The sequence below is a fragment of the Tetrao urogallus genome, assembly GCF_951394365.1.
Source record: "Tetrao urogallus genome assembly, chromosome: 4".
Taxonomy (NCBI): Eukaryota; Metazoa; Chordata; class Aves; order Galliformes; family Phasianidae; genus Tetrao; species Tetrao urogallus.
Window position 1 is genome coordinate 23,791,053 of NC_136817.1, and position 72,089 is coordinate 23,863,141.

Consider the following 72,089-nt stretch of genomic DNA (forward strand, 5'->3'; position numbering starts at 1 on the left):
GTCACCATAGAAGCAAGATTTGAGTTTTCCACAGGCTTGTCTCGTTACAGAAACAACAACACAAATTAGTACAATAAACTGTTTGCATTTTATGATAAGATAAAGAACTTTTCCTGAAGGTTTGTTTCTTGGGGAAAATATTCTGCAGTAATGATAATTCAGTGTTTGGTTATTTTCCTTCATTTGAACTGAGATGTAGGGATCTATTTAGATTCATTGCAGAACCAATTAACTCTCAACTTCTTTGAAATAAGAAACTTGTGCTCATAGTGATATTGGTTAAACCAGCAAAATGTAGAAAAGTAGAACTTGTCCTGCTTTTAGCCTATGAACTGCCTTTCACAAGTCAATCAACATTTGACATGGAGAAGAGAGACAAATCTATTTTCATACCTGCTAATCCAATGCATAAATTGCGATCTATACTCTTGGTTCAAAACAAGACAAAGAATGGAGTATCAATGACTGTTTTCCTCATGTGTAAAACACACTTCTGCTCCAATGGATATCAACTCACACTCAAAAGCAAACATTTTCTTTTTTACTTGAAATGCTTCCGTGGGCAGGTATGATTTCTAAAATGGTTTGAGTATTGTTCTCAAGTACTAATCCACAAAGACCAGAGCCTCTACTTTTGTGATGGTTAGAAGTAATTTCCATGAAGAAATACCTCTGTAGACACTTAACTTTTGAAATAACAACAATAAAACCTCAGAGAAAGTTTTGTGGTTTCTCCAAAACAAAAGGAAATTTTTTTCCCCCCTCCCTCCTGCCTCCCCGGCATTCAGCTGTAATAGGCTATGCACTCAACATGCTTTTCTAGCTTCACATATTAGTGAAGAAGCCCAACTACTTCTTATTTTCTATAAAAACTGAAAAGTTGCTTAAACAGGATTTACTCTAATTTCTCTCCAATTAAAACTGAATGCAAAGAGCTGAACGATCTTAATGAATGCAAACAGAGACAGCAAGGGTATTAAATTACATTAAATACATTAAAAAGTATCTAGCTGTAATTTTAGCTTTCAAAACTCCACATTTTTATTTTTTTCCCTACATTTACTGGACAAGAGGAAAATTTCTTTACATGGACAAAGAAACAACAATATCATGGAAACAGAAAAGATATATACTTTTTTTTTGTTGTTGTTTGTTTGTTTGTTTCATTCTATACTTCAGCAAGACAACTGCAGCATAGCAATTCAACATCACAATCCTTACTTTAGTTACTTCATGTCTCCATTTTCTTGCTTTACAACCTAACAAGCAGTGGAACTTTTTGTAGGTTGCTTTCCAGTGTAATTTACCATATGATACTTTTTAGTCTTGTCATCTCTCCAGCTCTTGCTTGGATAGAGTCTATCAGACTGCTTCCCAGCTGGCAGTGCTGAGCACAGTGGAATCCAGGTCAATATTTGCTGGGTGCCAGTGCTACATAATGAAGTTAGTTTTGTTTGTATGTTGTAATTTCAGTTTTCTTCACCATATTTATTACTGTTTGAAAAGATAGTCATTTTCACTTTGTGGACTCACAGTTCCTCAGCTGACTCATATAAGGAAGATTTGGGGAACAGATTGGTAAAAGGTGAGCACACATACTTTGCACTGAAATTATAAATGGGTTCTTCCCACTCAGGGGTTATACGAAGGGTTATCTGCTATTCAGAAGGAACTGTGGAGTAGAAAGGTTATTTTGTGAGGTTAGGGCTTTCTTACTCCTTTCTCTTTCAGTAAAACAAAAACAAAGAAACTGTCAGCAGTCTCAAAACTGTGAAAAAATAAAGCTATTCAGGTCAGTCTTGAGGAAGAAAGAAACATGAGATTGCTAGCAGTGCAACATAGATACAAGCAATTTCAATCTGATCTTCTATAGAGGCTAACAAAAATGCTAATTTAGAAACTGGTTTCACAATTTTGAAAGCTTCAGGTATCCTCACAGGATTTTCTGTAACTAATGGAAGGGACAGCAAGTTTTTTTTAAACAAGGTTTTTTTTAGTTATTATTATTATTTTATTATTATTTTTTACAGTTAGCAGTTGAGCTCCATAAAGACAAGGAGAAATAATAGTTCATATATTTTCCAAAAGCACTGTGAGTATTAAGAGCATTTTATTTGTTGCACAGCCTTTTGTTTGTGCTCTCTAGAGTAAGAGTATTATTGATCATCGAAAATTTGTGAAACAGGAAAGAATAAACTTTTCCACCGTGGCTGAAAATGCCACTTTCAGCATTAACCTAAGTGCCCGACACTGATATTTACTACTGGAGCTATTTGTTAAATATAATGGGCAACATTTTTCTGTATATGCATGTGGGGATTCTATTAGTACCAGGGAGACCTAGGCTAAGCAAAAGAGAGAATTTGGCCTCAATTGGTAAATATTTCTTGGTAGTCTCTTTCTGTATATGGATACAGCCAAATAAGAGAAAAATCAATGGGAAAAAAACCTTTTCAGTCCTTTTACACAATGCCTAAATTGTTAATATTGTATAACTTGAAGGAAGTCTTCAGGATTCAAATATATATGAGCATCGTTGATAGTATGAGTTTTCACCAGTAGGTTTCAAAATGTAACTCAGGTATTTGGCAACTATGTGCCATTATTTGTGAATATTTTTCCAAGGGTATTTGAGTTCGCTTAGACTAGAGGAATAATTTTTAAAAATGAAGTGGAATTTATGTTATTTTGCTCTCTCTTTTGGACGCACATGGCTCTGCACAAAGATATCACTATTATGATGACATTGTTCAAAGAACTTAGAAAAATTCTAAGGATAAGGATAGTTGTACAGTGCTTGAATCTTCTGGATTAGGCAGTCTATTCCAAAAGATCTCAGTAGCAACTGGATTCTTAAATATCTTCAGAGAATTCAGTCTCACAGCTCTCCTGTCCAGCTCAGCAATGCATGCTGCTTGAGTGGGGCACATGATTGCCAATAAAACTATAGACTGAAGGCTGTCCAATTGATCATACGTAAGGTTAAAAACAAGGTTTGGAAGATTCTCTTAAGGGTCATTCCTCTCTGTGATCTCTACTTTTTATTGACTTCCAAGTTATCTGTTTTTGGAAAACAAATTCCTTACAGCAGAGACACACGCTTTTCATTGTATTAAACATAATACTTAAAGTATGGATCAAATAACTAGTAATGCCATGACATGATCTTCCTTCCATGTTCTGGACTGTAATCCCACTCAGTGGCCACGTGAACCAATTTTGTAAATTCAGTATTGTGTTTAAATCCCAGCAAAATTGCTTGAGTTATTCAAACATAAATCTTTCTAGGATTGAGGCCTAAGGCTATGTAGTCCCCAGGGCAGAAAAACTTCTTAGTTTGTCTTGTACACGACTGAATGCACTGTCAGACATAACAAATAAATAATGCAGTGGAAATTTCATTATACAAATCACAAGATTATTTTTACAAAAATATCATGTTCCCTTGTGGTTGAAATATTATCCCAGCCTAATTCAATCTTGAGTTTGCATTTCAACATTATGTATCATAGCATGGCCAAATACTGTGTAATTCATCCAATAGATTCTTCATATTTACCATTAACAACAGCATAGATTTCCAAGAACAGTATACAGATTTTACCATTTCTCTCCATGATTACAGTGACTGTAGTGCTACAACAGAAAATCTTTGCTTAATTTCAAATATTTCCTTTCATTTTTCTAAGGATTATTGTGCATTTTGTCATTCTAATTTTACACTGATAATATCTATTCCATATATCCATATATATATCCATATATGCAGCTGCATGTTAACCTGGAGTTAGTTACCATGCATTTTCCTGACTTGTGGTTGTATCCATGTATCTCTGCAGTAATACTTGAGATGGTAGTGACATCTTTTCCAGAGAAGCAAGAACTGCAAAGATCTGTAGATTTCAGTGTCTTTTAAGCATTTCTTACCCTGAACTAACAGAAATTCTGCCTACAGACTACTATAATATCACATCCTGTTGGAGAAGCCTCTCTGTCTGTTGCAAGGCAGAATCTGCTACAACAACGATCACCAAGAGTTTGTCAAATTTATTCTAAAAAAGTTCAAACAGTGGAAATTCCACTCCCCTTCTGAAATAATGTGTGCAGCAGTCTTTAATGTTAGTTTTCCTTCACATCTAACCTGAATAGTTCCTTTGTAATTAATTAAATGGTAGGTATTATATTCTATTTCTACACTGTGTTTTGTTCCCTTTTCTTCTCGTGCCAAACCTTTGAAATTCTTTATCGAGATCAGTGCTTCAGCAGTAAACAATGAGGTGGTTAAATGATAGATCATTCAATTCTCTGGAGTTTTAAGATCTGCACATTGAAAAGTTTTGCCTTTCATCCCTTGGTTTAGTTTATTGGACAGAACTAAACATATGAGGACTCAATCCGCTCCTGTCTCCCGTTATAATAAACACTGATTTTCCTTGTCCGTGCTTAATTTCCAGATGTTAATTCCACTCATTCTGATAAAAAAATTATTAAAAATTACATTAGTATTTTCATCCTTCTTTGGCTAGAGCTACTGGCATAACTTTTCTCTCAAGCGCTGTTTATCTGTGTTTGTGCTCCACAGCTTTCAGGGCTTCACTACTAGCTCTGTTACAATTCATTTAGTGAAGAAACAAGCAAAAGGAAAGAAAAGGAACAGAAAAAGGAGAAGTGCTTTTTTGCTGTGACTCTAGAACCAAAAAAATCAAGTATTCGGTGGTGCAACTTACTAATGCTAAACTAATGCTAAAAAAAGGCAAACATTACAATAACTTTAATTTTACCAACCTATTCCTCTTTCTGGCAGGTTGTCTGGAGAAGTTCCATGGGTAGTTTCTTTTCCTGTCCAGGCAGCAATTCTGTAAATCTTCCTGTAGATCACCTGCTTTCTTCTGCCATCTCCTGCACTGAAAGCTGGAAGCCCAGCACTCTGTAGTCTCCAACCATCTGATTTTTTTCAGCTGAGATTCATCGTCTGTGCCTAGCTGAGGTGGATGCATTAGGTTGTCATGAAAGAAAAGATCAGTGCAACATTTGGGAAGCATTCAGGTGTATATATTTTAATTCAATCCCTCTTCCAGGACTAATGTATTCCTTCTGATTACATTCCTGACACGAATATTCCTGTAACTCCTTACTCATTTTCACTTATCACATACTTCTTTCTTCCCCACTTCCACCATTACCCAAATTCTAGAAGGAGCTTACTGTTAGACTGCTCCTTCTGGGACCTGGTTGTCAACTTCTAAACAACGAAACTAGTTACCAGACTGAAATGGTGGCACTGAGCGTGTTGTATATGCCACATTGATTGCTCAGTGAACAAAAGTCAGGAAATCTTTTTCTCTTAGGTATGTGCTACCTTCTTCCTATGGATGCTACCTGCCATTTCTGATGAACTTCCTGGATTCAGTTTTTAAACATGTCTGTTAATGAAATCATGATTATTGTCAACACTGTAAAACAAATACAAAACAAAAGCCTTCTGAAGAAAAACACGGAAAATACAAAACATAAAGGAGCCTCCAGAAAAGTGACTTGCCTAATTTATAGGGCTAAGACAGCATCATCTAAGACAATGCCATTATAAACAGCATTCACACTTTGGATAGGTTTGGAGGGAAAAGCTATACCAGATTTCAATAGTGTTTTGCTGAGAATAAACAACAAACAGCAAAAATATCTAGTTTAAGAAACTCGTAAGACTTACTTCGAAAGCTGAAGGTTTCTTAGCAACAAAACCCTGTAACTAATGTGAAGCAGCTGTGGTAATTTTAGAAAATGGCTCAAACTGTTGAAAAGCCATTAGGAAGCTGATATATAGAGAATAAAAGGAACCACTCAGCTTTAAAAAGATTTCCCATTATGGAGTGTTATGTTATTTTATAACTAAATCTTAGTCATCCAAAGTTTACATGCCACAAAATGCTACTTATGACCATGTAGCTGGAATTTCATCACATACCTGAAATTCTCCTAGTAAAAAGAAAGTGCCGATGGCTGCGCGCATATTCTTTTGCAGTATAGGTGCGATTGCTGTATTTCAGTGAGGCTGATGCCACTTATGGTTTGATTTATTATATGCACTTGGAATGGGATCCTAAATAATTGGAATCAATTTCTCTAATCCTGTAACTCTCAGCCTCTATTGGAAATAATGAAAGCCACTTGCTTTTTGTAAACTTTGCATATGGCTGATTGTCAGACATTAGCTAACAATCCCTCTAACTTATCTGTTTTTTAATTTTAATTGGAAATATCCATTAGCCTGAAGAAGTTCATATTTTAAATACAGTATTTAGAGAGAAAAAACCCCCCACAAAAACAGATGTGTGAGGAACAACAAATCTTGATTTACTCTTCACACTGCTACTGACTACTGCATTAAAAATGGGTTTTAGTATTTCTATTTATTATACCGTGGTCTCAAAAAGCCTAAAAATTTTGAGAAGCAAGAATTAGTATTAGATAATGAGCACATCAACTAGCTTCAGCTAGATTCCAAGAGACTTAAATGCTTTCTTTAATAAAGGTCATGTTGGAAAAATAAGTAAAGTCAATTAAACTATATTGATTATGCAGAAACAGCAATACAAACTTCTGACTATGATGAGTTGGATGGGCCTCCAGATAAACCAGGGTTGACCTACATAACTGATCTGTGTGTGCAACATGAAAACTGTGCAATCTGGGCACATCAAAATTAATGTTTTTAAATCAAAATTTGCCATTGGGACTGACTGCACATGAGAAGACCTGTATTCAGACCCTTTCACTTGTGCTGAAGTGGTCAACTTCCATTTAATTACTAAATTAGCCTTCACTGCTTTTTAGCAGAGATAACAAAAGGGATGTTTTTTAGACAGGATATTATATGAGACAAATAGAAATATATAGGCTGTGGTATTAAATGGTAATTATTATAAAAGCATATATCTAGTCAGCTTTAGAAAAATTACATTATAGAAATAATTGCAAAAAAACCCTGCCATTTCAGGAGGGTCAGATGATAATAACTTCAAGAACGAAGTTTGAACTCTGACAGACTCCAAGTAAGAAGGCCAAAGATTACAGTTACATACAAACAACAACAACACAACAAAAAAATTTGGTACAAAATTTGTGATATTCAGTGGCTTTAAGTTGGATGGAAATCAGCTATGCTGGCAAAGTTTTACTTTTCATCTGTAAGCATTCTTAGAAATAAAATCCAACTCAAGTAAACAAACAAAACCAATTTTTTGGGAATGTCCAAAGAACTCAAGCTATCGTGTGTCTGCTGTCAAGCTATTCATGTGTCTGAAGCAGAACGTATCTTGAAATCTACCTATTCTTATTTTCCATTTCATGGGAATACGTTAAATAGATCTTCAGCTTCATGTTCCAAATTTCAGATCATGCATCATGTATTCATCATTAATGCCATTAATTACTTATTAAAAAAACCCTCATAAAATATCTGTTTTAAAATATGAATGCCGTAAAATGTACAGTGAAAAATTATTAGGCTCAAATTACCACTATAAAAGCTGTTTAAAATAATTCAAACTTATTTTTCTATATGTTTCCTCAAAATCTTCTTTTATTCTAGAATCCTTTTCTCTTTCTCCTTCACTAACATGCGATTTCCAACCTAGAAAAATAGACTGGCTTGGATTTTTCTTGAGCTCTGTGCTTGTGTCAGCTTTTATTTTACGCTGAGTTCAGTCATCTATCTTTTCACTTACCAACATAAATAATTATCATGAAGCGACAAAAACTAAAGCAAAGTCAGCATCCATGTTTTTTTGAATAGTCAGGCTCTTTGGAACATGTTCAGCAAAACACTTAGAGTCCTCAAGAAGAAAATCTGCAAATGCCTTGAAGCCCACTTCTGTGATATACAATACTAAATCATAGCAACAAGTACTTTAAACTGATATCCTTTCACAGACAGGAAACCATCTCAGGATGAAACTGTCATACTTGGCTGCTAATTAGCTAACTTCTGGAGTACTGCAATTTGAGAGTAATAATAGAATAAGAGGTCTCTTTCACTATTCCTGAGTGATACATTGACTTGAAATTGTGCCAATGGCCTCATCACATGCTTTGGAAATGCATTCAGAATAGACTTGTTGATACCCTGTTTATATCACGTAATGAATTATTAATAGTAATTGTACAAGACACCCAGCCTAACATTCAGAATCTTTATTCACCCATAGGCTCAAACTTCATAAGATATTTTGCATCAGCGTGTACCTGTATGTGGTCCTTCTGCATCTTCAAGAGCTACTCTGAAAGTAGTCCCTCCTACTTTATGATGTTGGCCTATGACATCAAAGGTGGATGTTGGCAGTATGGCAGTAGAAGTTGAACCTTCCCATCAATATTCCATTGCATGCTGTTGCCATGTGACAGATGGTGGCAGAGGGTCACTCTGATAGAATGGTGTCAGAAGCAAAGGTGTATCATTAAATTGCTCCATGTGGAAAGAATATCACCACTAACATTCATCAAAGCTTGCTGAACATTTGCAGAGACCAGTCAGTGAACGTGAGCACAGCAAGGCAGTGAGTAGTGTGTTTCAGCTGTGGTGACATTAGCCATCAGCAGTTACAAGTATGAGTATGTGAATAACTACTTTAATCTTTACTCTGTATTCATATAAAAAAAATTGCATCTATACAATATTAAAAATATTTATCTTTCACTAATATGTCTTTATGACCATATTACACACCTGACTTGCCTCTATGAATAGAGGGTCTGTTTTTTATGTTTAGCATCAGGAAGGGAGCCCCTGAATGGAAGATGGACTGAATTCTCTCCTTAACAGTATCCAAACATTTAATCATATTCCTCAATTTTGACCAGTCTGAGTGAGACTTTCAGGATGCCTTTTCTTTAACAAAAGATACAAAATATCTTGAGTAATTTAATAAATGTATCCAGTTGACTTTCAGCTCTGTTTTAACACTCTGATTGTCTTAATTTGTAGAAGATAAAGTTATGAGACCTATAATTCAAATAGAAGAGAGAATAAGCACTCCAGATCGACAATTTGATTAATATAAATAAGGATGAGTCTAGTTTAGTGCTTCATTTGTTCATGTCAACAATGATAAAAAACCACCATAAATGATGATACCAAAATGCTGAACTTTTAAAGGTCTAACAAATACTCTTGCACGTGCTGCAAAACAGCCCTGTTGACTCTTAAATATTAGGTGTGTTTTTAGAGAAAAAGGGAATATAAAAGAGTAAAGCTGGAAAGAATGAAACCTGGTTAGCTGGGGTGGATTTCCTGCAGCCTGATGACCAGTTCCTAGTTTTTAAAGAAAAATTTCATCAGTTTTATGAACTAAAGCCAAGCATATGTGCAGTAAACATATATCAATGACTATTGCGGGAATTATCCCAGTGGCTGAAGAAAAAGTTCAGCATGTGAGAGTCTTGTTCCCAAATCTGTAGTACTTGTGAAGGGAAAACTGCAATCACCAGATCCTGATGGCATCACATTTAGGGAGAAAACTAAGAAAAAGAATCAATCAAATAGTCACAGCTTAGATTATGGTGTGCTCTGCATGTCAGGACTAATACTCTAAAATGGATCTGTTGGCACAGTAGTAAAATTACAAAGTAGTGTGTAGGAGATGAGAGGCTTCTTTATTTCTTCCAAGTATTAAGGTGCATAGGGTGATGGTTGAAAATTCAATCCTATTTATGAACAAAATCAACTCAAGACTATTAGTCCAGCAGGATAAGAGTATGGAAGACAATGGCAAACTTCATATATATGATGAATACATAAATGAGGATTACTACTGCAGGAGTTGGATTTCCACCTTGAAAGCATCAGTATTCATCTTTTCATCATGACTATGTTGAGTCTGAATGTTAGAGAGTCTAAATGCAGATATTAAAGAGACAGTTCACAAAGAACTAAATAAGAAAAAAAAAAAATGTGTGCCTCATAAAAATTGTGTTTGAAAGACCCAAACCTATCACATTCCCTGTCAAAACAGATCTCTCCACCATATATGATTTCTTGGTTTCTGTTTTCCAGAATCCATTCCAGAGCACTTCCACACATATTCACCACCAACTCCAAAGACTGCTGCTAAGAATGAAAAAAACATGAGCCTCCATTTACTAAGGCTGACATGATTTGTCACTTCCTTCCCCTAGGACCTGCTTCCTGTAACTGTCTCTCCAGGTTACACCTTCCATCTTTACAGGCTCCTGCTCAGACCACTTGTTCTCTGCAGGAACATAGATATGTCCCCCATATAACTGTCTGCTACATTGCTAGGAATGGTAAGATATTGTACAAAACTCTAGAGATTGAGTGAACAGTATGCATGGATACCTAGTACAGAAGTTGAAATCAATGTATTTGTGAGTTGATCTTCAATTTCTTGCATTGTTGGTCTACAGACTGCTAAACTGCTGCAAATAAAGTGCAAAGAATATGAACAAAAGAATAATTGATGTACTAAAAAAAAAAAAACGAAAACGGTCAACATTCAGGACATAACCCCTATTTCCAGCGGGATCATCCCTAAAATATTACATCTGAGTAAAAGATTATCATCTTCTGTTCTTGGAGAGAACTTTAACTCAAAATCTGAGGAGCCAAACCTGCAATAAACTCTGGAAGTTTCTCCTTTTCTTGCAAGGTTTATTTAATGAATGAGACATTTTCTTTTTTTTTTTTTTTTTTTTTTTCCAAAATGCTTTCCTTTATGTGCTACTCTACTAACTATCTAAAGTAAATCTATTTCATATACATAGCCACTTGAAGGAGGAAATCTTTTAAAATCAATTAATTTCACTTTTTGAAAATAATTGCACTGTTACATTTCTTAGTATAACAAAAATAAAGCAGAGGGTTGTTTTTTTGGGGGGGGAACCAACTTCGCTATGCTTAAAGATACATAAAAGGATAGCCTAGGGCTTTTATGATGTAGAAGTAAAAATTAATAGCTAAATGGTATGCTATACTTTGTCTAAAAAAGCTCATTTAATTTTATGGCATGAGGATTGCATCTGTTTTCTTTTTTCCAGTGATATTTTACAAAGGTTTGGTCCACAGATTTCAAAGCCATTTATATAACACAAAAAGACTTTAAAAACACGTAAAGAGCTATTGTGAAAAAAGAATAATGAATTTCCTAATGCTCTCCAGTAAGTATCCAGTATATTACTGGGAGATCCTTCATCATAGAGGGTGGTCTGCTGGTAATGTACAAAAAAGGATAGTGTACAAAAATTAAATTATTTGACCTCGCATCATTATCTGCCACATAACTACTTAAAGCACACTTCAACAATGTACTCTTAATGTGCCGTCTGTTACTTGCATGACTCATTCATCTTTCACAAAGAATAAGTGATTTGTATTAGATGAGAGTTGCTAAGGATGTTTTTGGGGCTAGCAATTGCTGTCATTGCTATGTTAAATCACAGGCCCAAGCCTGGGACAGAAAGAGACAGGCTTATCATGAGCCAGGAAAACAGCACCACAGGACTGATAGCTCTGACTTAGGGCCTTGTTTAAAAAGTTATGACTCAGTGCAAGCAGCCAAGGATCCTTAGCCTTCCTCAGTTCACTCCAAAGCAGCCATTAAGAGCCTAATGTTCAGGTTGCGTGTCTCATTCTGATTATTTTTGGGAAGTCGATCACAGCAAGCCCTTTTTTTCCTAATAAGCATTCATCTTCATTTACTGAATGAAGGGCGCTCAGTGAAAGCTCTATACATGGGACAGGATAACAGTCATTTCTGCCAAGCTCTGCAACTGTACGGGTGCATGGATTGTAAGACTCTTTCTTGGTGTTGTTAAGCAAAAAGCACATATCATAATAGCTTTTCCAGATACAAGTACAAGCAAAGTATATATAAACCAATAATAATTCACAAGGGGATGCAGCCCTTTGATTTAAATCTGAAATTAGCATTGCTATAACTTCATCGTAAAAGTACATACAATATAGGATTATATTATGCAGCAGTAACAAAACTGTGGAAACATCAAGATAAATTTCCATGCTTTTTCTTACTGCTGCATACTTACAGCCAGACTTCTTTAGCTGCATGCACTCAATTTGACAAGGCACGCAGAGAGAATATACATTATGTTTAACACATAGTGAAATTGACCTTAGATAACTTGCATATGCTTAAGTATGCCATTATTTTAAACCCCTTGAAAATAGTGAGAATAAGTTTTCTTTTCTTGATTTCTCATTCAGTAGTACTGTGAGATGTCTAAATAAGCCAGCATAAATTTGATAGGAAGAGGTAACAGATGAGGAGATAAAATTCCATTTTTTCTTGGGAGTAAGAAAGATTTTTCTGAAGTTATTAAAAATGGAAGGAAAGACTGACATTTTGTCAAGAAAGAAAATACCGCAGATAAAAAATACTCCGTGTTTGCTGCATGATTTATTTACTCTCATACAAAAATGGAACATTCACATGACACCTAATAATATGAAGAACATCACTAAGTCATTTTAAAAAGTCAATTTTAACTACTTGAAATACTTAAATTCAAAGCCTCATGGTCAATCTTGTCCACCTTCTACCTTCATGTATCATCATATTTTGCAATTCTCTTCCTAGCTCTAAGATGTCTTCTTCACTTTTCTGAAGTGTTGTCTGCACTGATGTTGCAGATAACGGGGGAATTTCAGCATCAGCCCCCCGGGTCCTCGCTCACAGTTGGGCTCTTACTAGCATTGTAAGGTGGTTCCTATGTTGCAAACTACGCTCCCTTCAGATAAAGCTAATCCTGGAAGATATGCAGCTCCAAAAGGGCAATCAGAGAAGGAGACCAGACCTGAAACCATATAAAGAAAAAGAAAAGCACCACACTGCTTGGTGTCATCTGCAAACTTGCTGAGGGTGCACTTGATCCCTCTGTTGATGTCACTGATGAAAATGTTAAAGAGTACAAGTCTCAGTATTGACTCTCGAGGGACATCACCTGTCACTGATCTCCAATCAGACATTGAGCCACTGACCATCACTATCTGGGTATGCCCTTGCAACCAGTTATTTGTCCATTGAATGGTCCACCCATCAAATCCATATCTTTTCAATTTGAAGGGAAGGATATTGTGGGGTACTGTGTCAAAGGCCTTACTGAAGCCTATATAGATGACATCAATGACTCTTTCCTTGTCCACTGATGCAATCACAGCATCATACAAAGCAGTGAGGTCAGTCAGGCAGGATCTGCTCTTGATGAGGTCATGCTGTTTATCTCATATCACCTCCCTGTCTTCTATGTGCCTTAGCATAGCTTCCAGGAGGATCTGCTCCATGATCTACCCCAGCACAGAGGTGAGACTGACAGGTCAATAATTCCCTAAGTCTTCCTTTCTATCTTTCTTAAAAGTAGTTATGACACTGACTTTTTTTTCCAGTCACCAGGGACTTCACCTGACTGCCATGACTTTTCAAATATAATAGAGAATGCCTTGGTGATTACATCAGCCCTCAGGACCCTGGGGTGCATCTCATCAGGACCCATACACATATGGGCCTTCAGGTTCATCTGGTGACCATTAATATGGTCTTTGCTTTCAGTGGGAGGGGCATCATTCCACCAGTTCCCATCTACCAAACCATCCACTTGAGGGCTGTGTGTACAGCAGTTGTCAGTGATGACTGAGGTAAAAAAAAAAAAAAAAATTGTTTACTACCTCAACCTCCTCTCTGTCTCTTGTGACTAGCCTGCCTATGTTGCTCACTAGGGGAGTTTATGTCCTCCTGGACTCTCCTTTTCCAGTTCATGTACCTATAGAAGCCTTTCTTACTCCTCTTTGCACCACTTGCCAAGTCCAGTTCTGGTTGGGCCTTGGCCTTCCCAATCCCATCGCTACATAGCCTAGTAACATCCCTACTCTTCTCCCAGGGTACCTGTGCCTGCTTCCACTGCCTGTGCATGCTCTTCTTGCTCTCCAGTTTGGGACCAGTGGGTCCCACTTCACCAAGCTGGTTTCAACTTCCTTTCTTGACTTCCTATAGCTGGGGATGGAGAGCTCTTGTCCCCTGAGGAATGGTCCCTTAAAGATCTGCCAGCTCTGCTCCTGAAGGAGCTGCTCTGAGGGCAGTTTTTCAGGGGTTTTTGTTGACTAACTCTCTGAAGAGCTGGAAGTTGGCTTTTCTAATATTAAGCTTCCTGATTTTACTCTTTGCCTGATATATTAATAGGAAGTAATCAAAAACAAGAAATTCTGAAGTAGATTAATAATATTTTTCCTTGCCATTCTTTATAATGTGTTTTTTTTTTTTTTTTTTTTTTTTTTTTTTTTTTTTAAAAAAACATCTTTCAGAAAGTTAAAAGACTGAAGGACATACTGATATCAGCTTGTTGGAAGACTGTGTGAATTTCTGACCATAAGTAGGATGTCATATTTAGGCCAAAAAAAAAAAAAAGTAGGAGAAAAGAAAAAAAAAAAAAAAGGAACTAAAAGGTGTTCCTGTTACTTTTGCAAAGATTCCTTTTGAAGGAGACTGTGAGGGATAACATAACAATATTACCTATGGAGCAATAAAGCTTATATGTGTACTGTGTTCCAAATCTTGGCAATTAAACAAATGCTTTATGCCAGTGTTTACTATGAAATACAAAAGCATGAAATCATGGTCACTTTTCAACACATTCTTCATCCAGATACTAAGTAGGTTAGATGAATTAGAAGACATGACATTGAATGGTCTAGAGTTAAACTCCTTAACCCACACTGATAACACTGTACAGTGTCAGACATTCAAATAAATGATACTCTTCATTACATTGGATACTGGTCAATTCAGACTCATAAATGCCAAGATGACAAAGTAGTTGAACCTCAATAAAATAATAAACAGTTACTGTGTTGAAATGCACACATGGTGAGGCTGTAAGCAATTTCCTACATAAGTTTACCAGAATCAAGCACCAATGATTCCTTACAAACTGTGAGCAGTTACATTAAAGAAAACAATGACAAAGAAAAGGAACTTTCCTGAAAGATATAAAATAGAATGATTTGAGACCCACTAGTTAGAGTGCAATCCACTTGTTAGACTGGAGTTTCTTATAAACTACAATAAATTAACAATCTGGAAGCTGTTGTTAGACTATTAGATGACTTAATTTACACGTTTTTGAGTTAGACACTGAGGGGCAGATTTCTTTTTAGTTTTCCTGTTCATAGATGCTAAGAAAAAGCATACTAAACTACTGTGGGCATTTCAGGCTTTTGCTAGCTGGTCCTCCCTCTTCTGTTCCTGAACTTTCTCCATGCCTGAATTCTTTCTCTTCCAGTTTTCTGCAGAAGGTGTCTTTATTCACAACACTAGGAACTCCATGGAAACTGTTCCAAATGTAATGGAAACTCTCTCTTTTGCAACACAGACTTTGAAATAACCCGAAGCAGGTTCTGACATCAGACATTTGAAGGTCTGGCTGCTGAAGTTCACAGATATATTATCAGATTGCAAAGCAAAATGAAATTGTCTTTAACCTCAAGAAAAGTGAAGGTGGATGTATACAAGTCTAGGGAACATCCTGAGGATTTCTGTTTTAATCTATTCTGATATTGATGCAGAAATGGTGCATGTTACAGATGTTTAATTGCATCTGGGGAAACATTCATTACAAGTATCATTCATGCCACGCTTTATCTATTCCTCTGCTGTACATCTGTGCACGTAGTGGTAATGTGAGAAACTCTCACTACCAGCCTTTTAAATTTTACCATGTCCTCTTTCTAAAAGTGTGCTAAATTAGATACAGAAACAAAGAAACGCACCTAAATAAACAAAGGAACATAAGGAACAAGCTGCGCTGCACAGCCAGAAGGAGCAGGTGGAATTGTAAGTTCAAGGAACCATTAAGCACTGTGAACTGTTTCAGTGTGACACAATTACTGGAACACCTGGCTCAAATAAATTAGGATTAATCCATTGGGGATGTTCTTTACAGTCTACTCTGGCCCCAGAGTGGTTTGACCCTAACCTGTAATTCTGAACCAAAAAAAGAACAAATTACAAGGAAAAGCTTACCAGTTCAGGTGGCTGTCATCAAGGTAATCCATTGCTATGAAATGGACTACAGAAAAAGGCAGGGGAGAAAAATGTGTAAGGACAGGTTTTCATGGACTACTCCAACAAGTATATTCATTTAGTTAGCATGTGAAGTGAATGTAAGTCAGTATGGTTTGCTCAAAGTAAATAGAACCACTTTAAATCAATAAGGATCAATAAGGATCAATAGGACCAACACTGGCCTTGGTCTTGTTTGTGTTCGCAAGATAATTTTAAGTCAAATTCACTGGTTGTAAAACTGAAGTATCTTTTCTATTCTTGGCTTCTTCTTTTCCCTGTCATCTGATTATTATACAGCCATTGTAACTTTCCAGCTGCAAATACTGAGATCAAAGGACAGGCTGTTGCCAAAAGCTGTTTCTAAACAAACCATTAAGATGTTTTGCTCTACAATTGCAGCTCTAGGTGTCTGAAATGTTTTACACCCACTGAGAAGCCTAAGATTCAATTGCAAATAATGGAAACTACTGTCACAGATAGCTCAGTGCCCATTCTCAGCTAAGACAAAAAGGTATATTTTGAGTGCAAGAGTGTTAACTGCTATGTACTAGCACTGAGACTTGTAGAAAATGTCATTGCTGTTGAGAAATGCGAGTCAGGATTTACTTTTCTCTATGTATTATGTCCCTATACGGAAAGATTGCAATAGCAGGGCAACTATGTGAAAGATGAGCAGTATGTTTGTTATCTACACTAAATTTTATGCAAATTCACTTATCTTTGAGGGTTTATTCCTGGAATACTATGCCAAATATTTGGAGTCAGATTCTTACTGGGGTTCTCCCTCACATTAAATGTGTCCACTTTATAACAATTTTTAGCAGACGGCATGTTGGTTCTCCTAACAGAAGCTAGCTCTTCTATTAGAAATACGTAAAAGCACACATGAACTGATTTATGAATCGAAATTAAAGTGAAGATTGTCTGATTTGCAATGCATACATCCTGAGGATTTCTGTAAGAGCTACATACTCTTAAGTAGCTTCTATTTGTAATGTTGCAGGACTTTCTACATATGGGTCACATCTAAATCCTGTGTATCAGAAATATTTTCATTTAAACTTTATAAACTGGCACTAACACATGTAAATTGTGGTCTAGATAAATATTCTCTAGAAATTGAAGTGAATCTGGCTCCTACTGACAAGATAAGCCTAACAACACCAAACTTAAGACTGCTACTGGAGATGTGATATAAGTAGGTTTTTAAATCAGGACTGATGCTTCTGCTCGTTTCCAATGAAAACTGCTAGATCCTTGCCTGCAAGTGTATGAACTTCTGAAGTATTTCATGTCAGGTGAATGCAGGATTTAGGTTCTTGGCTTACCATTTAGATTTTCTACTTCGTGATCCCTAAGATAATCTTCTACTGTTCATCCCTTCATAAACAAGTCTTCAAAGGACTGCACTTCAGAACAAGGATTATTTAACTTTAGGTTCTGCTTCCATGTAAGAGGATGGTTTGTCCCACAACCTTGCCTATGTTTCAGTGCTCTTAAGCCTGAAACACATTCTAACCTTTCTAAAAAGAATAATCAGATCCTGCTAAGAAAAGCTTTTTTTTTTTTTTTGCTTGAAGTACAGGGTGCATTAACACTGTTTCACATGGCAGTTTGCTCTTTTTTTCAACTACCGTTCAGTGTCCTGAAAGTACTACAACTCAGTTGTATTAGGTGACTTTCCACAGAGATGAGGATAAATTTCAGATTATCTGTTTGCAAAAGGAGAGAAATTACTGCCTAAATCCAAATGGGATGAGAACCCTTGTAAAATGGAGGAACTCTTGCTTTAAAAGGCCCTTTGTTTTAAATGCTGGCATTGTTATTAAAGAGGTTGAATTTATGGCCTTTGAATTTCCTTAGATATATCAGAATTTTATAAATGAGATTCAGTATGTTTCTAGACATTCTTGCAGTTGCTTCTTAAGATCTCTACATATTGTTTATCAAAGAAAGCTCAATTTCATGTGTATCTGTCAATGCACTTATGCTTTCTGACACTGGGAGAATGAGTCTCTCTCTGTAAGTTTCTAGAGCTTTTTTAAGTAGTTCATTTTGGCATTTTTATTATTTTAGGTAAGACAAGTCACTATGTAATGAGTTCAGGGTGGTTAATCACCATAAAAAAAAAAAAAAAAAAAGAGATCAGACATCTTTGGTATCCCTTCCATGGAGGTTCTTCAAACACAAGCTGAGCAACCATTTTCAGGAACAGCACAGCTAGAGCTGGTCACAGAGCGAGAGACAGGCAGAGTGACTTAATCCTCCTTCCCAGTTTATTTTTTCTGTCTTAACAGCTATGATTTGTCCCTTTTAGTGGTAATATCTGTCTATAAAGCATTCTATCCGATTTTTCATTGTTGAAGAGGCTAATCTTACTTAATTATAGCCAGTGGAACAAGAGCAGAGACTATTTTATGTTGTCTGTATACACAAATTCCAGTAACTCTAGTAAATTCCAGCAGAATGTAATTTGCACACAGAGGAGCAAGACTGGGGCTCTAAGTATTTTTTACATTAACATATTTTCTCAGTCTTTTCCCCCTGAAACCAAGACAGTAAAATGTATGGTAGATACAAATACTAATGTTTGTTCAGAAAGGCGAGCAGTAAACCTTTAACAAATAATATCACTGTAATCCTTAAATAGTAATTGTACTGCCTAGGGCATCCAATAAAAGATTCTAGTGTTCTTTCAATATTGCGTCAGGCAGATGCATCAATCAAACTCTATAATGGACTAAATTGGGAAACAGGGTACTGGGAATAAACAGTTCCAAAAAGAGGTGAAGCTTTGTGACATGCAGCCTTAACAGACCAATCTTGATTCTAAACATAGAAGCAATTTTAGGGCTTCTCTGAAGGCAAAGGACAATTATTGCCTAAACAAATAAACTAGTGTCTTTGTACCTCAGGCATTCGCTAAAGTTAGTCTGAAACAGTTTTGAGATCTGACTAGTGGAGTTTTAGGCAGACTGTATCCTGACCCATTAACTTTCACTGAACTGTATATGAATATCCTCATAGATAATCCATAAACTAAACTGGAATAGAATGAGAAAACTGGAATTTGTTATGATTTTAGCACTAATTCTGCTGCCAACAAAAATAACTAGGTCTTAACTAAGATTGACTATATGTCAGCCTTTGAATTTGAATCTTCATGAACACTGCACGCTTAAAGTTCTTAAGTTCAATAAGAGACCTGAACTTCAGCCTCTATTTGGAATGTTTATTTAAATCTGTATGGCAAGCTGGCAGCAAATTTGACTGCTAGGGAAAAAATAAAATAAAATGAGGGCTAATCCAGTCATTTATATTCTATTATGCAGACTGCCACAAATTGAGCCTGGAGTCCAGAACCTACAGATTTGCGCCTGCATTCATGCTTTCACCCTATACTGAATGGTACCAACCTAAAACAGAAGAAAAAAAAAAAAAACCAACAAGCTTCAAGAGTTCTTCCTGCATGGACTGTGATTATTCAGACTCTGAGAACAATTTTAAATGTCAGAAGAGCTTACGTATCTCTATTTAGCCTCTATTTTTAGACAGGTTGAATTTTGCTCAGTCTCCCTTAAGGTTAGCTGAAGAGATTTTTTTTCTGTAAGGATTAACTAAGAAAAAATTCAGATGCTGTTTACAAGAATATGATCGGCAAGGTCTTCTTGACATAATGATTTGAAGAAAGAGTCACGTCGCACCACCAGCCTGTGATTACCCCCTTGTTTATGCATTTACATCTGCCTAGAGAGAGCCTGCTCAGTCTTCTCATAGTATTATTTCCCACAGATATGGCCTTAGATTTGGTGCACTCAAATAAACAATACAGATTAAAAAAAAAAAAAACGAACATATCTTTCCCCATTCCCTCTATTCATTCCTGGACTGTGGGTAAGTGGTTAAATATTATGGTTTAGATTTTCTAATTTTTTTTTTCTTGACTGCTAATCCAAGCACAATGCTGCTCTCTTGGGAGTTTTTTTTTTGTGTGTATGTGTGTTTTTTTCTAATGACCACAGTGTGAGTTCCTTTTTTCTTAGTTTTCTTAGTTACCCTACAGTGTTTCTTCTGTCCTTCAGCAGTTCAGTTACTAAGTCATGGTAGCTTTTTTGTAAATAAAAAAAATTCAAGCTTTTTATTTTTTTCCCTTTCTTTTTATTTTATTTAGGTTTTTTTTTGTTTGTTTGTTTGGTTAGTTTTATTTTCTTATCAGTATCCCTCTGGCACATCAGACATGCATCTTCCTACTGCTCATTCTTTCTGTACATCTGATCATACCTTCTCTGTCATCATTCTGACAGTCTAAAAATCTATTCACGTGACTAGGTTGAGGGGACATCACTTACAGGAATGAACACCATTTCTGTACAGTGAACATCTGCTTTTGTTCCCTTCTGTTTCAAAGAAATAATTTTGAATGTAGTGGTGAAGTGGTGATTTCCAGTGTTCCCCCCCCCCCCCCCCCCCCCCCACTTATGAAAATATCTACTCACACTGAAACTGGAAAGGATCACCCTATACCAGAATTAGGTAGGCAGCAAAATACCTAAGATTTGAAACGTAGCCCTACTAGCTCAAAACAGAATCCACATAACACATTATCCTGTCTCCAGAGGTCAAAACCAGAATTGTCAAAATAAAATGAAAATGGGTAAGTTTAGGTGTTACTTCCTAGTACTTCCTCACTCATTCGTAACTCACTAAGTAGCTCAGTTCAATTCAGAAGATATAAAATTTGTAATAGAGCATATAGCAAAGTTTTCACAAAAGAAAATATCCAGTATTTGAAGCAATATTTTCCATATTGTTATAAAAAGTTCATGCACTTCTGATGTAACCTCCTATATTTAAGTCTTCCATCAACACAAAATGAGAAAAGTCAGCAACTCAAGTAATTTGTCTGTAGGCTAAGATATCATTTGATTTAATAATCCATACATTTGATATTTTCTAAACTGTTACTTACAGATGAGCAAAGCTGTAGCTATACAAAAAAACTTGTTAATTTGGAAGTAGTTCTGAACAGTCCAGAACTACTTCAAAATTAACATTTCACATATTGCATTGACATTTCACAGTGCATGAAGGTACAAAGGCATGTACCAATTGGGAAGAAAAGAGCTTGCCTCTTGATCTTCTCAAGTCTTTTTAAGGAAAAGTAGGCTTTGTCCAATTTTATTTGCTATTGTCTGTTCACCCCTCACATTAGTTGTTGTAATATAATAGTACATAGAACCATTAAAGAATGACATGAATAAGTAGCAGCATTGTACTTCCGTGTATGGCTTGCCTTTCCTTCTTTGCAGACAGTACTTAATATTGTATTACCATCCAATGAAGTGTTATTGCAGCACGATGAAAAGTCCTCTGCTGCTTGGAAAAAGTAGAGCTAAGGAATGCTTTGTGAATTTAAAAGTTAGAGTTGGTGTTAATTCTCTTAAAGCATACATCTGATGTGTGTTGATACTTTTGACCAGTTATTTAATTGATCTGACATGAAAAAGGTTAACATTTCCGCCTAATACACAATCACTTAAATCTTTCACATAGCTATGCAGAGCAAGCAGCCTGGGGAACTTTATGGCAAAGTCATAGTCAGTGCCAGACTGATAAAGCATTTTGCATTTGTCAGTTACTAGAGAAAAACTGGGTAGTAGTATATAAATCAAATTCAATATTTTGGCCTGAAAACACTGAATGGATTAAATCACAACACTTTCTCCCTCCCACCTCCTCCCCCCCAAAAAAGAACACAATTAAAGGGATTTTGACAAAGATTAAACAGGAGTGATATCTCACACATTATAATGCATCTCTATTTCAGAAGCATATGGCCTATGGAGATTACATGCTCTGTTACAGTTGAATCTTGCATTTCTCTTACACACTTTTGTCCTTGAAAAATCTTGTAGTGGCCACTAAATGAAGTGGCAGATTACATACTTATGTTCAATGTACATCCTCGTAGTTTCTCTAGCTCTCATTTTTCTTTAAAACTGTCAGTTCTGAAACACTTCCAAGCAATTCCTGACAAATCCTGAAAATTATCAGGTTGATTTTTTTTTTAAACTCACTTTTAAGCTAGTTTTCTGACAATGAGCCTCACATATTAATGCGAATCTATGCATTATAAGCTGCAAATTGAGAATTAGTTTTTCAGTTGACAGAGAACGCACATTTCACAAATAAACAGTCTGACTGCAGACTGTATTTTTTGTCTTTTATTAATAAAACCTCCTTTCTAATTCCAAAACTCTACAGATATCCCTTCACTTGAAGTTTGGACAGCTGTACAAAGGCATGCTCTCTCAGCACTTTTACATTCAGTGACTTAAGGTGTTTCCTCCTTTCACAATCCTCACTATTTTAACCTATCTCCACAAGACAATACATTTTAAGGGACAGCTGTATCTACAGCCACCAAGCTACTATTGAATAGAATAGGCTTCATTTTCAAATACTCTTGTTAGAGATATGTGATAAAGACATCCCAGTATCAAGTACAAGCTAGATTCCTCAGCAGAAAAAAGATGGAACAACAACAAAAAAAAGATAGAATTGCTAGAGTTTAGAAACTTTCTTCACTTTGTCCGCAAAATGTTTTTCCCTTCACAGCCCACATCTTCATTTTCTACAATAAAGAGGAGAGATACATAGAAGAGGCAATGCTATTTCCCTCCAGTCTGTTGCCAGTGGGAACTGAAGGAGGGTCCCCACAACAACATATATGAGTACCTAATTACAGAGGGCATCAGAATGCAACCTGCAACACAATGAAAAGTCCAATTATAACAAGAGAGCAACAAGGTCCCAGGCTACAGAAAGAGAAAATTTGCTTGAATACAACAGCAAGCAAGAAATAAGGAAAACTTACCTCCAGAATACCTCAGATACAGAGGGACCTCCAAAAAGATACCTTTGCCTCCACTACCAACCCTTAAATGAGAACTGGGAAGGGGAAGGGGTGGATCCTGGCTCCATCCCTTTTGGTCACTCAGGCACATTGCATGCACCTGAGCTCCCCTGGGTTGGTCCTGCCTTCTTATTAGTGCTCTATCACTGGTTCAAGCCTTGACTCAGCATTTGCACTACAAACCACATAAAGGAAAAAAAATTATATATGTGAATGCATTTCTTAAGTATTCATTAGATTAACTTTACAGTATTAATATTCTGCCTGTTGAAGCAGATTTTTTGGGTAGGATGTGAACTGAGAAAATCAGCTATTTATTCAAGTGTAATTCAACAGCACATGGGTTCAAGAGCATAATGACCTAATTACCTGAGCTAAGTAACCAGGGAATAACTAAAGACACCCCTTTTCTGTTTGTCTACAGTGTTACTGCAGAAATATGTGCAAAGCAGCTGAGTAAATTCTAAAACTTTGTATTTCATGGCAGAATTGGCAGCTCAGCTGTAGGTAGGAGAATTACTTTCTGGATACTCTATGGGCTGCAGGGCCACATCCAAGGTCCTCTCAACCACTATAGCCAGAAGCTGAGCAGCTAGAGGTATTGGGGCAGCTCTAGACTCAGGTCTTGGGCCTGTCTATGGAGACAGGGCTAGGCTGAAGTTAGGCTGGGACATGAGTCTGTGGGGCTACAGGAAGCTGGAGACTAGTAGACCCACTGCAGCATCACTGGGGCAGGGAATAAGAGCCCTGAGGGCTGACACGAGGCTGTGGCCCCTGGGCACTATTGGGGAAGACTTAGGAAGCAGTCAGGGCCATTGTGACCCTGTGGGGATGACAGTTAAATTGACCCTTACCCCAGCTGAGCAACAATTTTTTGCTTCACACACCCTTGACTTTTCCCATCAAATCCTTCATCTTTCTCTGCCACTGCTTTTTTTTTTTCAATACCCTGGAACATTTATTTTCTCAGTTATACATTGTGTCTAGCTCTTGTATTATTTTGTTTTCTTTGCTTACTTCTTTGCTATTTTTATCCAATTATCGTTCTCATTTCTTCCATTTTGTCTTCTTCCATCCCAGATCCATGCAAGCAGTGCGTGTCCAAGGTTACTGGACTTGGGAGATAAAAGTAGGATCACTGACAGCGTATACTTGCTGTCGGTAATTCTCCGCTTTTTTTGACCCTGATACATTGGTTGTACAGACAGACCAGACTAACAGCTTTAATCCTATTGTCAGACAGCTGGCTTTTCTCAGTTCACTCATCCTTTACAAATTACTCAAGGCATAGTGAATCCTCTGTTAACTTTCATGGAGGGGCTTGGCCTGCTCAGGAAGTCTTCACGTTAGCAAGTATAGATCCAAGTGTGGATCCAGGTAGTTAACACATACATATTTTAGGAGAGTTTATCTCAGACTGGTTCTAATCAAGGAAGTGAGGAGAGCCCTAGAGGAGATGGAAACCTCTCCTTCGTGGAAGCACAGGTATTTTCCTTCATCTTTTATAATGACTGGTGCCACATTCAAACCTTCTGTCTTCATCTGAAGCAAAAAACAAAGCTTGGAACTATGTACTATGATGGAACATATTCTCCAAGAGCAGGAGAAAGCACTGCATTCCTGAATTGCCTCATTCATCCATGTGCTTACAAGCCCCAGATTTGTAAAGGTTGAAAAGGGAATGGAAAACATTGCCTTTTCATCCTTTCCATCCAGAAGATTGGGTTGGAGGTGGCAACCAAAGGCAAGCAGAGTGGGAAGTAGTGAAAACATTTGAGATAGGTAGGTCTGTGTACTATGGTCAGCAAGCTCTTCTTTGCCTCTGTTAATTCCAGCTTCTGATATATGCTCCCATTTTCAGGACACATGACTTAAGTCTCTGAGGCCCACTTTGTTGAGGTGGTAAATGCTTTCAACTGCTCCTGAAGCTGAAAGGAGTTCCTCTGTGAAGGTGCAAGTTGCAAAGAATGTTACTAGCCTTACCTTAATATGTGCAGAAAACTTCAGGTAGATTATTCTTACATGCAGCAGCTGTTCATGCATTTTCCTTAAAATCTAGTAGGTGAGAACAAAATATTTTAGTTTAGCAAGTCAGATGCAATATCTTATTGGAAATATATTTAGATTTTTTTTCTCCTTTCTTAACATGTTCTTGTGGGCTGAAGTCTGCAGCCAGACTCTGTTCTTCAACATTGTTCTCAGGGATCGTGTAAGGAAACAAGCTCTTCTTACTATTGTTTTGCTCAGACAGTTTGGGCTACGGAGGAGGATGGGAATATTAAGATTATGAACTACAGCTGCCTGAGATAGTATGGTAGTATTTCATTACTGAAGTATTTTAATTGTGAGCCAAAATATTTCAGATTTTGTTTACTTTTGTAGTTGAAATTTTCCACTGTTTAATTTCTTTAAATAACAGTCAGGCTATGTAGTCTGAAAATGGCCTTAGGTATCTCACACTGGACATCCAAAATTAATGAAGATATTTTTCCATAGTCTCCTCAAGTTACAGTTACTGGTTTTAACAATAGGCATAATAATAGAACTTAACCATTACAACAAAAATGTCAAAATATGGAAATACAGAAATAGAAGCTCTTAGAAAATATTGTTGTTAAAATATAAGTGTGTTCAGATAAGATTGTTGGAGGATCATAATTCTGAATTAAACAATTTTGGTTGGAATGTTTGTTGGTATTCTCTAAAACCTTGAGTTCACATTATAGATATGTTTTAGGATCTAGTGAATCTACTTTAAGAGCGTTGCAAATATTGACAAGAATAAAAATGTGATTTCTGAAAACATTACTCAGCATCTTGATTGAAGAGTTCTCTTTTTAATAAACAAATAAAATTTTCAACCTGCTTCTTGTACTGAGACACAGTTGTTATTCACATACACGATACTACAGTATTTACTATCAGCAAGTAAGTTGGCTTTCACTGCTTCCATGCTGGTGGTGTGGAGGAAGGAAAAGTGTTCTTACCTTACCTATACAACTATAACCTTCAGATTCCTAGTGATGTTGGATCAGAAATATTCACTTCTCTTCTGTAGGATTGTAGGATACTAATCTGTTCACAGTGAGATGGTGTCAGATTTGCATCACAGAGGAAATCACATTGCGTTCCTATGAGTTCATGGGCCATGTCATACCTGCTCATAATAATCCAACCAGGACATCATATCCTTATGACTCAGGAACTTAAAAGTTTTGTGATGACAAAACTGTCAGCTTCAGAAACATCGCTCTTTTTTAACAGTAGCACAAGCTTAACCAATACTGTGGTGTATTAATGACATATTGCTTTGTCAGAATTACTTTAAATGTGTCTACAATGGATCTTTACTGTATGTGTTTACAGTGCTTGTTCCTTGTCAATTGCAGGAGACACTATGACTCAGTAGGCTCTTGCACAGATTTTATAGGATGTCAGAACAAAATGATTTTTTATTGAGGAAGGGTCAAATGAGTTGTGCTTTTTGTTGTATCACACTAAACAATATAAGAAGCATGTTAAAAAAGCTCTGGACTCTCACTGGAAGGCAAAGGCTATGATAAATGATTTAAAGCTACATTATCCTGTTTCTAATTCCTTTTCTTTCTTCCTGCGGAAATGTAATTGCAAGAGGCTGGGAGAAGGGATTGGAGCATTGGCTTCTATGTCAGCCTTGAAGAGAGTCATAAAGTCTCTTTTATGGGTTTCTCTCTAGCCTAGTTCTACTTTTTCAAATTAGAGGAGACAATATGACAATCTTAGCTAACTCTGATCTTACATCTTAATTTGCAAACTCAGCAGCAATATCAGTGCCCAAATTCAGTGGATATATTGCCGAATTTAAACAATTTTCTATTGAACTGAAGTAAACGCCCTGTTTACAATTGTCTGCATATTGCTTTAGAGATCTCCTTCCCCCCAAATTTAATACGTTTTGATAATACATACTGTGGATATCTAAAATCTGCCTCAATGAACCTGTCTGCTAAATCCTCTACACAGATTTCAGATACGCAGCTGGCAGAGTCAAACAATAAATTAACTGCACTGGAATTCTCTGAATCAAACAGCAAACATAGAGACTAGAAATACAGAATTCTGCTAAGCATTTTAAGATTTTTTTTCCTACTAAGTTTCTGAGGGCTGGCTTAGATTGCTTACATTTTCAATAACTATTAACTAAAGTCATTATGTCCAAAAAGATCTTACACTACTCTGTATAATCTATTCCTTCACGTTTCCTGACATCATTTAATAAAATACTTGAAGCTCCAGCATTCTGGTGCTGCTGCTGCTGTACCTTGGTCATGACCTGGAAGGACCACCCACTCCTGTAAAAAAGAGGGTAAGTCTGCCTCTATGGTAATTTGATTATTAGACTGCCTTTGAAGAAAAAGAATGTGTATCTTTCAGTTGGTTTCAGCCTGGGCTGAGCTGCTTCTGTGATGAAGGTTTTGCTCTGCAGAAGCCGTTCATAGCTGCGTGCATAAGGCAGAGGTTGTTTTGTGTGTATATGCGTAGAGAAGAAGGGAAATGTTATTGACATTTTTGCTTATTTTCCATTTGAAGAAACCCCAGATATTTTGCTAGTTATATTTGAAAAATACCTAAGAAAAAAGCAAAAGTATTAATTTTAGCTAGACAGAACCTTTACTTAATAATCAATCACTTGGAAGGGAAAAAAATAATATCCAGTGATATATAAATATAAATGTGTCAGTTAAAGATCTAAATCATTTTATTTGCTATAAAAGAAAGACTTGTAACTGGGAAACCAAAAAAATCTATTAAGCCAACGAAGAAGAAATAAATTTATTGAAGTGATTTTGCAAATCACAGTTAATTGAGCCACAAACAAAGCAGCAAATAAAGGAAATAATGTGGTAATTGGAACCCTCATCCCTTATTGGCATACATTATGGGTTGCTATCTTTTAGCAGTATTAAATCATTGCACGCGAATGTTGCCAAAAAAACTCTTCATTTCCTTTTAGTGACTTCTTACTGCCCTCAGTCGAAGTTTAATAGAAAAGGAAGGACATGATGTAGTTTTAATGACAGGAAACCCATGGCTTCCAAATGAATAAATTCCATCACTGGCTGCCACAAAGTGTGCTAATTATTTCCTTTGATAAATTAAAAGCCGTAAAAGTCCAAAGTATATAGCATGTGGTTTACAGTTATAGTCTGCCTGTCTGCATTATTGAAAGTTCATATAAGCCTCATTATTTTAATTTAATAAACATTATAATTATTTTTTACACCAGTAGGCTGTATAGAAAGCATATGTTGAAGACAAATTTGTCTAACAGAAGGTTAAATAGCCCACAAAGTGAATTAGCAAGGAACATGAAGTGTCATGTTGTGATAGCCATTTTTTTTTTAAGATACTTTTGAATGAGCAGATGCTTGTATTTTTATTTCACTAAATAAGAAAGTAGCGAAAGATCTTACAGTACTCTGTATAATCTATTCCTTCACGTATCCTGACATCATTTAATAAAATACTTGAAGCTTCAGCATTCTTTTCTGTTGTCTTCTTTCTTTCTTTCTTTCTTTCTTTCTTTCTTTCTTTCTTTCTTTCTTTCTTTCTTTCTTTCTTTCTTTCTTTCTTTCTTTCTTTCTTTCTTTCTTTCTTTCTTTCTTTCTTTCTTTCTTTCTTTCTTTCTTTCTTTCTTTCTTTCTTTCTTTCTTTCTTTCTTCTTCTTTCTTTCTTCTTTCTTTCTTTCTTTCTTTCTTTCTTTCTTTCTGTCTTTCTTTCTTTTCTTTCTTTCTTTCTTTTCTTTCTTTCTTTCTTTCTTTCTTTCTTTCTTTCTTTCTTTCTTTCTTTCTTTCTTTCTTTCTTTCTTTCTTTCTTTCTTTCTTTCTTTTCTTTCTTTCTTTCTTTCTTTCTTCCTTTCTCTTTCTTTCTTTCCTTTCTCTCTTTCTCTCTTTCTCTCTTTCTCTCTCTTTTTTTTTTCCTCCCTAAAAAACTGTCTCCAATGAGGACCTGAATATGACAATTATACTAATGAAATTCAGTCTGAATCCTGGGATTAGGCACTAAGCTTGGTCCAAAAAAACAAGGAAGAATGAGAAGCAAAACCTTTGTTTACATGTTATGGAAGTTCATCTTGGATTATTATTTTTAAAAGTCTTAAAAGCAAACACTTTACTGTCAGGTTAGCAGGGCAATCCAGTGAAAGACCTCTGTTACAGTACCAAATCTTTTGTTACCTTTTGATCTAGTGCACCTGACTCCAAATGTAAACTGGTTCAAATAAACTTTTAAAATAAAATAATTTTTAAAAAGAATTTAACTAGGCTGCATGACTAATTTTGCTAAATGCATTCATTCAGTAATGAGAACAGGAGCTTCTGGAGACATGAGAGAGGAATGACGTGCCAGAATAGAGGGCATGGGATCACACAGCAAATATCTGGAACCAGCAGGATGATGAACAGAACTAGGTCTGGCAGGACGAGAAAAAGGCAAAGGACAGGCAAATAATTTTGTCCTCTTTAATTCAAGATGCATGTCATAAAGAGCAATCAGAGATACTGGCTACAATTACAGGAATTAGAACGAAGGAGCATGTAGGGTTTCTCCTCTGTATCTGACAAAATGTGTTGCAGAGGTGTGTAAGCATAGAGGTACGTGTCTTATGGATTGCCTGGATCAAAGTGTCAAATAGGTAATGCTACAGCTTGGACCAGGGAGCCTCTCAGGGCTGTGCTGCCTGCACAGGCACAAACCAAACCCTGCTGAGCAGTACAGACATGCAGGTGGTCTGGCCTGCTTGTTCTGAGTAGCTCTCAGAACTATGGCTTGTTCAGAGTAGCTCTCCTGCAGATAGGCAAGGAATATTGTGACGACTTGCTCCGTTTGTGACCAATTTATTATCAGTGGTTCAGAGTTGAACTAACAATGTATTTCCCTTGCTCTGGGACTTAGGAAACAAGTTGAGACTTGACTGTGCTTAGAGGGCTGAAGTCAATGGAATTGTATCCGGTTGCAACAGGGCTGACTTGATGCTATAATGACTGGAGGCATCATGGTACCATTTAGAATGTCTCAGTTTTGAAGTGACTGACACTGCATCGTGTTATGAAGAAACGTGTTATTCTCTGGGAAATAAATAAATAAATAAATAAATAAATCTAAATTTATGAGAAAGTGCTTAAGTAAAATATCTGAGAGAGAAAACTCTTGTCATTTGGTGACCTGAAATGGAAACTTGAAGTTAAGTCACTTAAAGTTTGAGGTACCTTATGAGATCTTTTCTGTATGCTCATTTTCCTGCGGTATCAGAGGAGAAAGGATTTTGAAGGAAATGGAAAATGGATAGGGTAAGAAGTTTTCTGAATCACTTTTGGTGAAAGGGATGTTAAAGATACCTGGAGGAGGTGTTTTAATATTTTTGCAGAAGTAATTAGAATTGCAAGGAGATGGAGGAGGGTGAATTCTTTCACACTGCAACCCTCGAGATTATTAAAACATAGAACTGTAATTTCTAGTTGAAGTATTCCTAGCTGCAAATTCAATTGAAAATGCCAAATCTATAGTAACACTTGCAAGAACTGCTCATTATTACTAAACCTATGAAAAAGAGAATAAAGAACAATAAATGGCACAAGTTCTTAGTGTAAAAATGACTCTTGGCTAACAATTAAGGAACATATCACAGACCTTTTTGCCTATTATATAGATTTTGAGAAACAATGACATTTCTTAATCTTTATAGCCATGGTAGCACTTCTTTGCTTTTGGTTATAGACATATTACTGCCTGCTTGGAAAATGCAAACATTTACAATGAACATACAAAGGAATTTAGTTCTTTTGGCCTTCCTTTTTCTTCTTCCACTTTTTTTTTTTTAATTATTATTTTTATTTTTTTTATTTTATTTAATAAGATGAAGATAAGTTTACTGCTTCTTTAGAGATAATTTGCCTCATTGTTTTTTCCTTCTGTAGTCATGGCAAATCTGTTTGTAAGCTGACAATGACTAATTACACTTATTCTCATAGTATTTTTCTTGAATGAATATATATTTTTTTAATTAATACTGCTGTGAAACTAGATATATAGACCTAAAGATAACATAAGAGTTTTCTATGAAATCCCTGAGGTTCTCTGACATCTGATTAATGTTTGCAGCATGGAGCAGAACTGTATTTTTTAAGAGTTATATACTCTTCACTATTTGTTTTCACTGTTGTTCTTCAGATCATGATTTGTATTTTGAGCCTCAAATTAAATAGGAATATATTTTTCATTTTTGTAAGATATTAAAATACTTAAAAAATTAAAAATTAAAATTAAAATATAGAGTGCTCTGTGTGCAGCACTCACATTACTTGCAGAAATAGTGTTTTCTGTAAGCTCTGTTCCATTTGCACATTGGATTTTAAGACGAATCCAAATTTAAGCCTTGTCATGTAGTTCAAAGCAGACATGAACTTTAAGGAGTAGATAGAATGGGAAAGACAGAATTGCTATGAAAATACTCCAGCCTCACTGATTGCCAGAAGTTTGTGAAGGTCTTATCATTACTGTGATCAAATGGACAGTCAGTCACTTGCTCTCTTTTCACTTAAAAGCAAACATGAGTTACTTCTCAGTGAAAAACTATTTTGGTTAACTATAAGAAACAGAGGAGGGGCCGTGGTTTTTTTCTATACCTTCAGGAGGTCAGCGTCAGTGATGGTGATGAAATTCTCTCCTTGATTTTTCTGGTCTGTTTACAGCTCATGTAGTACAATACCACAGCATGTGTGAATGAGGATATGACACAAGATCTCTCTGATGTTTTGGGTCAGTTTAAATGCATGTTCAAATGTTTTCTTCTGTTTATTCACAAAAAGAGTTCTTGATTTAAAGGCTATAAATCAAACACTCTTCCATACTCTAAACATGTCACCGGCATTCCCTGCAGAGGAGGTCAGGGCTTCTTGATTTCAGGTTAGGAGGAAACAGCATTTCTTTTTTTTCTGGCCAGTCTGACTTACTACTGCCTTATCCAGAGAAGCACAACAGGGAGGTGACGGGGTTCTCATGTGTTTTTTAATACAGGCCCACCTTCAAATTTCAGTGGATATTTACCTGTTTATAACTCATACCATCTGCTTTATTTTCTTGTGATCTGTAACTCTAGGGAGTGGTAAATCTTTAATGGGGATCACATTATTCCTGCTTCCTTACAGCAATTGTCAGCTTTGAACCAAGGGCATCTTCTGAGTAATCTGAGTATAATTTATCTAAATATTGTACTGTAGCAGTAGTGAGGCTGTGTTAAGAAAGAAGCTCTGGGTTTGTCCAGGATTCAGGCTAAATAGAACTAAGGCTTAGGATCTGCCTGCCCACCCAGACGTGCTGTATCACACAGTAGGTAGAGTGTTTCTGGAAAGCCCCTCAAACTGGTCCATCTCTCCTCCACTCAGTTTGCTTAGGGAGGTAGTACAAAGGGTCCTGCCCTCAGGGAGCTTCTGTGTGCATCTCCTAAAGATTAGCCAGCTTTACACTGTGTTTTTCTGGGATTCTTTACAACTTTTTTTTTTTTTTCCTCCCCACGGATTTGCTTAGTGTTTTGCTTCTGAGGAAAATCAAATCCATGCAAAATGGCTGAGAATTGGGAAGAGAGGATGACTTTTTTTCAACTTGGTCTTCTGTATTACTGCTGATTGGCAAAATGAGAGGTATCATTAGCACACTATTTTCTCATTTCCAGGTGCCACAGTCAACACAGACCAAGGTGAAGCTGTTGTCATAACTGCCTCTAGAAAAAGGCTAGATGGCTGCATTTGTTGAAATATGAGGTTTCTTAGTGTCACAAAATGTCCTATGCTTTTATCTTATTTCTGTTCCTACCATTATACAATAATATTACAATGTTATGTAATACAGCAATATTATGATCTGATATATAATGTTTCTATTGCCATAAACGGAAGGAAAAGCAATAGGGTTAAATATCAAGTGGTTTGCTTGAAGCTCTAATTTGAAATCCCATCAGAGTCACTTGTTTACTAGCACTAATAGTTAACTAGTGCACAGCCTTTAAATTACTGCTTATTACAGCGTTGCTGTTCACACCACTGTGCTTAAGGACCTGTCAGCGTTTCCAGTGGAAAACTTTTTTTTCATGGGCTTATGACTTTGTCATGAATATTTACTCTGAAACTTGCTAAATGTCATCCTAGGCTAGAAACAGATTAAAATAATGGAAATATGGAGAGTGGGCTAATGAAGAGCGAATGTAAAAGTTCATTGGTATTTTGTAGCTTCAGAATGAGTTCTGTTTTAGTAACAGTTCACATTGTCAACTTTTCCTAGCTTTTGCAAAATACTGAAGATGCTTTACTGTTAAAATTCAGATTTATGATACTTCAACTTACTCCTTTGTTTGACTCTTTTATTCCCACTTATTAGATCTAACTGCACTTGGACAGTGACTTTTTTGTAGCTTCAAATATGCTGTGCAGACAAATCCGTGTCTCATTGCCCCACCAGAAATACACTACAGCTACTCCCTAAGCCCTATTGCCTGATAAATTAGTAAGGAGGTGAGTGCTGGTTCAAGTGCTCAGTCCCAGTATTGAAGGGCATTCAGAATTCTCAAATTAGAGAAGTGCTATTTTGGGGGAATTTCCTCCTGCCTTTCAAAAAACATTTCTTTGCACCAATCATTGCTATTGATCACTGATCGATCATTGATTAATCAAGGAATACTTTTTTTTTTTCTCCAGAGCAAAACTGAGAGTTTTAATAATTAATCGCCTTATGAAGAAACAAGTTTAATGTTTTCTTTTAATATTATAGAGGTATTTTCTTTTTTATTATTTTTTTAAAAATGTCCTGGACTCCAATGTTTTAAACATTATTAAATGTTACTAAGTTATTTTGGTTTGAGTTACCTGGATAATTCACAAATCAAAGTAGTATGTTTGTTGGTAGGGCTTTGACATGGTGCTAAATGTGGGCAGATGACTTCAAATTTTCAAACCCACATACTACTTTGATAAAACTGATGTTTTCATAACATATGCTCCAGCATCTTTATAAAGAATGCTGTTTTGGAGAGTTCATTGCACAGTTTTGTGAAACCTGTAAAATGATCTGTCAGAAAATAGCTAAGTGTGCAATCCCATAAGGTTAGGTTCAGTCCCATAGTTTGGGATTCATTTTATGCTGATCAACATTCTGGTACCATTCACACACAGCACGAAGTTCATGGTTTCTGGTTCACCGCTATGCTGTGTCCTCTTCAGTATGCTTATGTCTCCTTTTGTCTGCTTGTAGGTGTTAGGAAAGACCATGTATGTGCTAATAGGTTATTTTTCTTGGAGAAAAAATGCATACATAAATGTCACTGGTGTGTTATTCCTACAAAGGGAGAGCCAGCACCTGATGCAACTTAGTGTGATTTCTTCACTGCATTTTACAGAGGATTTAAAAAACCTCTGGAAGAATTATGCATTCAACTGCAGCAAATAACCAATTTAGGGGAAATGGCAGTGTGGAGCAAGTCTTAAGGGAAAACGAATACTCTAGCTTAAAAATCAGCTTTCAGACCTAATAGGAATATGCAGCTATGCTGGAGAAGTGAGGCCAGATTCAAAATGGGGAATAAGAAAAGACTGAGCTGACAGGCTTCTGGTTTTGTTTTGACATTAGAATCACTGCAGGAATAGGAAGAAAAGTGTGTAAATATATTATTTTTTATTCAATAAAAAAAAATGCAAGAAATAGTAAGTGGAAAAAGCACAATCATTATTTCAGTTCATCTGTGCAATCTTTGATCAAAGACACTCCAAAATTGTTGTAAATGGTAGTTTTCATGCTCCAAGTGTATTGTGGACCAAATGCACAGTAATTAAAGCTGAAAAGTTGAATATAAATGGATTTCTATAATGTTGCAATGATTACTTAAAAGAAGGTGAAAGACCATCCGAAGTTAAAGATGCTCTGGTGTTAGGGCTATGGGAGTGAAGAACTCTATTGTTCATCAATAGTATAAACCAGGATTACAAGAATAGTACTGTTTTACCGTTGGCTGCTCCACGAACATCTGTGTAGAATTCCTCCACTGGGCTTCTGAACACACCATGCACACTCATGTCTCCATTGATCTGAATGCAATGCTAATAACATTGATTCATTGTTGTGGCGATTATACTCAATGCAGAAAAAAAATTAACTTTGAAAAACAGTAAATTCTTTCGAAATCTTTGTACCACATGCAGATGTTAATTATTTCCTATACTATTTCTGTCAGTTAGGTGAAGGATCCATGTGTGCCTTCCATGACCCCAACTAGATTGTTAGCTGCAACAGAGAAACAGGACTTCAGAGGGAGTTACTAACCTTCACTGAATAGCCTGTCAGCCAGAGAATGATACAGAGCACCTTCAAAAGGTCCCCTAAGTAATGAGCACTAAGGAGGGCTATAATGGGCGCATCATTAGCTTCAGCTAATATTTTGACCTAATGCCCACATACACTACAGGTGTCATACAAGGCCACCATAGGATTAATCTGTAGGATATTTTGTGGTTATATGATGACAACACACTTCTTCAGCACGTTTGCTGACTTGTAAACCTTTATATGTATTTTGTGTAATGCAAATACATTATGAGTTCTTGCTTATATTTCTTTACTTTTTTTCCAACCTGCACAATCTCAGTTACCCACAGTGGCCAATGAATCAACTATACAACCATGCAAAAGAGAAAAATAAGTGGCAAGGCACTAGAAACTTACCCCATAACAAAGGTTTAACAAAATGTAAACACAAATACAAGGGAAACTGGTCCTCTTTCCTCTTGCTGGGTTCTTTCCTTCAACTGATTTAATCCTGGTACTGCTTGCTATGAAATCTTGTGCCCTCCATTTCTGTGTAGGGTTTTACGTATCTCTTGTAAACTCATCTCCTTCCATGGTAGTCTTGCTTTCATGATAATTTATTTTGGTCTTTCCATCAGCATGTCTGTTTTTGACTTTATTGAAGCATTTGTTTTACACTTACTCAGAATTTTCATTCTTGCCTTCTTAATGATTAAAAATTCTAAGCACTATGGTTGTTAGGGACTCACCTTCTCAGATTGTATAGCTTGCTTTGTTATTGTTTGATTCTTTATATTACTTAGCAAGAAGCGGCAACCACTTGATGTAAGCTAAACGGTATGAATGCTGATAGTTTTCATATTTCTCAACCATATTTAGGGATGAATTCATCTGACTCCATTTGTCTGCACTTCTCTCCACCTGGTGTAGACAGTTATATTTTATTAACCTATGCAGCCAAGGCTGCTGAGTGAATTTCATGTGACTATAATCTGGCAGTCATATTGTAGAATGCATCAATTATATGAAGAAGATTCAAATATCTTTCACCTAGTAATGCCAAATAGACGTCAGAATTTTACAATCAATTCATTTAGTAACAGGATATTTAATATAAGAAAGAAGCAATATTTGGCTGATAAATGCCTGATTTTAATTTTTTTATGCACACAAATAACACGCTCCAATAAGTTTTTGTATTCTCATATCACTTATATTGAAAACATGCACATCAATAATGCTTGGTATTTCTTAAACTTAGAAAGACAAAGAAATGGAGAATTTGAGCTCATGTTCCACAACCTACTAAAGGAAAGGTATGTAATAAGATGGTAAAAGCATTAGATCTTTTCAGATGGCTTGAATTGGGGTAAAATTTCACTTTACCTCTTGGAAGGAAAGGCTATTCTCACATTATTTACAGAGTGCAGGCTGTGTATATATTTTATGAAGAGCATTTGTCTTTAAATAAGTAGATGAATAAAGGATGCTTTTTTTCCCATAGGTATTTGTAAAGAGGCAAGGATATAATTAATAAAAAAAATGTTAAGCATCCAAATTAAGTTAGGATTACCAAGACAAACTGAATTTATGAATATCATTACAATCAACATTTAGGTTAACCCTGCATCTTTGATGCTGGAATATTTTCTCAAAATGGATTCTACATATTTCTGCCAATTTAGATAACTTATTAGAGGCCCTCTTATTTTGAGGAATTGGATAATGTGAAACTATAAAAGGCCACTGCAAGTAATGTCATTCATTGAGAAATGATACTTACCAGAGAAGAGGAAAGAAACTACCTTGGATGATATTTGACTTGACTTCATTTGGACACAAGATCTTGAAATTCTCATATGAGCTTGCTGACTACAAATTAATGTTTTGTTAATAGTTTTGTTTGTTTGTTTGTTTCCTTTAAAAAAAATTCTCAATCAGGTTATTTTCAGGGACATTCAAGCAGTCTCAGTTCAGTCTTTTTTCTTAAAAAAATAAAGACTGAAAACTTTTCTTGGGACCAAGCTATTCAGAACTTAAAATGATAAAATCTGGTCTATCCATGTTTGTTGTTTCTTTCTCTATAGCCACTGAAAATAAATCCTTCAAGAGAACATTTTTTTTGCTCACTTTTTCATTATTTCCAGAGGCAAAAGCTGGCAAGGCAATTTATAATTCAATTTTTGCTAAATCCACAACACCTAATATATATGTCAGGCATTTCAACGGCAGGGTACTTTGGGGATAGGTGATAAATTGTACTGATTATAAGTGCAAGCTGTTCTTCCAAAACATCATATCAAAAAGAAGGCAAGTATTATTAGGAGAATGTAATGTATCTTTAGAATGTCCAGAAACATAAGAGATAATCACTTCATGTGAATATATTCTCCCTTGAGTTTTACAGCTAAATATTAAGGTCTTACCATGGTTTTGATAGCACTCATCTGGAGGGAGGGGCTGTCATGGATTGGTAGTCTTTCAGCAGCCACATAGCTCTTGGGCCTGCAATAATTCATTTCTCCCCAAAAAAGGCTTAGTATGAAACCTGAAACATGGTCATAATAATTTTCTGACTATGTTGCTGTATGTGAAAAGTATAAATATTATTTTATAATATAATCTCCCCTGATCTTTTAAACATCCTTTCAATGTTTCCATCTATTTTCCTGTGAGGTACACATGACTTTAACTGTTTGTCGATACCACTGAGCAATAACAAAAATCTCTTCATATTCAGCTTGAATACCAGTCTATTGTGAAACCATAGAAAAAAGAACAAAGTCTTGGGAACTTTCCTCTTAGTTTATGGGTTTTTTGTTTGTTTGTTTTAAAGTAAAACCTTTGAAAAATACTTTAATCTTAAAAAATGGGGTTGAAATACCAAGTACAAATAATGAGAACCAAAACATAGGTAAACGGAATAGGATAGTTGAGATTAATTAGTGTGATGCAAACCTTTTCACCTTTACGTTGAATATAGCTTTGCTTGTTTTGACTTGGCTGCTGAGCAGATGCCCTTATTTGTCTTGCGAACCATAATCTGTACCCTGCTCAGACTCTCTGAGAGCTGACTGTTTTTGTGCCCTTGGTATTTATTTAGGATTCATTGTATTATATCATCCTGTTTTAGGCATGTTTCCTTCTTCTCCTCATCTCAGGAAGTTACTTCATTCCTCTAGGAGTGGGCAACCATTACTGATCTTTCTAAAAAAGCTGAAACTCTGATAAAAGGTGGGACAAAATAAGAACAAATTATATACATCTATATCAGTTAAAGTCTCAGTAATAAAAACAGTAAGGCTCAAAACAGAAAAAGACAGTTTCTTCCATTCATTTTCTATTTGTCTACTATTCTTGTTTCTCAGTTTCTTCCAAACTATGTCCTAAGCCTTCTCAGAAGTTCTCATGATTTTGGATAAGATATGAAATGTGCTGTATGTTCAAGTCAGTATTCCAAGTAATTAAAGTGAGCCAAGTCACATGCTTTTCAATCAAATTTTTCTACTAGAATTTTGATTTTGCTTTGCATTTGCAATTTAATCCACTCTTTGTGGAGGAAGGAGGGTTTTCACTGTCAAATAGAAGATCCCACTCAGTTGATATCAGCTGAAAAAAATATACCACCTTATTAAACTTCTTAAGAGTATATTCCAAATCTATGAAAATATAAATTTTCTTTCACACTTTTGATAAAAACATAGGATACAAGTTAGTAGATTTTAGCATGTACTACTATACTCCATCAGCCCATTTTAACAGTGAGCATTGCATAAAAGAATACAGCAGTAAAAACGAGGACTGTAAGTTAATGAAGGAAAAATACCTACCCTCCTTCTGACTGAGACTTTCAGATTAGCAGTTTAAGGGAGCTGAGTGCAGAGATTTTTTTTTTTCTCTTTTGCAGCAATCCCTCCCCCCTGGCTCCCACAACTCTAGTTTTGCTCTTATTGCAGAACCTGAGCTCATTTAATGAAGAAGATGAACAAAAGTGGAAAACAAGTAATCACTCATGAACCAGACCAGGCTAGTGTGCACACTTGTCTAAAAGACTGATGAGATAATACCTGCAAAAGAATGGTCTGTTCTGACAGGAAAAGGAGAACCAATGTATCCAGAACACCCAATAGCTCATCTGGTGGTAAACGAGAGGGTCAAAATGTCAATCTTCCAGTTCTGTCCCTTGTGATGTTAGAAATCTATTAGTCCTAACATCTATTCAATAGCATTATAGGCATTTTTACAACACAGATGGGAAATTGGAAATAGGTGGTGGTATTGAATGCGAACAGGTATTCTTAAAAGAGAATTGCCAAAGCTAGAAAAAAAACACTACCAAAAAAAAAAAAAAAAATCAGTGAGAAGTAGAGAAACTGTGGCAGAAGGCAGGAATCGATGCTTGAAGATATATGAAAAAAAAATTGCAAAGAATAAAATGAGAAAAAGCTGTGAAAATGTTTATGCTCTTATTTTAGTCTTTCCCTTGGAGACTGAAAAATAATTCTTTAAAGAAATGCAGTAAGTGTGGCTGAGAATTGCCCGCTTGTGACTGATGATACCAGCCAGACCCGGTTTCTGTTTGGCTATGTTTCTTGGGCACAGAAGGACACTATGTTATAGTGCCCTGCTAGATAAAGACATGATGAAATTCACAAAGCTGGTAGTTGAGCCTAATCTCACACTGGCAAAAGCTGTTACTACAGCAAGCCAGGTTGAATCAGCTATTAATAATGCAAAGATGTCATTGCTTCCCAAAAGAGATTTTTAGCTTGGAGAAGAGATTAATATTATTCATGTTATTAGAAGCAGATCTAAACAGAAAGATTATCTACTGTATGAGTAAAAAAACCTTTTCTTTTATCTAAAGGACACATGAAGGATCAAAGAAAGGACCCAAATTACAGGAGTGAAATCCCCTCATGCTTTCTCTCTATCTTCCATTAAAATTTAAAGTTCAGGTTTTCTTTTAGATAAAACTCTTATGGATGCATTCTTGCCATTGAACAGCATGGTAGAGAAGGTGTTTTTCCAGAGTGAATGTTTACTTTTGGACATATTTGCTGACACACTAACGGACCTAATACAGACTCTAAGACTTTATGGAGATGGACTGTGGTTGGTGTAAATATCCTCAAGCTAGAGTAAAAACCAGAGTTCTCAACCTTCTGAAATAAGAGAAGACTTTTGGTGCAGATTCTCATTGTCCCTTCTTTGCTTTTTAGATTTTTTTGAAGGTCTTATTAATTGGCCAGTGGATTTTGGAAACAGTATCTCTACATGAAATAATACAATTTGAATACCACTGTCATAGTGTTCCCATGTGGAAAGTCGAAGAAAACAAGAAGCCTTTATGCTTCATGTTCTTATGAATGCGAGGGGTCTGAAGTCAGGAAAATTATGAGCTTGGTATTGAGATATAATCAACTATTTTCAAAATAAATGTATGCATAGTTCTTCCTTAATGTGAGAATTATTAACCAGTCTTAAAATTGTTGCTTGTCCTTTATAAATGGAATTAACAAAGGCAATTTCAGCCATCACATACAAGCCCCTCAGGGCCCAGCCCTGAGCCAGTCCCCTATTTCAGGTGTCTACCTCTCCTCTTCACAGAGATGAATAGAGCACTGTACTGACTTCTGAAAGATTTTACAGAAATATCCTGTTGGGACCATTTGTTTCTTTAAGAGGCGCTGATACTGCATGAAAAGCTGGGGTTGAATTACTGAAGAACAGAGTTCTGAGCAGCACATAAGCAACAAAATGTAAATACTGTTAAAGTAGACATTTGGGCTCTAAATTCCACAAATGAACATGGAACCTGGCCCAGCCTCAAGACATCCAAATCTGAGCACAGGTAGATCTTACCTAAACAAGTTTGATTAACAAAAAAAGTCAAACTTGCTTTTTAGTGAATGAAAACACTTTGGGCAACAGCATAGGCTCAAACATAAATGATAGGATCAAAAAAATACAATGAAAGGTTTTCTTAAATTACTTCAAAGTAAATGTGATCAAAGTTCAAAGGCTCCTCTGATAGGTATTTCTCCTGGCTTTCTTTTTTAGTAACATACGCTCAGGAAAAAATAGGCCCTTCTTCACTTGAATGCAGAACAGGAAGTAGTAGTAGTTCTCTCTAAGATGCTCTCACTGCTTTGAACTAAAAACACTTATTTAGAATCAATTTTTTTGTAAGAAACATTCTAGAAGCAGCCGGCATTGAGAGGGTGTGATCAGGAAAAGATAACAGAACTGCAATTAATTTTATGCTACTGAAGCAATTTTAGTGAAATTAAATAGAATTCTTGGGCAAACAGAAGTCAAACTTACAATTATTCTAAAATAGATTCTGGCTTGCTCAACCTAGCTGACACTTTGATGTGTTTAAATCCTTGCAGACGCTATGTAAGAACTGAAACAAGGCCAGCTACGCCCCCTCTGTTCTTACAAATGCAAAAGCAGATATATTTAAATAGCACAAGGACCAGCTCTCTCAAGAAGGAAATTTGTAAAGATAATGTAAATAGTGTCTGTCATTAAAAGTCAAATGACTACTTTAGATGATGTTTGTGAGGGCTATCAGAAAGCAAATATGGTACATTAGATTCTGCAACCTCATTCTGGAGTTTTGCTGTGTTTTCTTGTAAGAAGGGCACATTTACTTCTACATTAAACTAAGACCATGATGTAGAAGACTTGATTCTGCACACACACACAAGCAAAAAGCAACACCCATAGTAATAAAGCAAATTGTATTTATTTCTTTTACTGTATTTCAACAATAATTCCATGATCAGAGATATATCTTTTAAAGCATAAATATTTCCAATTCCTACAGCACATCTGTAGCAGTACTTTTACAGGAAGTAACACAATTTATCGATTCCTCGTGGTATTCATAAGATACAGAAGCAAAAATTGTGCTTTCAACAATTTGATCCATTGATCCATCAGTTGGACACAGAAAAGTCAGGAAATGTGAAGAAACCCAAGGATAGTGCAATTCTAACACTTGATTTTAGTTAAAACTTTCTATAGACATTATGCCACAGGCTATCTTCATATATCAGGATAGAGGACTGAGTAGGAATTTCACTACAGGTTGGTAATCCAATGTCTAGTTCAGCAAAGAGAAGGAGACCAGACAGTAATCAGGTGAAATTCTTTCAGCGAAATGAGAGTGATGGCACTTTATAATATAAGATTCCAGAAACTGACCTAATGCTCCATAAGGATAACTATCCTTTATTTAGTTTCATAACAGTATTATTCTGAATGTATAAAACATCAGGAAGAACTGCTTACTACATGTAACAAGCAAAAAAATAATAAAAAATAGTTATATCTGTTCCCTAAATGAAGGCCCTATGTGCATCTCGAAGGATTTTTTTTTTTTTTTTTTTTTTTTTTTGCATTTCTACACAGCTAGTGAAGTTCTGTGTTATTATCTTAAGCTGAATTCACTGATTGCAAAGAAGGCTATTAAAAAAGTAAAATCTGTGATTCACCTAAGGCTGGAGAATATGACGACTTTCTAAATCATTCTAAAAATATACCATTAAAAGATGCAGGGAGTAGCCAAATAAAGCACTGTCTGATGGATTTGTAATTAGATAGGAAGGTGGATCAGCTGAAAAATGTTGTTATCTGAAAAAGGATTGACTTCGAAGGCTGCCTGTGAAATAGCTTTAGTCATGAAATATGTGCTAGAACAAGAAAGTAAAGCCATCAGAAGACAAAATGGGATGGATAAAGTGCATGACACAAGAAAACAAAAAGCTTTCCTTAAAATTCCATTGTCATAACACATTCCTCCACTGGGTCCGTGAACAAAACACTTCACAGGAAGTGCAATGCAAGAGCAGGAGGTCGGCAGAAGTTATAGATGGGGAAGCAAATGCAGCTGCTGTAGATGGAAAATGAGAGGTTCAGAATGGGGTATGTGCACAGAGCTGTGCATAGGAACAGCAGTGAGCACAGGAGAGGAAAGTGCACAGAGATGACCACGTTCTGGGCTAAACTGAGCTGGGTATAGTTAAAATGTTATAAGAGACAATCTACTTTAAGGAAAAAAAATGATGTCACTCTTTTTACATTGCAAAAATGTAGTCTAACATACCCTTGTGATGGGGAGTGTAGATATAGCGATAGGGCCAGGAGAGCTATGCTTGAGGTTAACTGAATGCCTAACATGTGTGTCCAAGTGGGAGGAAGCTGTGGTGAGACAAGAAATGAGAGACATAATTCATTTAGTGTCTGGCATGATGACTGTGAATTTCTTTAAAGATGATTTCTGTATACTGTGTAGGTTTGTGGGCTTTTGTGTCTTTATTGCTGCTACAAAGAAGCACATCTCTTTGCTAGTACTAAGTTATGATCACTTCAGTTTTGTGACTATTAATCAAGGGAAGGCATTTGAAAGCCTTTCCCAGCCACATATCCTTTGAGGGTTTTGAAAGCTATAGAATGCAGTTTGTTATCTGTCATTAGAAGGCTGTGCCAAGTTCCATGATGCAGTGAAAACTCAGTCATACACTGCAGCCGACACTTTCCCACTGACCTCAGCCTGTTACACTGCATAAACAGAAGCTATTACAAGTCTGTATGGTTCTTGGAGCAGGGTTATGCTGAAAGCAGCACAAGAAAAATTTTTTACATTTGTGCAAGGTTCAAAGCAAACAAAGCTCTTTTGGTGACTTCAACAAATGGCACTGTCATATCCTCAGTTCACCCTGTAAATAAAAAAATACAGGGGATCGCTGCATAAGGCTGCAGTTAAAGGATTGAAATCTGACAGCAGATACTGCCTCTCTTCCACATGCATACTCTTAACCCTGCTTAGTGGTGGGTACATTTCAATTTAACACATTCCTGTCTGCTTTGTGAATCGGTACTCAGGCTTGCATGGGGAAGCCATGGCAAAGAATGAAGAAATAATCACTGGGCAAATCTGGCAGCAACATGACAGGTTCTGAGAGAAGACACAGACCTAGAAACAGGTGGCAAGGATGCAGATCCACAACAAAGTCTCCCTGTGTTGGTGGCAGTGGTCAGGGACAGGTATTGAAAAGAACTGACTGCTGGCAGCTGCCAGAGATCTGGAGGCAACAGTGGGCAGGAGGTTGCTTTGTCGTCCCTCCCCTTCTCCCCCCCCTCCAATATTTGGCAGTAAGTGTGAAGGACTGGAGAAATATAGCTGGGATTTATTGGGAGGGAGCAGATTTACTAGGAACTTGTGGGCAGGGGAGCCCTAACCTTCTGCTTCTCCCCAGAGCTGATCTGATTCTGGAGTGTGCAGCTTCTCTTTTCCCTGCCTTTACTGCTGTCAGGATCTACACGATAGGCACCAGGCTGTGGCACTCTTTACTGGGGTACTTCATTTCCTCCCTTCCCCCCCAAGATATGCCAATGTAAACAACTGCCTACTTCTACCCAAACTGAAAGCCAGATCTGCCTCTAATCATGTTGGGTGACTGCTGACATGTGTAGAGTTTGATATTTTGATAATATTATATGTCCATGATACTGCTTCATTACAGTTATGTCCTTGGCTATAATTCTTTCAACACAGTCACTTTTGTACAGTCCTCTGAGTTACAGGAAGGCTTTGTAAGGCCACGCTTGCTGCAATGATCAGATTACAATTGAGAAGATTTGGAACTCATTGCCATTTCATATCCCTTCAAGAAAGAACAAGAAATGCATTTATTTATCTCACATTTTCTTCCAGAGGAAATTGTATGTGTGTTTGAGGGAAATAGAGAAGACTTTAAAAATATATTCTCCCCCCTGTCCAGCTTTACTTGTAGTTTGAAACTATTACAGGTTTGTTACCATACCATGTTCTACTCCTCCATTTTATAGACCTGATTATTATTTCCCTAATCACTTACCTAGCCAGAGAGAAGATTGTTATAAGATTACATGCAAACAACTGTGCTGATCAGCAGGCTGTACTATGAATCAGCGGGATTTTTCTCTGTGTCTAGAAAAATGAATGCTAGATTGTGATTTTAGTTTAATTTCCTCAAAATAATCTGTCTTGGGATTTGAACAGCTGGATCTTGTTCTTGTTTTTTGAATGATCAAAACCAGCAGCCAACCGTATCTTCCACAAAATGTAAATTCTCTGCCTATGTCCTGTCTACAGTTCAGGAAAGTTCCAGAGAGCTGCTGAAAATGAAAGCTTAGAGCTGCTTTGTAAATGCATTTTGTGACCTGTTAAATCTTTAAAAAAATTTCCCATGTTTACTTAAAGTAATTTTTTCCTTCAGATTAATAAAACTTCTCATTTCTTACATTAAGTTTCCTTGTTACATGATATGCATTGTGATGATGTTGAACAGTTTTCAATAATCCTATAAAAATTTAAAATAGTTTTAGAAATAGAGCATTTTGGCTTGAAAATATTCTCAGTATTTTTGAGATAGCAGCAATATTCACAAAGTTAACCAATGTTTTCTAGCGATTTCTCCAGAGATTTCTAGACTCATGCATTTGTTGTGAATTCTAAAAGTGGGAAACTACCCCAGTAAAATATATTTCTGTTCTGCAAGTGAAATATGAACTGAGTACTCTTCCTGAAGATTCTAAGCCTAGCCTAAAACACAGCTTCTGTACATACATAAGTTCTTTTTGTATATACATGTTTATCTAGAAGAAATGAGAAAGTCACTGATGTAGTTTCATTGTCCAGCATTTCTAAAAGATGAACATTCTCAGTTTGCTAGGGCACACATCTGATGACCTTGTCATAATTCTGAAACTCTAGGATTCTGAGCAACTCTTGTCCTATTGCATGTAATGGGAGACTTTGTTATTGACGTTTAGCCTTGCAATGCTGTAACACAGTGGAAAGTACACCAACAACAATGTAGGAGCAAGCTCTCAGACTGCAGCAAATGAAGATAGACTCAAGTGTAGCAGCCATGGAAACAGAAATGAAAGAATCTGCTTACCTTCAGAAGGACTCAGGTACACAGGCATCTCCAGCAAGACAGCTGTCACCCCCTGTCAACCCTTAAATGAAGTCTGTGAAGGGGGTGGATCCTAGCTCCACCCTTCTGGTCACTCAGGTACATTATATGCACCTGAGCTCACCTGGGTTGGCCCTGCCTTCCCACCAGTTCCTCAATTATAGTTTCAAGCTGTGACTTAACATTTTTACTCTACCCTCAGGGTAAGGTTATTACAATGTCCCCACGTGGTACACCATCTGCCTACTGCTAATACTTTTTTTTTCAAAATCTTTAGTATGGATGATACAGACCCATTTCTCCTGAAGTAGGCTCTTTACTAGTCATACTCACACAAAATATAATTTATTTTATCATCTCAGCAGTATCTTGTATTATCCTGGTTCCAAATCCAGCAGCCAAGCTGCATAACTGTGTTCCCTCTCAAAATCCTTTGTAAGCCTAAATGTTGCAATTGGAGTTATGTAGATTTTACATGGGCGTAATACAAAAGCATACCTGAAGAGCATACAACTGAGTTCAGCTTAGATCTTCATCATGCAGGCATGCAGATATGTTGTAAAGTTCATACCACTGTTTTGTAGGAGAATGGCAGGAACTTTCCCCAACCATGCAGAGGTTTGTGTCTGAATTCCCATTATAGTTGATACAGTTGAAGTTCATCTTAGACCTAAAGCAGGTGGTCTTTCCCACAAGGAGCTCCCTAACATCTAAAATCAGATGAATGTCTCTACTCCCTACAGTGCTACTGTCATAAACTCCACCAAAAACTATGAATGTGTAGTTTTGAGTCAGAGCTTCAGACCTCCCATTTTGTATATTAGCTTAAACTATGTCATTATCTTGATTTCTTGCTTTAGGTAAAGGAGGAGAGAACTGAAAAGCCCAGTGCTGACTCTGCAGCAGTAGGATCTTGGATGCAAAGTGAAAGACACAAGACTGAGAGCTTGAAATGAGAGCAGCTTTGTTCTTCCTCTTGCTAACCCCATTAGTGTTTAACCCATGGGAAAAAAGAATGACAGGAAAACCAGGCAGAGACCAGGACTACTGCTGTCTGTGTTCCTAGTGAGTACCCAAAAGACCAAGGTTTTTCTGAAAGTCTCTCTCCCATTTTGATTCTATGCAACTCATCTATCTGAATAAATTTCTCCAGCAGATGTTAAATCAAAACTTTTTCCTTGCAAGAAGCTTTGTTTTGTTTTGATGATTCAGCACAGTCTCAAAAACATTCCCAATCAGTATAGTTAGATAAACAAAGAATAAAATAGCATTGGGAGAAGACAATTTACATAGTAGAAACCTGGTTGATTACAATGTCAGCTGCTGTTCTTTCATTTATGAAATTAAATAGTCACGATTCTTTTTTCACTTAGTGTTCCCAGTTTGAACACTAGAGATGGATCTTTTCTTTCTCAATGAACCTTTTATCCTTTTTCTGACATTTATTCTTTTTTTATTCAATTAACCCAGAAATAAAGCTTCTGGCAAAGTAAGTCAGCTGCTGTCTGCCGAAAAGAGACATACAAATCTTGTCACATAGCTTTTATTTTTATGGTCAGGAACCCTCAGGCCTGGTATTAAGGCAACTTAGGCTTGTGTGGAACTTTACTGTCTCCTGCACGATCTGAAATAAGATTACATGATGGAGAAGATCAATTTACTGAGGACATTTAAGCACAGAATATTAAGCTTTTTGTGCAATCGCATCTCCTTTCTAGTTGTGTGGCAGAAAAGCTAGCCACAAGAGCCTTGACAAATTAGATATTACCACATCTAACTGTGTATATTTAAGCTTATCAAACTGAATCGTTGCATTGTAACTGTGCTCTTATGCAGACAAGGACTCCATTTAATAAATGCAGTGCTATTTAATAGTAATTAATCACCCAACTAAAATGTCACATTAAGGTCAAAGAGACCAGAAGACAAAAAGAAGAGAACATTAAATTCAGCTGACAAACATAGGAAAGGAGAACATAGAGCCAAAGAAAGTTCTGGGACATTGGCACTGGTAAAACACTTGATCCAAAATTCTTAACTTTCTGTTCACTTGAGAAGTACTCACATTCACTTGGTTCAAAGCAAGGTCATTTTTGTAACTTTTAAATGAAATTTCCTCTTTGTGTGTACAGTGACAGCCCATTGCAAGCTTGGAATTGGTTGTGCATTTCATAGACATTACGTTCTCAATATTTGCAGTTTCCTTCCTCTCTGCTTCTCTGTCTTTTTTTCTTTTCTGTTATGATACTCTTCACTGGGGTAGAATTTTCCTCAACATATCCTAAAATAGAAACATTTTGGAAATGCAGCTTTTCTGAGGCAGAATGAAATAAATTTATACAAAGGAGGGGAGAATAGATAGATACATTTCCTGTTATGTACCTCCTAATTTGAGAAGCAATTTAGAAATGCCTCCCAACATTAGCAAATTATGGCAAAGTTCAAAAGTATACTGCAGCAGTTTTTTTTTTAATAAAAGTGCTGTTGGAACTAGAACTAATATTGAGAAGCTTAGTCTTAGGGAATATATAATGTAAAATATTATTTCATGTTAGAATTGTGTAACACTTTAGTATTCAGCAACAACACCAAGGTAAAAGTTGTATAAGAGGGTTATACATGGTCAGTACTCTTCTTATAAACAGAAACTCTAAAATAGGGGGCTCCATTTCAGAGTGAGTACATTTACCACCTGCAGAAGTAAAAATTTATGGAGTTTCTTGCCCACTTTAATTTCACTTCTTCAAGATGGTATTTACGAATTTCAATATAAGCATATGAGTAGGTTTTTATATGTGGCACTATATACACCTACATTTACATTCTTTCCCACTTTTCCTTTTTCTTTCCCTTTCTTATATAATGTGCAGAAGCACACAAGCATTATCCAATTTTAAAAGCATATTTTGAAATGCCATGCACTAAATGTACTACTTTCTGTGCATGAAGAAATAAGCTAGTAAAGCAGAGTCAAGCACGAAAATGCATTATTGTCAGCAGACATTACTGAATTCAGAACAAACTGCTTCTAAATAACATTCATCATTTCTCCTTCCTGTTCCAGAGTTCTCAGTTTCACGTCCAAGAATTTTTGTATTAGTATTGTGAAAAGAGTAATTCTTCAAAAATTACGTTTGGCAAGGTCTATCTTTATAACTTCTGCTTCGGTCCAAAGAATTTTGGCCTTTCTGAAGGTTAAATATTATCTTTCAAAATTGTGTAACTCTGGCTTTGTCAGGAAATGTGTCCATTTTCTAAAATAACCTTTTATTTCATTACCTTTTACAGGAAAAATTTTGAATTGGCCAAACAATTATAAATGATTTATTCAAATATGAAAGCCCAAACCTGTTATATTAAGTTTTTTGGTGTTAATTTCTCACACTTGCCTACACAATAAGTGTTAATGTACCACTGGTCATGGCTGTGATGCAGAGATGGAACCTCAGTTTAAAGTGCTGCTTACCATTCATGGGTGTACATTTCAGTTCCAAAAGAAAATTTTAACAATGGAAGATTTGAGAGATCTGATGTTAAAAACTGGGTGAATTTTACAGGAACTATGAAAATGGTACCATTCTCTCTGATTTGTCAGTTTGTGATGATTTGTAGAACACATTTTTTTCTTCACAGTTCACTCTGATTTCTCTCAGCTTCTGCGGAAATCCTATAGACAAGTCTCTCTCTTACTCAGACCTGACAGTCCTCCAAAAAAAGCTCTCCTTCACATGTTTGGCAATATGAATTAAAAGATTATATTGTTTATTTCACGATCCAGTAATTTCCAAACTGTGATCTGCACTGCAGCCTAGCAGGCCATCTTTAGTAGTGTTTGGGCAGACATAGTCTGCAGCAGACCCTGTACTCAGGAGGGACTCCACTAGGGAATACATCCTCTGTTACAGTGCAGTACCACAGCCTCTTCCAAACTGTGTGGCCCATAGCATCTAGCACAGAAAGGGTACTACATTAGACCTTGCACATGTATGAATGAGCAGCATGGCAAAAATAAAAAATAGGGGACCTATTCTCATGAAACATAGCAGTGGGAGAGAAATGAGAGTTACCTGGATACGCTAGAGGTTCACAGCACTGGGAGATAACTTCTGAAATATAATGCCACTTCTTGTGCATTTTAATTAAAAATAAACAACAAAAACACCCCCAACATGGTAAGACTAATATAGGTAATTCAGTTTATCCTTGAAGCCTATTTTCTGCTTCATTTGAACTAAAAAGAATTTGGCCACACTGATAGCTCTAACAGCAGGTTATTTGCATTGTAGGCTATTTTGAGCAGCTACTGGAAAGCTAGTCATTTTGTAAGTGTATTTCACAGATTATAGCTCAGGAAGTTTGGAAACTTTGGACTGAAGTAGAATATTCACCAACATTTACAACTCTTCTGCTCCTCAGCATCCCTATAATGACTGCCTCTACTTGCTTAATTCTGGTATTATTCCTTTTACACACCCTGGCTCTGGCTCTCTTTTGGCTTCATCTTTGGATCCTGCCAGTCCTTCCCACCCTATTTCCTGCCCTCACTCATCTTTCCAGCTCCTATAAACCTGCTGCATCTCTAATTCTGCCTCCTACTTTTCCTGGCTTTGTTGGACAGGACAGTAGTTTTCCTCTGTCATGCCTTTGTCTAGAGCACACTGAGAGGGGAAGAGCTTTGCTGTCATTTCTGGAGCCCACTCTCTCGCTATCTGCTCCTTCAGGGAAAGCTTTGTTCAACTCCTTGTAGCTCTAAATTAAAACATGCTCTTCTGACAGACTTCTTAGGGAGTAACTAATTCTTTTATGTTCGCCCTGAGCTGAAGAAGTTTTGTACTTTGGCTAAATACTGGTGCAAGTATATTCCTGTTGCTTGGGTAACCTTGCCAAAACACTGTAAGCAAATGTTCTGATTGGATGTTTTTGCCCTTGCTCTCTTGGTTCTAGTGATTTTGTCTGTAACAAGTTTGTCTACTGGAAATACAGAGAGAAGAGCCCTATCTAATTTATTATGAATATCTCCCTAAAATGTGCAAGTCTGAACCCATCACCAGGAATAGATTTCTTTCTTTAAATTTCATATATTTTAAGAAATTTAGAAAAATTTTCTTTGAAAAAAAAAAGAAATATTGAGCAAAAATCTCATTATAAAATATATCTTTTTCTTTGGCCTAGATGTAGATAATATTGTGCTTCATTTTCTTGCATGACAGTGACATAGGCAATGACATGGTATCTTCACTTTCTCCTTATGATTTACCTCTACTCTGAATAGTTTATCCATGCAACTGTTACCAGAAGCTGGGGCTTCCCAAACCCAAAAAGATAAAGTATAATTTGGTTTCTAAATGAAATGAAGCTCGACTTTCATCTTTCTACAACCAAATGCTACTGAGACAGGAAAGAAAAAAATAATTTTAGAATTAATTCACATTTAGTTTACATGATAAACAACTCTTGAGCTAGTATCTGTCAAACCCACCTGCATTTGACACTTTTTGATAGTGACATAAACTGTTACAGTTGCCTCACTTCAAATTCTTGGGAAGTTATCTGCCACAGTAGATCTCAGTGCAGAAATAAACTGAGATCCAAAGACTAATTTCATCTTCGCTAAGTGTTTGTAAGGGGAGATGATGTCAGTGCCTACCCGTAGCTATGAAAACCGGAGCACTTTGCTATCTGGATTCCCACCCTCCCCATCACCATGGCCTGATTTAATTGGTTCCTATTTTCTGAGCTGAGATTAATGCACAAATCTACCCATGATGTCATGAGCTGGGACAAATGCTTCTGAAGTCCCTACATGTTGTATAACCCACTCTTAATGCGGACTGCTGGTTTGCAAGGTAGCACCAAACCACTCTCTATGTGGTCTTCTCTAGAGGCTTGGTGACATTGGAGCCCTTGGAAAATGTGACCTCACAATTTCTGCAATAGGCCCTGCGTGACATTGGAGCAAATGTGCTGAAACCTGTGGGTGCGCTGCCACTGCTCACAGAGGCTCTTTCTTCTTGAGGCGTTTTTTCACCCCTTGAGCCCTCCCTTTACAATCCAGCTTTTCTGGGGGCTTTTGGTGCTCTCCAACCTGGACACGCAGGGTGCTTTTTGTTTGTTTTCTTTCCCAGATGCAGGCGACGCTGCCCCTCTTGGGGCAGTGCATGAGGGAGATGGATCACACTCAGGTAACCAGCAGTTCAAGGAAGCCCTTCACTGGGTTGTTTACACCAGTGCCTTTTAGAGCAGCCATTTAGCTCCTACCCAGGCCCGCCCCACTGACCAGCTGTAAGTGTAAAGGCCGCCAGCGGACCCGTGGGTCGCTGATAAGTGAAACCCCCATTTGGCAGGCAAGGAAGCCAGGATGATAAGGATGTTGATTTATGTTTTATCTATCACTACATTTTCAGTAAAGCTGGGCAGCCAGCCTTAACGGAGTGGAGGCTGTTATCACCTCCCCTTAGCTCTTTAAGTGCAGCAGACTCTTTGGTTTCCCTTGCCCAGTCCTGCTCCGTTAATTGCGAGGGTAAACAGGACACATGCTTCAGCCGCCCTGAGTGCAAACCCAATGGCTTTGGGCAAGGGCAGGGGATGGGCACAAAAGAGCGTTAGTAGAAGTTCTCAATGTTTCCTAGGCTTGCTTCTATCTTTTAAAAGGTATTACATACTTTGAAGCAAATGTAATGGTTGGCTTAATTGGAGGTGGCTTTGGTGGAGCGGCTGTGGCTGCCATTTATGTCAGTAGTGAGTTTGCCCTTTAGCTCTGCGCGCCTCAGTTATGACTAGTCAGTGGAGGAAAAATCTGACAACATTAATTACTGGGGAAATAAATGTTGTGAATTATATGCATGATTATGTACCATTTTCTCCTCATTTTGGAGGTGAGCATTATTTTTCTGAAAGCATTGTAAGTTTTACACATTATATTTAATAGCAAACACATTTTTTGCTCTGAGAAGAAATGCATGCCTTTGGAAGCCAAGAGAAGTGCCCACAGAGAAGAGAGTGGAAAGAACTGGGAGTAAAATGTAAGCACTGAAATACTAAAAGTATTCTGACACAACCAGAACACGGAAAATCTGAAATAAAAAGCCCTAAGCAAATCTTGTTACATCCCATGTAAAATGTTAAAAATAAATTTCTCTCGTATTCCTCATAGACTTCTATCTCTTTTTCCTTTATCCCAGTTTTTGTCTCTTTCCCCAAATATTTCATCCTACCTTTCCAGTCTGTCATTATATTATTCCTAAACAAAACTAGTGAGAAAAAAAGAAGCTAGTTCCTGCTTGAGGTCAGTGGGAACTCTGCCATTGACTTTAAATAGGTCCAGAAGTGGGCCCAGCAGAGCATTTTATAGCTTCCTTTATTTATCTTAGGTTTTATTTTGAGCAATGTGTCTTTTGTATGACTGCATTATTTCCACAGAGAACACTGTAATAATGGCCTCGTATACGTTATTATATACACACATACTGAATAAAGCATTATTGATAGTTATATTCTTTTAAACAAGACAAGCTAGCAAGTATGATCCTAGGATGTTTATCTGATGCTGATTCAGTGCAGGATTAGTGTTTTGTAATTCTGTGGTTGGGTTTGCTCCATACATGTTTTCAAGTACTGTTGATTACTGAGAAATAGGTGATTAGCAGGAAGACAGTAGAATAAACCATTAAGGTTTATTATTCAAGGAAGCCCAGGCTGAAGTCTCTTCAATATTGTTAATGATGCCTACATCCAATCTATTCTTCTTAATGTGACAGAAAGGGAGCAGTGGGCAACCACTCTCCAAACTGGAACATGACAGGAACCATCCCAAAATGTTTGAGTTTAGCATTGCCAACCTGGTAGGCCAAGGATAGCTGTGTGAAGTTTGATAGAAATTTGGCTGCTCTCCAAACATGTCAGCAATGGAGTGTGCTAGTCATTTGTTACACATGATTCACAGGCACTAATGGTGGAAGGTACTATTTTTGTTTCTCTTATTGATCACAGTCCTGAATCTTGGGTTCTTCTCAAAATCATGTTCAAGGAACCCCAAAAAGGCATTTCGCACACTGAAATAACTTATTACTATTACAAGTGCTTTGTATTCAAATCATGAATAGAATAACCAACGGCACAAATAAATTGAAAAGATAAAGGCAGTTTTGCTTCACAAGTAGATGCAGACATCAATCTGATCCAACAACCTCTCTCAGTCTTGTAAAAAAAACTAAGGTAGACTGCAAGCTGGATAAAAGCTTCAGCTCACACAGTTTGGCAATAAGGGTAGATCAAAAGGCATATTTTTCTCTCAGTCCTACCAAGGGCTGCTCTGGATCTGCCATTCTTGAGACACACACTGGTCTGAGAGAGTGGCACCTATATTTTGAACCTAGCCAAAACAGCCAACTGAACTCATCTGTGTGTAGGTACACTGCATCAACAAGACAAAGTCACTCTTGTACCCATTCTCTTTAGCTTAGCTAAAGTTAAAAATCAATTTTCTTTCCTGTTACTACAGTTACATTACACTACTTGTACAGGAGCACTGATACTGCTGAGTCTGCCTTCCACAATAAATTACAGCAGCTGTCTGGAGAACGTATATTTACTTCTGGTTGTCACAGAAAGAAATCTACTGATAGTTAAAATAGAAGCATTTATAGAAACCCATTGGTGAGGAGGCTGAGGCTTCAAGCAAGTTGTAGACCTGTTCTAAAAAGAGTCACAGAGGCATTATGAAACATTCAGGGTGAAGGCTGTCTAATCAAAACGTCCACAAAGGTACTGGTCACACTATTTGCACCCGATTACATTTCTGAGGATGAAAACAAGACATAGTCATTAGTTATCATAAAAATATTCTGTTGGCAATGTATTAACACCCTAGTGAGCTCCAAGAAAGGACAACATACTTGAGAGGACAGCCCTGGTAGCAACATAAGAACCTAGTCTGACTACAGAAAATTTTATGAATATCTTTGATTTTTTTTTTTTTTTTTTAGTTATTGATAAATTTTCCACAAACCACCATGGTTGCTCTCCAAAATGTTTGTTTTCCCAGGTATTTGCTGAATACTTTTTTGCAAACATAACCTTGGTATTCATAAACAAATTTGTCAGAGTGCATAGTTTCCTAGTAGTTTTATTATTTATTTTTGTGGAGGAATGAATGTGTCCCTCAGGATTTGGAACTTGTAATACATGTACAATCTGGAAATGTCATATGTTCTTGTATAACTTTTAGGTTCTCTTTTTTTCCAAGCTTCCCTATCAGTAACCCGAACATTCATGGAAAGTGGATTGAGAAAGAGTGTCAATAACACCAAAATAAATTCAGTGTTTTCTTCAAGTGATTAACCAGGAACATTTTTGAAGCACATCGCCAAATTCTATATAAATAAATAAATAAACAAAAAATAAAGATAAGCAATCCTTCCCATCCACTTATGAGTTTAGCTATTTTTTAAGTTGTATTCCACTGCACATCCCCACACCCGCTTGTTTGCCCAAGTACAGTTTGCTGCTAGCTGAATCCAGAGCGGCTGCCTTGCCCCAGAACAGCTGCTGGTGCTCTATATTTGTAGCTTCCTCTTGCTCTCCGATTCTCTGTAAAACTGTTTATATTCACCATAAAAGTATTTTCACTCTGTTTGCACAGCAACTATGTACCACAAACATTCCCTTTACCACTAACAATTGTGAAATGAAAATGTTTACAAAACTTTATTTAGTGCCTGTAGATGCATTACCTAATAAACTGTTCAGAAGTGTGTATGTGAATGCATACTTGGGTATCAAGAAAGTACTTGCTAATTTTTCAGTGTGGCGGAAAAGGAGTGATGCACTTTTACTAGGGCTACTCTACGACTGCATGCATTTGATGTCTGCTGCCTGGTTTTATTACTCTTTGAACCTTATTTATGGCCTGTGGAAGAGCTGACACGTGAATTAGGCGAACTATTTTTGAAGCTTTTTTTGAGGGTCTGGCCATATCTATTTGAGATCATGTGTTTTAGCCTCATCAAAGTGAACTTGCTGTTTCTTCTACCTCAGATCAGGTACTTGGCTTCATTTGTCTTGCACTGCTTTAACACTACTCATCATAAACTGTTTACACTTTTCTCCCTGCATTGTTGTGACCTAATGCACTCTGTAGGAGAACTTGTTCCACAGCTTTTATTATGCTGACACATTCAAAAGCATTTTCTTTAATATTTGGTGTGCAAAGATGTGCCTTCAAAGGAACTCTGCTCCATAAAATGGCATCAAAAAGTACATATTAGTTCATTGAGTTAATTTCTACTACCTCAATTCTGAGATGGACTTGTTTGCTGTTCTGTCTGTGGGTGACTGGTCTTTCTCAGACGAAATACAGGATGGCTCGGCAACACTTAGAAGCTTTCATCCATTCCTTTGCTACTTTCATTCAGTATCTCACACACAGTATGCATTTACAATGCCAAATCCCCTTTATCGCATGCTCAAAAACAGGCTGTGATGTGTTGCCAGCGGGAACAGTGTGTAAAGGGGTAAACTCTTGGAAAGGAAAGCTTTGCTACACAGAAATTATTCAGACTCGGCACCACAGGGATTTGTTCTTCAACTGATCTGCTCTTGAGTCAGGGTTGGATTTAGGCTGGAAAAAGGGAGGTACCACATCTCTTTGAGTTCTGAGGATCAAGAAGTCGATTTTTTCCTGTTGCTTTGGGTAGTTTTTGAGCATGAAATTTTACTTAGAATATTTATTCCTTCCCCTGTGACCCTAAAACCCTATCAACACAGTAGGCTAGATTTTTTGATGCCTAAGCTTTATTCCCATATTTTGTGTATGTGGAAAAGGTTTTTTTTTGGTTTGGTTCTTTTTGTTCATATATTAGTGAAAAGTAATGGATATGCGGATTCCATATTTTCACAATTTCTAATGATTTAAATTGAGTGCATTTGGATATTTTTTTTTATTTTGTCTGTTTGCTAATTTATTTATGGGGACATCAGGGAGGCCTTCAGTTATATCTAGGGGTGCACTTCCTTTTCCTGCTCTCATCAAGTGTATTAGCCAGTACTACAGGGAGCAATACCTTTCTCATTACAGACAGGAAAGATGCACTTTTGTTGCTTTCGGTATGACAAGTCTCACACTCCAAAAATTGGATCTAAAAACACACAAGCCAGTATATATATATATATATTTTCCTGGGGTTTCTTTAGTAGAACTGTCCTGAAAATTGCAAGCTTTTTGTCATAACAATTTCTGAGGCTTCAATGTGTTTGTGTTTCCTATTGAACTAGAATAACATCTTTCAAAATGTTTATGAAGATTGTCTCCAAATCTCTTGGCTTGCCATAGATTTATAGAGAATCTGATTTCAGTCTCTCTTAACAGAGAGGACGTTTCTCTTTGAAGTACTAAAGGCATTGCACCTGCTCTTATTCCCACTTTTACAGTGTACAGATAGGTAACATGATACTGCTAAGCAGTGTTTTTCCACAATGTTCATATTGCAGCGTGTACTTCTCTATTATCACAGACAGTAGATTGGCTTCAGGGCACAGAGGAGCACGGTTTGCATTTCTCTTAGTTTGCCTTTGGGAAAGCAGCCAGAGCTACCTCATGCACCCTAAATTTAGAGGGGCCTCTGCTTGTCCAAAGCAGTTCAGGATATCTGATACTATAAAGAGTGTGATATAGTTTTATCGCCTAAGCATCCCCATCCATAGCTATAGGAATAATGAACTTTTCCTTGAAACCTGTAGACTGCATATGTTTTAGATTAGTTTCATTTGTGTTTTTGTAGGCTTTATGAGTTTTTTTAAATAATTTTCCTGTTTTCTGAGTAAATTACATGAAACATCTGCCCTAAATTTAATCTATGAACCTCATAAAGGGAAAAGGCAGACGTTTTATGACTGATATTATAAAATTTAGATAATTATCTTGTTTGTTTTAGCAGTTTCTATTTTGGTCTCTGTACAGTATTCTTCCATTAAAAGACAATTTTTATCTGGTGTACTGGTTGAGGGGAACAGCCAACGATCACGTAAAACATGTGTATTATAATGCTCATGTTAATCAGTAATACTCTATGTATTTTTAACTGTGCTATATTTACTGTATAAGCATAAGTCTAATTTCAAGTCTGTTTATTCTTAAAAGAAAAAAGAAACAAATGTCTCTACGTACACAGCATATAGTTCTGCTAACCTTCACTAGCAATAGCACTTATGAAAGTGCAACTGGCATATACAAAACGTACCTAGAGCAGATAATATAAGGCATATTCATGGTAGCCTTTTTTACTTCCATCTGCACCAGTGCACTCAAGTTCTGCCATCTTGTATCTGCTTAGTATAGAAATATTTTAATGGAAGACGGAAAAATATTCTAGGGAAACATTATCATATGTATGGCTATTCTTACTAGAGATCTACCACTATCTGCTGTACTAGTTTAAACCTTCTGCATGCCCTGATGTGGTTATCCTGGCTCCTTATGTGGTTACTCTAGCCTTTTTTTATTGTCAAATGCAGCTCATCCTATTAACATTGCCAGATACAACGAAGTATTGGAGTTAAGATCCAAAACTGATGACAAAACATTTTATTTAGAAAAAGATGCTGATGATTTAGGTTCAAAGAGAAAGTCTTTGGGGTTCTGTTGACTGTAGGCTTCTGTGACTATAAGCAGGAAACAAAGCTTGATAGAGTTGTAAGTCATCGTCCTTCTCTTACACAGGATCACAACCTATCAAAGCTCATATGGTTTGGATGTTTTAACTGCCTTGATCTGTTTTCAGATGATAGTTGCTTCATAAGCCCCTCTCAGGACTTCTCTGAACTCTAAGTAGGCTATCACTTGTATCTTTCTGCTTGTTCACTTTTTTCCTATTTCTACAGATCTTTTCACAACCCCCAAGAAAATCACTACAAAAGTTATTTTGGACTCTATTTTCTTGGGCCATGGGCCATCTCATGCCTTCACATACTGTTATGATCAGTAGGCCCAACACACATTTCACTGAAGTGCCTTCTACACTTGGAAAGACTGGTCATTTCTGGCTTTAGAAAGGCTCACGCAATCTTTAAAAAGCAGGTAAAATGTAAATGAAAAACAAATGCCTGGCAAAAATACAGCAAATTTGTGTCAGGAATGTGAAATCAGTGCATTTTCCTGAGGACTTTGTATATTTCAGAGGAGCTGAGGGGAAGGTAAGAGAAGCATACACGCTATTCTTCAATTCAGGGAGTCTGCATTCTTTTCCAGTATGTATCTATGAATAGAGAATTCATTCATTTGGAACTTGCTAAGTAGTGCCAGAAAGGAACAGAAAATAATAACAGTGCTTAAGCTTTGACTGTATGAATGATATACAATTTGTGTCCAGAATCTATTGTAGTTTATTGAAACTTGCATTAAGATAGCTTTTCCAGACTTTTTATATTAATCTAAAGACTATGATGGCACAGCTCCAGGGTTATGAACTAGTTAAAATTCTGCTAATTTTACCTTATGAGTAGAATATTCTATAGCAGACTCTCCTAGTTCATGTTCTCATGCTAACAGTAAGAAATAACTGAATAACACTCAGCAACTATCTAAGGTTTTTTTCTTGTGTTCTTCTTGAGGGTTCTTGATTTTTGCAGATTCATTTTTAATATATATTTACTGAACTTTTTTTTTTTTCCTGATCACTCCATGTTTTAAATTCTGGGGTTTGTTAGCTCCTCTTTGTTATCTTCGTAATTACTCCTGCTCTCCAGTTGGATAAACACAATTTTTAACCACCTTCCTGATCAGTAAGTTTAAATGGAAGAGACACTACAGACCAAGCAGAGGGGTCTGTGACCCCATCTGGATTTCAGGCTCTCACTACAAGCTGATACCACAGCTTCACAATGAATTTAAAACACGTAAACCAATGATGTCAGCAGAGATGCAGTCCTGCTCTCCCTACTTCGCAGGCATTTTCTGTCACCCTGACACCCATACCCTCAGTGGCCACACAAGCATCTGTGCAAAACCTGCACCAGTTTCTCCTACAACCTTCCACGCTACTTGCTGCAGATAGGTAGCGGAGCCAGGGGAGGAGCAGCCAGCAGGGACATAGGGACTTCACTTTTCAATATCAGTAGCAGTCCATTATCTTAAGCTGATCATGAGATTGCAGTCAGAGTAACAGTCACAGGAAAATGTAGCTGCCTGCCTTAGAATGTGGCAACTTGCAAATTTTCTCCATTACATTAATCTCTGGTAGGTGGCTTTGATATTTACCTCCTCCTAAGTACAGAGGAATGGCTGGTCATGTGGTGTCTGATTTTCAAGGAAGCCACAGTCCAAATTGTCACTGCCTACTTCCCAGTTGAGTTAGGATCCCTGAGAAAATGGTCTTTCCTGTGTTTTGCAATGAAAAAATCATTCTTGTCTGCAATCTGTGTACAGGGAGTAAAAATGCTGCTAACTGCATAATAAAAATAGGAAGAGATCTGAGAAGCCAGAGAAGGAACAAGAGATTAAATAAAATGCCAGAAGATTCAGAGGCTTCTGTTTTGTTGCAGCATGAATGGAGCCAGAAGGCATACATTTTGTTATCCTGGCCCTCTGAGCATCTGTGCAGCCCCCTGCCATCCCCATCAGGGACAGGAAAAACATTTTTGGGAGAGGTGACTGAGTTCCCCTATTCTACAAATGTGTAAATCTGCTATAAGCCGATTTAGAGTGCAAAACTAAAATATTTTCTCCTTTATACACTTTCCATCATTCCATTTTATTGAGTATTTGAAATGCCAGAAAGGATTGCCAAGCTTTCATCTGCTTAGCTTACATGCTGATTGATGAGCTTGATAATATATGTAGTTTAATGATATTTACACTGTTTGTCTAGCTAGGTATATTAAAAGAATGTTGAGAAAATAGTAGACGTGCTAAAATCCTACAGTAACAGCTCATACTTTAGTGGTGTTTCGTTGTGAACAAAGTCATTTTTCAGCCGAGTCATAAAGTAGCCTAAAAACAAGTGTGGCACTGTTTGCTTCAAATGAGTCTGTTGCCATGTGACCACCATTCATCTGACATCATTACTGACATAGCTTTCGTTAGTATGGTATCTGATTAAGGCTTCCAGCCATGGTGGAGCCAGACTAAGTAGTCTGAGCGAGGTGGCTGAAGAAAGTTAATGTGTCAATGTTACTATTGGTGAGAGCGTCTGCTCAAAGTTTCCTTTGGAGAACTGGAATGGAAATGATTCTTGATCTTTCTAATGGGAATCTTCTGAAAATATTTGAAGATCTGGTAGTAATTAAAGATGTGCTGAACTCCAAAGGGAGATGCAATCCTTTTAGCAAGCCCTTTCTGTGCAAGTAAATGGGAATATGACTAAGAATTCAAAAATCAAATGAAAATAAAAATCACAAGCAAGAGAAATGCAACAGGTCACAAGTTTACAGAAACGAACTATTTAAATAGCTGTCTTATACATGACTGAATGCTTAGCTTATGTGTAAATAAAGAATAATCTTTGTTTAGGTCTAGATTTCCAATTCACATATGCAAAAAAGTCTCAAAATTCTCATTACCTTTGAAACAAAGAGTTTTCATTAGTCACTGTAATATATGCATGTAGCATTGTCTGATATCAGATAAGACTCAATATTTCTGAATTGGCTTTCAAATTCACAATAATTGGTAGTGTTACTAACAATTAAAAAACAAACTAATTCTGATTAGCCTGCTAAATTAAAAGAAACAAAAAAAAAACAATTTTCTTCGTGCAATGGAATGACCAAAAGTCACCAAAAATAATTTTGGTTATTTTATTTCTGAAATCTCCCATTTTGTTTGGTTTTGGATAAGGGACTTCTGCTACTGTTGTTTACATTTTCTTTCTAAACAAGAATACAGTAGGTTATTTTTCATGCAGAGATGTCATAATGTTTGATATGTCTGCTATGCTTCAAACTGTTACGGGACTAAGAACCATCCTATACTAGTGAGACTAAGACATAAATAAGACCTTCAGAGAGCTAGAAGCATTAACTTCTCATACGTGATGCTGAATGACTTCAAGCGAATTGGGAATGTACTTCACATTGTGAAAGGTGACAGACTAGTAAAAACTACAGTAGGATGTAAGATTTCAATTGCCTATCTGCTTTTGGAAAAATGCAACTTTAAATGCCAAGGATGTTAAGGATTTGGCATGGGAAAGATGTGACACTAAAGAGTAGTTTACATATTGCTTGAAGAAGTGTTTTCAGGTCAAAGAAATCTTTATTTCCGATGCTACATGAAGTTGTGACCTATAGAATCTGAACACTTTGCCCAGTTAACCAGAAGTCAGCAGTTGAAGAGGTGTATTGCATTTATGTAGCACTTTTTTCTTAAAAGCATACCATTGGCACCCTCCAGTGATACAGGCCATTAAAAATCTAAAAGAGAAAACTCCAAAGGTTATGGCTTCAAATGACATTGTTCAAATGAATCCTTTGTTTCCCTAAGTAAATAAACATGAAGAGAAATAGATTACAGATCAAAGAAATACTCAAATCTTCAAGGTGTAGATTGCTCATCCACATTCAAAATGTTTACTTGGTTAACAATTTAAAGTGACTTTATGTGTAAATTGGGCTGTGGCCAACTAATGTGAAATACTAAGGTTTTATGCAGGATTAAATTAGTATGATTTGGATACTATTTCTCTAATAAACCCAGTGGGATAGATTTCAGCACTGACCTACCACTCATTTCCTCAAGGAAGAATAGTAGAGTCTGCCCTTCTATCTTCAGATAGATTGTGGGAAAAAAAAAAAAAAAAAAAAAAGAATTTTTTCAGCACAAAGGCCTAATAATAAAATCACTTCCAAATTTCTAGAAAAAAAATGACAGGTGTTAACATATTACAGCTTTTTCAGGGGCTGCTCATATATGTCTATTCTTTTCCTTTAATTAGGGAAGGTTGTAAAGGGATGGATTCATTTGACATTAGACTCAGCAACACATTACTTAGATGAAATTGCACTTAAGAGTGCTGTGGACTGAATCTGAGTAGCTTAGCTGATAAGGCACTGGTTTGTCATCTACAAGACAACAGTTCAAGACTTCTGTGATTTCTTAAGTCAAATTAATTTAGTTATGTCAGCTATGCTACCATAAGATGATAATCCAAGCCACATGGATGCCAGACATACTTCTACCTTCTTTGGCTTGACTAGAACTGCATTAGAAACATTAGGGGTAGTAGTTAGAATTCATTTGAGGTGTAATGAGGAAACTGGAAAAATTGAATTGCATGAATTACAGAAGATGTGTCTATATATTGGATTTGGTCTAGGAATTTTTCCTCTAAAATCTGCTAAGATCTGGAGTGAGACACTTAAAAACTACATGAACTGTGGTTGGATCTAGGATCTATCTACGCAAGCTACTTTAAATAAATAAGTAAAACACCTCACCGACTTCTGTGTGGTGATCTAGCATTCTTTACTATCATGACATAGAGGAGTTGGCCACTTTGTGTGTTTCTAGGATCAGCCAGCATCTTGCAAAACATTCCTCTGAAGAAATAAAGTCTCCCCTACAAAACATTCTCTCCCAGGGTGCCTCTTTCCTCTATGAATTTTCACTGAACTCGCTGTGACAGTAAATCTTTTCGGGAGAGATATGAGGATAACAGACACTAAATGCTTACAGAGAAAACACAAACATTCTTCTGAAAGAGTGACTCACTGAGTAAGAGATAAAGGGACTGGAATTTTCCTATGGAAATGTCTTATTAACTTATGTTTTCTGTTGGTATGTCTGTCAGAAAACCAGTCATTCCCTCTACTTCCTCAATAACTTTAATTTCAGTCATTTATTTATTTGCAGGGTGAGACATATGTAAGAGATGTAAAATACTTTCCAATTTTGTCAAAGTAGGTAGCTAAGTAAAGAAACAAAGTCTTTTAATGGTCCCACTGATAGAAACAATTCTCAGCACATGCTCCTCTGCTCTCTAAAGAATTCTTCTGAGGATTCAAAGTACAACTCACATACCAACTGCATTGCTAGAATTGTGTATAGACTGCCATCCTGAAGTAAGTATACTGAACAGTATCTAGGAGATTCTATTGACAGAAATTAGCATGAAAGGAGAATGAAATACTCTAATTCTGGAATGGGCAGCCCAGACTTATGTAGTGTTGCACAGAGATATGGAAACCCTGGTACAAATCAGCAGTATTAAACCTGGAAATAATAAAGCTAAAACAACATACAAATTCTCTTAGAACTAAAATAAGAAGGTATAAGCCTTTTGCAAAACAGAAATAAAATCTGGAAATTATGTTGACTGTAGGGATTCTGCCAGTTTAGTCTACTCTGAGTGCAATAAATGAAAGCTCAGTTTTAAAGGCAACTGATCTGAAAAACACATCATTTTCATGTTATTTTTAAGAAACCTTGACAACTGTGGAGGCATGTAAGCAAAATTCTTATTCACTATTAAAAAAATATGCTGAATGTTGTCTTCTCATATACTGATATCTCACACAATTTACTTGAATAGTAGAATCACTTCAATTTTTGCAATAGTCTCAGTGATGATCAAATTTCTCAGGAATTATCGTCCACAATCCATCAGAGCTAGTAAAACTTTTACATTTATCATACAGCAAATAATCTGGTAAGCAGCCAAGCCTTCATTTTCCACTAAAGAATACTCAAAGAATCCGATTCCTGGAATCTGATGCAAATTGTTTTCCGTGAACTGCTCTGTATCCATGCACAGTTCAGAAGAAGACATCAGAGGAGTTATTTAATGAGTAAAATATTGTTGTTTCTCCCCCTCTCTTCACTTGAGTTCTACATATCAAGTTTTCCAAGACACATATGTTCTCTTTAATGACTTGAAATACTTTCCTAATGATTAAATTCTCTCTAGCTGTAATAAGCTCTTCAATACCTTTTATAAGCCATTATCATTTATACAATGGATGTTAGGCTATAAACATCCATTTTAGGCCACTAAAAGCAGTGCTTAGAAAGCTGCTTGAGTTTTTCATACCAACTTCACTTAACATTTTGTATGGACATCCTTAAAAACTACATACCATAACTCAATAAAGCCAGCTGGCAGTATAGTACTGCTGTCCACACTGCCCAGCTGCACAGAATTGAAAAGTTCAAGTTACTCAGCTGATTTTCTACAATATTTGAGTCACACAGAGTATTTTTGCCTTGAAACTTAGAAGGCACTTCTCAATTTCTAAGAACTGAGGACTAATTACTCTAGGTAACATGAAAATGATTCTTCTATATTTGTAGCGTGTAATGAAAGCGCACAACAGAACACAAAAGAAAGCGCAGCAGTAACAGCGGAGTAGGAAAGTCCTAGGCTGCAGCAAGTGAGGACTTGCTGAAATACAACTGCAGACACAGAAACAAAGAAAAGCATCTGCTTACCTTTGGAAGGCCTCAGGCACCAGCAAGACACCCTCATCTCCACTGTCAACCTTTAAACGATGCCTGGAAAAGGGTGGATCCTGGCTCTACCCCTTCTGTCATTCGGGTACATTGCATACACCTGAGCTCCCCTGCATTGGCCCTGCCTTTCCACTTGGTCCTCAATCAGTTTCAAGCTGTGACTTCTGCTACAGTAGTGACTTCAGTTTATTGTATTCTTCCACGTATCTAAAACTTCCAGGTTCAAAATATGGCGTCATTTTTTAGAGTGCAGCGGAAGGCTACTCTACAGCGTTTTACATCTCAAATACTTCAGAGAAGTGACTAGGTAAAGGCCAACTTGGCCAAAGACAAATAATGGCATGATGAGGCTCCATCTTCTGTGTGGTTTCTGTGGCAAGACAGGCTCGCTTCCTAAAGTGCATAATTGTTCCTTAACAAAGTTATCAGTTGTACTGCATATGGAAGTTGGCAAGGAGTGCTGTCTTCTGTGCTCTTTGATGACTAGGGTACAGTAGGTCCTGAGAAACTGGGCATCACTGCAAAACTAGGCATCCACAGTGAAAGCACACTGCTATCTTTCATCTTCCCACTGCTGCTGACAAGGAACACTAATTTCTATGTTGCAAGGGAGCCTCTTTTTACTCATACACCACCTTATTAAATAAGTTGGAGCATTTACTCTAAAATTATCTTGTAATTTGTATAGTTTTCAGTTTGTTCCAAGTGTTGTGAAGAAGAGACTGTGTTGGGCTGTGCATCACCTTGCATCCTTCCCAAAGCATTTTACCTCTTGTACATATTTGTTTCTGAAGGTAGTGGCAGAACCTATCAGAACTTTGGTAGACAGCTATGGTACAGGAATTGCAAACTAATCTTGTAGTCCAAGTGACCAAACTTGCCCAGGTTCACTATTATTCCTCTGTGTTCATAACTCAGTGCTCCCTGAGCACCCTACCAACTCTTCATTTCAGTAATTCTTTTCATCCTCTAGCTATGCCAACAATCACACCCAAGTTTCCACCTTTGACAGGAATAGGGGCAATTTGTCATCTTAAGTATCTTCTCCCTTTTTTTTCCCTGGATAGCCAGTTTTCTATTTCTTCTTCTATCTTGACTCTGGATCCCTGATTTCAAACTTACATGTAAAATTCTTCCTATTTCTATTAAGTTTTCCTTCTCTGTACTCTGAGCTCCTGTCTTTTGCTTATATATTTGCATGTTTAGGCCTCTAGAATTTTTTTTTTTTTTGTAGCTTCTGAGCTATTATTTACTGACATCTGATTAATTTGATGCCTTTGGGGTATGCAGGCAGTAGAAAGGAGCAGCAGTAATATTAAATAGTCTGGAGAACCTAATTGTTCTCTAAGCAAGGTTTTTCTTGTGCTTTAAATAGTATGCAAATCAAAGCAGTTGTGCCTATGAGTTCCTGGAACATACTGACACTTATCAGCTGAAACTTACCAAGCTGTCATAACAGGAGCAACTGGGCTCAGAGTTCAGTGTTGCTTCACCATCCAGAAGTTAATGGTATGATATGAAAAATAGCATTGATGTGGAAGTTTTATGAAGGTTGATTTTATAATTCTCTTATATGACCCCAACAATTTTTTTCAGACAGTTCAGGTATTCACTTTATCAAACTCCAGAACAGAATGATTCTCTGTCTCTTATTGGTGCTTCGAAGTTGTTTGGATAAATTGGGTGCTATGTACCTGCAGATGAAAGAATGATGCTTATTACATCATAAGAAAGTAGAATTCTGGTCTTGCTTGGTGTTTTGTTTACTATATCGCAAATGGAGGTCTTTGGAAGATCTTTGTATTGTGGTGGTTTTCGTGGTGGTTTTCAGAGGACACTATGAGTACAGGGCTCTACGCAGATTATTTCATCCTCTTCTTTGATTAATTAGACTAATGCAAATCCAACAGACACCTGGAATCTCAAAGAAAGATGGAATAGATACGGCAAGTATCCAGAGGAAGGGAACAGACTGCAAGGAAAGGCTGTTAGAGAGAAAAAAAAAAAAAGGGGGAAAGAAACAGAATGGGAGAGACACAACGTGAAAAGATGCTGTTAAAACTGTGACTAGCATGAAGAAGGTGAAAGGACATAAGTTGTTCGCTGTTTCTTTGAATATCAGAAATCAGGAATGTCAGACAGTAGAAGTTATTTGTGCAGTTGGGTACCTTAGCTGTGGAACTCCTTGACAAAGGATGTTACAAATCCTAAAAATTTACATGGATTAGAGTAAGGTTTGCTGTGTTCACAGAGGAACAAACTATTCAGTACAACTGGGTATATATAAATGATTTCTGGACCAGGAAAGCCCTTTGCTTTGATTGTAGTAAAAATATACCACATGTGCTACCTTTGTTTTTCTTATTCTCTTAGGCATACCACTTTTAGACACCAGGTACTTAATTACAAGTATTACAAGTAATGTATACAGTACTATTTTCATATGCTTCATCATTTCACAGAATTGTCTAAGAGACGATTTACAGTTGTTCTAACAACCGTATCTACCCACTGATTTAAAAAGAAATGTACTGCATTGCAGACATTGCAATATGGACACTGAAAGCAAGACAAATTTTGTACAGACAACTGACTGTCCTCTTGTTTGCCACATTTCTAGAGCTTCAGTAAAATTATGTACATTATAAGCTATCTTTAATGGTACTCGTGATTTGAGGACTTTTTCAATTAAGGTAAAAATGTGACCATGCCCAAGAAAGGCAGAATGTTGGCAGCAATTAAAAGATGAATTTGAGGACTATACAAATACAGCTGCTGGAAGGGTATTGCTCTAGCCAAATTTGACAAGATTTATTATCAGGATTCTGCTAAGGCAAATGGTCTTTTCCATCAGGATTTTAATCTCTGTTGCTCCTGAATGCCTCGATCACTGAGTAAAATTTTCCCTAGAATCTAGTGTGTGCTTATTGCTTATTTTACTGCTCTGTTTAATTTTGTTTTCATGAGTACTGTCAGATAATGTGAAGCCTGGGAGTAATGGTGGGTTTCATCTGTAGCAACTTTAATTTTCATTTTGGTCTTTCACATTTTGATTCCTATTAGCTTTACAGGTAACAGTAAAAAAACCCTAAAAATTCCTAATAATAAAAAAGCCCTTTTTTCCAAATACTCTTTCTTGATAGTTCTGTTTAGGAAGAAATAAAAATCAAAGGAATGTTACCAAAAAGGCTACAAAAAGTCAACACAAAACAACCCACCAAAAAAAACCACCCCAAACCAGAACATAATATGCAAAGGAGTGTTGGAATAAAGGGAGTTGTCTTTACTAACAAATTAACTACAAAAACTGATAACAAATCTGTGCATTTATACTCTTATACTCTATACTGATTTTCTATTCTTATTTATGCTTCAGTGTCCAGTTCTGGATTCCTTAGTTCAAAAAAGACAGGGATCTCCAGTGGAGGGACAAAAACATGATAAAGATCCTGGAGCATCTCCCACATGAGGAAAGGCTGAGTGACCTGAGTCTGTTCAGCCTGGGGAAAAGAAGACTGAGGGGGGATCTGATAAACATTTATAAATGTCTAAAGGGAGGTGAGAGGCAAATGGATGAGGCCAGGCTCTTCTAGTGGTGCATAGAAATAGGAGTAATGTCCTGAAACTTGTACATAGGAAATTCTGTACTAACACACAGAAGAATTTATTTTCTATAAGGGTGATGAAGCACTGGAAAAAGCTGCTCAGGGAGGTCATGGAGTCTCCTTCTATGGAGATATTCAAGATCCATTGCTTGTAATACTTTTCCTTATTCCTGGGACAAAAATGAAACAAAACCAAGACAAACCAACAAACGAACAAACAAACAAAAAAAACCCCAGAATATGTTCTTTCCTCGATCGCAACTTATTTTGAATTTGGACCAAAATGGGTGGGAAATTTGTGTGCCAGCTCAATGATTTAGTTAGCCATAGACCCTGCTGCTTACTTGTAATCCATGTGTAATTTGGCATAAGCCTGAGGTAGGTCTGCACGTAGACTGAGAAAGTGAAATTGGCAGAAATATAGGTCAAGAGATGGAAGAAAAATGTGCAATTGTCTCTAGTGATCACAATTGATTTTCAGAATGATGCTGAGAAGAAAGATGCAATGACAAGGCAAGGCAAGCCCTCACAGGGTGAACAAAGTCTCAAAACGCCTGTCAGTTTTGGGAGGCTAAAATCGTAGGAGCAGTATCAGGCCATTTCAAGTCTATGTCATAAACTGTCAATAAAGAGCTCTTGTGTGAAGCAGACCTTATGTTTTCTATGCCTATGTTTGTTTTTCACCAGCACCCCATCAATTCACAGTGCTGGGTTAATAAAAATCCACACAAGTCTCAAGGTGTTTCCTTTAAACTTCTTTGGAGGTTATGTAGATGTACAATAATGCGTGGCTGACTGAACACTTGGACCCCTAGTGGTCTGGATTTTACACTGCGGTGCATTTTAAGCCAAATTGCACGTATCTGGCATGATTGTACTGTAGGGCTCTATTTTTAAATTAAGTTTATCTGAACAAAAATGTTGCATATAACATAAATCCAAGGAATCTGTCACAAGGAAAAGACCTGAATCAACTTGGCCACACTGCCAGTGTATCTAATCTGTTTTATCGTTGCTTGACAAAGACTAACTCTCAAGTCTGGTTAAAGAGAAGATGAAACTCTTTTGTCTGATCTTCTTGGCCCTTGGTTCATTTTTATTCAACTTTTTAAAAGGGTATCTATGACCTTTACTCTCATTTTGTCTTCTGGAATATCTTCTGGCTGTCTTCAGATTCCATGATGTTTTACAACGTTGTGTTTGGGTTGAAAATTCATATTAATAGCAAGATTGAAAGAAACAAAGAGTAGTACCTTGGAATTGCAGCAGCTATTCATCAAGTTTAATTGCTATCAGGTCAACTTAAAAGACAGCTGATTAACCTACGCTAATTTAGACAGTAAAGGAGTATTTTATAGAAAATACCAGAAGGAGACAATTATTTTAGCAGGTGCACAGATATTTATGGTTGAACTGATTTCTAAGCTAATTAGCTATGTTCCCATGTTTTGTTTTGATTTTTTTTTTTTGTTATTCAAAACATTCAATAAAAAAAAGGATCAAAGTTTTCCGTACTTTTGTGATAAGAATGAAAATTCCTAGGAAAAAAAAATTACATCAGTTAATTTTATTCAGGATTTCTATGTCAGTCAGAATATTTTGCACATAAATGGCAGAAAGCCAGATTGATGCTGGTTTTCTTGGTGGTGTTGGTGAGGGGTTTTTTTTTTTTTTTTTTTTTTTTGAACATCTCATTAAGTTAAGATACAGGTAGAAAAAATGAACAATATTTGATCAGATGTCTGTCAGCTCCACAGAGCTTTTTCATGTTTTATCTCCAATCTAGTCACTTAAGAGGTCAAATTAGTGTATGTATATATATATATATATATATATATATATATATATATATTAAAGAAGCTAAAGAAGAGTGTCAGAAAGTGAGATAAGGAAAGACTTTTTAATATTTGAAAATATAGTCTTATCTTAAAGTTCATTAATCATTTAAAAATAAAGGCCAGCTCTGAAAAGAACAACAAATATTTTATTATGTAAGGGAAGAAAATACAAATGTTGCGGTTTTTTTTCAGGATAGGAACTCAGCATGTTGTTTTCTATGGCTTCCAGTCCATCATCTTTGAGAAATACTGTGTTTATGTATATATATATATATGTATGTATGTATGCATTTACTGAATTGTCTTACCTTTGTGACAAAGTGTAGTTAATGAAAAAGAACCGGACATGAAGTTCTTGAAGAGACTTTCGCAGTGGACCATCAATCTCAGTATTGTATTCACAATATATTTTGTAGAAGAAGCCTTAATAAATCAGGAAAGATAATGATTGAGAAAATACTCTAGACCTCTTTAACCATTTCTCACATACTGTCATAATACATAGGTTGCTCTGAAAGTAATTCCTCCTATTTTTTTTCATAGAAATTACAACAGAAACAAAGAATACAACAGCATTATTTGACAGAGTCAATTCTTAGCTACAAAACATTTTTTTTCAACATAGTCACCACCATTAGCTGTGCAATTTTGCCAGTGATGATCAAGAGCCTGCATGCCGTGCTCATACAGATCTCCATGACCATGCAGAAGGTGGCTTGTCTTTCACCTTGCTTTCACCACTACTGAACCATATCAGCCACCAGCTCACTGTGCTCACATCCGTTGTTTGGTCTCCATGACTATTCAGAAAGCATTGGTGAATATCAATGAGTGCAACATTTTCTTGCATGGAAGAATTCAGTGTCATCCCTTTGCTTTCTGTACATTTCTCCCTCTGCTGCCATCT